This window comes from Mytilus galloprovincialis, chromosome 6 (assembly GCF_965363235.1).
Source record: "Mytilus galloprovincialis chromosome 6, xbMytGall1.hap1.1, whole genome shotgun sequence".
Classification (NCBI taxonomy): domain Eukaryota; kingdom Metazoa; phylum Mollusca; class Bivalvia; order Mytilida; family Mytilidae; genus Mytilus; species Mytilus galloprovincialis.
In genome coordinates, this window is record NC_134843.1 from 19,249,873 (window position 1) to 19,304,028 (window position 54,156).

Below are 54,156 nucleotides of genomic sequence, written 5' to 3' on the forward strand. Positions count from 1 at the left end.
CGTCAAACCTTTTTTTTGGCAATGAACCCTGAGTGTCAAATTGCATGGTACTTAATATGTTTTAAAAGTATATTTGTGTATGTTTACAGGTTTGTACTTTTCCGCCCATTGGTGTCCACCATGTCGTGGATTCACACCAGTTCTGGCAAAGAAGTACGAAGACTGGAAAAAAGCTGGCGCCAACAACTTTGAGATTGTGTTCATAAGTTCTGATCGTGATGAAGCTAGTTTTAATGACTATTTTAAAGAAATGCCATGGCTAGCAATGGATTTCGAAAAAAGAGATTTGAAGGTTTGTTGCGTTTAAACTTTAAGGTTATCAGGAGTGACAAGACGAAGGGTCAGTTAGCAAAAAAAAATATACTGTCTAGCAATTGCATCTTATTTTGAAACGATTTTACATTTGGTTTGTTGCTACGATAAACCGCAGTAATATGAATAGATAAAATGAGATGTTTGATAAACGTCAATCAGACAGCAATAACGACACAAACAGCCAACAGACAAACAGTCTTCATCAAGATTTATTCTATATACAATTATATAGATATAAGAACATGTGCTATGAGTGCAAATGAGACAACTCTCCATCCGAGTCACAATTTATAAAAGTTAACATTATAGGTCAAGGTACAGCCTTCAACACGGAGCCTAGGCTCAAATGTCAAGTTCTAATTCAAACGAAAAGTCTGAAAAGGTTAGGAGTAAATTTGAACAAAACTATTTAAAATCTGCCAACATCATCATATTATCAACATGCATCAAAATAGATTGTTTGTAAAATGAATTGTAGCGCAATGGCATTGAGAAAGGTCCTCTAAATGAAACAACAACATTCAAGAACTTTTGAACAATTGCCTCTTTTTGTAACTCAAGTAACATACATCTTTCAATAATGGAAACATATTTGAGAGTGCTAAAATGTTGCAACTTGTCCATAGAAATTTTATTCCATCTTCATCTTGTTATTACAGGCTACCTGCAGTAGTAAGTTTGGAGTGAGTGGTATTCCAACTTTGATCATCTTAAACGGTAACACAGGAGAAATAATAGATAAAAATGGCCGTGCTAGTGTTCAATCATCAGAATCATTCCCAGCTGCATGGAACGTATAATAAAGACAATATATGGATATTTAATGATATTCTTGAATCTGCAATCAACTGCAATATTTATTTAAAAACCACATCTACATGTTTTGATAATTTTTATATGATGTTATTTATGATCTTTAAGTTGTAAGATATTTTACCACCTTATTTATAATTTGTTTAGGATATCATTCATTTAGTTTTTCTTTTATTATTAAAAAAAATCTTCTGTAAATTGATTTTTTTTTTCGTCTAGCCGAAATAAAGTTCGAACGCTTCCTATTGTTTTTTCATCCAGCCGAAATAAAGGTCGAACGCTTTCCATTGTTTTTCATCCAGCCGAAATAAAGTTCGAACATTTCCCATTTCCTATTTCTGCGCTCTGTTATAATACCGGGTGTGATTGTCATCGTGATTCTTCGGTGATGTATTTCTCACTAACAAACATTATGAAAGCCTCACTACAACAGCTCTAGAGTTATGCCCCTTTACAAGGGAAAAATTACTGAATTTTTCGTTTCGATTCTCCACCTTTAGTTTGCCTCAATTAAACGTTGTGAAACTTATATACAAAGCTTATAACCACAAAACACAGATCAATTTCGAATTTGGATGGCGTCACTGTTTTTTTTATACGACCGACCGCAAACAAATTTTTGGGATCCAATGATGGTATGATGTCGTCGTGGTCGTCTGCATCATCCGAAGACACATTTTGTTTCCGGACAATAACTTGATTTTAAGTGAATGGTGATGGTCCCAACCGTTTAGAAATTAGGGCCCAAAACAAGCATTTTTCTAGTTTCAGGATAATAACTTGTGTATAAGTATTTTGATTGTTCATAAATCATACCACAATGTTTAATACCAAAGGTAGAATATATATATTATTTACTTTTGCTGAATTTGTCGATGAAATATTTCAACATAATCAACACAAACAGTCAACCTTTCAGGATTAGAAATACACCATTAAGCTATTGACTCTGTGAGCACTCTCTCCTTTATCCGGCTTTTTCGATAGAAAAAAAAATGTTTATATATCATACTTCAAAGTACTCTTGAAATATTGTCCTTAATCCCAGCAGTGTTTTGTGACGTTTATGTTGAACGTCAGGGAATGCCGAATGGTTCAGATTATTGCGAATGGTTGTTTTTCAAGGGTACAAATCCAAATGTTTTCCTCTCTGAGTGATCTAGATTCATACTACGGTAGTCCAAGATGTTTTATCAATTAGATACTCAGTATGCTAATTTTCAATTTACTGTTAAACTAGTTCTGTGCATTTCCTCCTTGTTTTCACATGTTGCCTGGGTTCAACGGTTATACGCTTGCGCTTGAAAATCTGCGCGTTCTAGTCGTACAACACCATGTGGTGAAGTTGTTCTATTTGCATATGATAAACGATTTACACTAAACAAAACACGATACCTCACGACAAAAAGAAAGCTGAAAAAATGTAATAGTCCATGACTCCAACCATTGTGTCATTTGATCCTTATTATCGAGAAGGAAAAGAACAATTATATGAGATGGTATACCAAACAACAAATGTTCCAAATCTTTACAAACGACATGTTTTTTTTTTATAGCGCAATTATTTCAGCGTACTTACGATTTGGCAATCTAACAATCGACAACATCCGATTGAATTATTACTTTACGAGAAAATACTACATGTAGTTTCTTAAAAGGTTTTTATGTTAAGACATGCATTAATGTCAACAGGATAAGACGAACGCGGATACCTGCATGTCTTGCAATTTTTCCAATCAGCGAGCGGTTTCAACCAGACTTTGTTTGTGGCCTGTCCGTCCTCAAAAAGATATGAAGCTTTGTCATTAAAAACATGCATGAATCGTGAAAACCGCAAGAGATGTTTCAACGAAAGTGTATGCCGATTTGGTCCATATTTATACTGATTTGGGGGGGAAACTCTTAAATCAGTACTTCGGACTCGTAAATGTAATCTGCAAATGTTTCCAGATTATCAGGCTTAATACGTCATCCTATCACCACGAAAGGAATGCAGCAATAGACCTACTGAATCGTACATTGGCAACATATTGTCACGAGAACAAGTCAACATGGCTAGATTTTTTACAAAGCATAATGATAGCTTTCTAGAACACAGTTTAATCATGCATCTTGTCCACACAGATTAGTCCATATTAGTTGGTCTTTGGGAGGGAATCTAATTCAAGAATCTTTTCCGCATTAAGTAAATTATAAAATTGATTGTCGAAAATATAGCTGTTACCAGAAAAATAGCCAAAACATATTAAAGTCGACAAGAGAAGTATAAAACGCAACACGATAGATAAAAAACAGTGGAACCAGTGTTATATAAATTGGACGAAGTATATATGGATGGCTTCACATGGTGCGTCTTCGCACAATCTTCAAAGTGGATGGACTTATATTACAAAATATATAGATTGCCAGATGAACCCATGAAATGTCTCGAGCCTAAGAATCGCCCTATTTTAATAAAATCATTGTAAATACAATTAATCAACTTTTATTTTCCTTTTCATATGAAAAATAAATTTTAAGGAATTTTTCGATTTACTTCTCAAATAAATATTTTTTGAACGACTTCGTACTAAATATATTTCAAATAGTTGCCACTGGACATGAAGTATCACAGCATCATACAAATCTGTTATTTTACACTCATAGGAAACAAATCACTGATGTGACCATAATAATACGTTTGTAAAAGAGGGACGAAAGATACAAGAGGGACAGTCAAACTCATAAATCGAAAAGAAACTGACAACGCCATGGCTAAAAATGAAAAAGACAAACAGACAAACAATAGTACACATGACACAACATAGATAACTAAAGAATAAGCAACCCGAACCCCACCAAAAACTAGGGGTGATCTCATGTGGTCCGGAAGGGTAAACAGATCCTGCTCCACATGTGGCACCCGTCGTGTTGCTTATGTTACAACAAATCCGGTACATAGTCTAATTCGGTAGGTCACATTCAACCGTATATAGAAAGGTTGGAAAAACAATGACATTATGAAACTAAGGTAAAAATTTCTTTAAAACATACCGGAATTTCAATAATGCAGAATCGAAATAAAATAGATATTGATTGTATGGACCTATTTATTATATACCCATAAAATCAAAAGCTTATTGAGCGCTAGATGTTATTGTTATATATTAGCGACAGTGTTTTGCAGGATATGTAAGAACACATTTAACTAGATTAAATAAACGTGTTCAGAATACGCTACAATCAGTAAATAGTGTTGTTACAACCTCAAAAGTGACCACATATTATGAAGATTGTGAATTTTTAATATTTTTTATCGATTTTTTTAAAGGCCCGTGATTTCAAGTCTCTTATTCATTGACAAATAATCTTTATAAATAGAGGACGTGTATATCAGGTAAAAATGTAAATTTATTTAAGCAGTCTAAAGCTTATCCAAATATAAAATGTCCCGACCTATAAATTGCTCTCTTCAATCAAATTCTTTTTATAGACTGCTTTTTAAATCTCGTTTTGAGTATAATCCCTTTTATGGTCTTCATTTGAATTGCGTTCTATCGATTGGCTATAATACTATGATCATTCCTTATATGGGCTGCCACACGAAGTTTGGAAATAATATTTGTTTCTTGTCTTTCTTTCTCAGGAGCTACCATATGATTTTTAAAGGGAGAGCTTGAATAAAAATGTTTTAAGTTTCTTTGTCAAATTTAAAGAAATAGTTCATGGAAGTCATAGATTTGTTGGAAATTTTCACATTGTCAGATTGTTGGACTGTTATTTAATCAAATTATATATATATATGAAAACTAGTCTATGTACATATACAGTAAACTATTTGCATATAAAGTACTATGTGCATATGAAGTATGTGCATATAAAGTAAACTATGTGCATACAAAATTAACTATGTGCAAACAAAATTAACTATGTGCATTTAAGGTAAACTATGTGCATACAAAGTAAATTATGTGCATACAAAGAAAATTATGTGCATGTAAAGTAAACTATGTGCAAATAAAGTAAACTATGTTCATATAAAGTATTATGTGCATACAAAGTAAACTATGTGCATATAAAGTAAACTTTGTGCATATAAAGTAAACTATGTGCATATAAAGTACTTTGCGCGTATAAAGTAAACTATGTGCATATAAAGTAAACTATGTGCATATAAAGTACTTTGCGCGTATAAAGTAAACTATGTGCATATAAAGTAAACTTTGCCCATATAAAGTAAACTATGTGCATATAAAGTACTATGCGCATATAAAGTAAACTAAGTGCATATAAAGTAAACTTTGCCCATATAAAGTAAACTATGTGCATATAAAGTAAACTATGTGCATATAAAGTAAACTATGTGCATATTAAGTAAAAGTAAACTATGTGCATATAAAGTACTTTGCGCGTATAAAGTAAACTATGTGCATATAAAGTAAACTCATGTGCATATAAAGTACTATGCGCATATAAAGTAAACTATGTGCATATAAAGTAAACTTTGCCCATATAAAGTAAACTATGTGCATATAAAGTAAACTATGTGCATATAAAGTAAACTATGTGCATATTAAGTAAAAGTAAACTATGTGCATATAAAGTACTTTGCGCGTATAAAGTAAACTATGTGCATATAAAGTAAACTCATGTGCATATATATATATATATAGAAAATGTATGAAGATCTTAACTGGGTGATAATTTAGCCTTTGATTCATTTTTTTTTTATAAGTTGTTACTGGCTTCAAGTTGAACCAGCATTCATTTACTGTGAGTAATCTCAGATCTGTACTTAGTGGTTTTTTTTTATTGTACGTTCACTCTGTGTTTTTGTTAGATGTATTTCTATTTTATCCATCTGATGAGTAAAGACTTTTTCAACTATTTTTTTCATTTGTTCTGATGTTGTACTACTGTTACACTGCTGTCCCATGTGAGGGGAGGGTTGGTGTCTTCAAACTAGTTCTAACCCGCCACATTCTCTATGTGCTTGTCCTAAATCAGGAACCTGTATTTCAGTTGTTGTCGTTTGTTGCTGTGTAATATAATTTTCTTTTTATGTTCTTCATTATTTTGTTCATAAAATACTTATAGGCTGTTCGTTTCTCGTTAGAATTGTGGTTTTTTTTTTGTCATTTCTGGGCCTTTTATAGCCGACTATGCGGTGTTGATTTTGCTCATTGTTGAATGCCGTAGGGTTATTTATAGTTGTTAGTATCTGTGTCATTTTGTCTCTTGTGAAGAAATGTCTCATTGACAATCATACCACACCGTCTTTTTTTATATATAAAGTAAATTATTCGCATATATAGAAAAACTATGTCCATAGAAAGTAGACGGTGCTTTATTTTATAGGAAAACTATGTCCATAAAAAGTAAACGGTGCTTTATTTTATAGGAAAACTATGTCCATAGAAAGTAAACTATGTCTCCGGAAAACTATGTCCATAGAAAGTAAACGGTGCTTTATTTTTATAGGAAAACTATGTCCATAGAAAGTAAACTCTGTGCTTATTTATAGGAAAACTATATGTCCATAGAAAGTAAACTCTGTGCTTATTTATAGGAAAACTATGTCCATAGAAAGTAAACTCTGTGCTTATTTATAGGAAAACTATGTCCATAGTAAGTAAACTCTGTGCTTATTTATAGGAAAACTATGTCCATAGAAAGTAAACTCTGTGCTTATTTATAGGAAAACTATGTCCATAGTAAGAAAACTATGTACACATATTGAAAAAAGATGTGTACTCCAATAATCAATGTAATGTATTTGCATCTATAAACACATGTTCACATAAGACCACAGCAACGGCGTTGCATAATTTCAAACCTTCTTCAGCAACACTTATTAAAACTCTTCAAATATCAAAGACGAATCCAGAAATTTTCATAAGAAAGGGACCCACTGACTACCTAAGAGGGGGCCCGCTCTGGTCATGCTTCAATGATTCCATATATAATCAACCATTTTTTTTCCGGAAAAGGGGGGCCCCTGGCCCCCTCTAAATCCGCAAATATTTGATCTTGAATGAATAAGAGCTGCTGAAAAAAAGATCATATCATTTTAGTATTTCATAATATTTTTTTTTTGAATTGAAGTCATTGAATACTAGGATAACTAGATTTTTAATTTAGTAACTTTGTCAGAAAAAATACTTCTTTTTCGGAAACAACGCTAAATGATATTTTAATTCGACTCAGGATCTAAAGAAAACCAACTAAAGTATAATGGTATAAGGAATCGTCTGACACAGATTTTGCTAACATTAATATGTAGAAGGTGAAATACGAAGATTTAGAAATAAGACCATATTTAGCCCTATGTACCTGTAGTGAAAACCAAAAATAAACAACAAGAAAACCCTGAATTGAATCATAGTTTATAAAAAAAAATGCTAGCATAAGAACCTTGAAGTTGAAACTACGAACTATTATGTGCATCCTGACAACCCCTCAAATAATATAATATTATCTACTTTCGCGCTATGAACTGAACTTTTTACAGATTGAATATAATAACTGAGTAATTTTTAAGAGATCACGTGATTACCAAATAAGGCATTTGCATAATGTCGGTTTAATTTCTAGGACTATCTCTGTATCATAAAAAGATCGATTTTACCGGTAGATGCTTATAGCTGTTTTCTGGTTTTTTGCAAAGGTAAGTGTGTGTTTTCCTCTTGGAAAAATAAAACATTGTGTACATGCGTGTATGCATATCAAGCAAATATTTTAGATCTAAAAACAAAAGTAAGTAAAACATAGCGATATTGTAGTTTGGATAAGAATATCAAACACATTATATTTATATATATATATTTATTTCAATTTCAACCATACAAATATAAATTGACCTCTGTTACAACTCGTATATAAATTGATGTTTGTTTTCAGTGAAACTGCTTTATTAACACTTCCTGGTTTCTTTATTTCTAAAATAGTTTAAATTATTGATTTTTTTTTCACTTACAGCGGCTCATTGATTTGTATATCCTTGGTATTCATTTTTGTGTCAATTTACCCCTCAATGACAGTAGCTATAAATAGCTACATACACAGATTATATAAGATAAATTTGTGAAATAAATAACTTTTTCTTTAGTTCAGTGCTTGGCTCGGTCAAAATCACCGTTAGCCTTTTTTTCAATTTGAAAGATATTTTTTAAAATTGACCTTGTGTGTATTTTATATTGCTATCCACCACATTTTGAAAGAACGGCGTTTAATATGAATAACTTTTAAGGAGTGATGTCACCCTTCGCGTCAATATTGGAAAATATAACATTCATTATTAATTCCCTCCGAAATGAAAGTCTGACGGTAAGCCATCGCCTTTGTTTGAATTTGTTACTTTTCATTTCACCTAATCGGCGCACATCATGACATGGGGTACAATATCGTATGTATTGACTTGGGCAAATTCGGTTGAGATTTTCTTAATTCTTATACTGCATGTACACAGCCTTTGATACAGACTTAATCCTTATGATGCAAAGAATCCTCATCAACTTCAAGGTCCGGTCGTCAACAACCTTTCGTTTGCAAACACTCTTAGCTGATGGCACTCAATTTTTCTGTCATCATATTGTGAGTGATTATGCTCATTTTTTTTACTCAAAATATTACTAGTCCCATTGTCCGTTTTAATTCTAGCATTTTTATTTTCAATTTTTCACGGTATCTCCATGATAACGTTTGAGGGTTTGATCAAAACTATATAAAAATCCATCATGACATATACATTTTCCCCTAAATACTAGTCTCTATAATGTCTATGACTGTGTTAATGTGAACTAACTAACCACATGTATAAGTAGAATTTATTTAGAATTACGTAAACTTACAGGTAGAAACCAATAGGTGAAAAGCGCAAATATCCGGTCAATTTAATACAGGTGAATCAAAATTTAAAGCGCAAATGTGCATAGTAATTGGAGCGCAAATGTCCTATCGTTTTACAGGTAAAAAAAGCGCAAACGTCCTGTGCCCGATCTTTCACCATAATTGGAGCTATCGTGACCATAACATTTACTAAATTGTTTACAGGAGTTGAGCTCTGTTGTGGCGGATCCAGAACTTTTCATAAGGGGGAGGGGCGTCCGCTGATCGACCTAAAGGGTCGGGGGAGGGGCGTCCGCTGATCGACCTAAAGGGTCGGGGGAGGGGGGGGGGCGCTCCAGTCATGCTTCACTTATTTCAACCAAATTTTTCCCCCGAACAAGGGGGGGGGGGGAGGGAGGGAGGCATATCAAATACGTACGTCGATATGAAAGTGTTATCAACAGCGAAAATGCCGCGAAAAATATTGTCAAACACGACCTTTGCATTCCTCGTCTTTGGGTAGAAATCCTAATATTTCATAGTAATAGAAAATGTTATCACTAATAAATTGACAGATATTTATCAGAATTTACTATTATTTACTATACTGAGCTGGACGCCCTCATCAAAGATACCAGGCTTATGAATCTGTACACTATAGAGGCGAACTTTATCACTATAAGACTCGCCAGAGGTGCTTGATTCAAAATAAACTCGTCATAGATACCAGGATTAAATTTTTCGTCTACAGCAGACTTGATCAGTGACGCTCGAACAAAAAAATAAAATTAAAAAGGCCAAATAAAGTACGAAGTTGAAGAGCATTTAGAACTAATTTTAAAGTTCCTTTAAGTTTTGCCAAATACAGCTAAGGTAATATATGCCTAAGGTACAAAACCGCTTTTAGTCCACAATTTTGAATTGTAAATAAACCGAAAAATCTCGAGATGTTGTGCCAAATACATAAACAAATTAATTGTTATTTCATCTTTCTTTTAGGTAGATCACAGTAACACAACAATGAAATCATCTCTCGTGTGTTTAATTTTTACTTTTTTGGTTGTTCTAATTAGTGCTGATAGTAACGCAGACACAGCTTTTATAAATGCACCATCTGGACCAATAAAAGGACTTAAACTGAATTATCCCAAAACAGGAGAACCGTTATTCGAATTCAGGGGAATACCCTTCGCCAAACCACCGATTGGTCCATTGAGATTCCAAAAAACAGAACCACTTGAAAAACGAAAAGAAGTTCATGATGGAACAAAGTACGGACACATCTGTATGCAGCCAGGTATCGATTTCATACCCGAACCTAGTAGACCAGCCATGTCGGAAGATTGTTTGGTATTGAATGTCTACGTTCCACGAAAGTTACAAGGACACAAATTATCAGTTATGGTATGGTTACACGGTGGTGGTTTTTGGATTGGTTATGGACACCAATACGATGGTGGAAAACTTGCTATGGAAGGAAATGTTATTATTGTAACAATAAACTATAGACTTGGTGCATTTGGCCTTTTTTCTGTAGGTCATTCTGCAGCAAAAGGTAACTATGGTTTATGGGATCAAAAGATGGCACTCCAATGGGTACATGATAATATTGCATCATTTGGAGGTAATCCCGAGTCTGTTACACTATTTGGTGAATCCGCGGGGGGAATGAGTGCATCATTTCAATCACTTATACCTTCAAATAAAGGACTTTTTCAGCGAGTTATTGCACAGAGTAGTGTTGTATCTAGATTTGTACTTCTAAAAGATAGCAGTGTTGAAAAATTTGTAGCAGAAATAGCTGAAAAATCTTCATGTCCATTTGATGATGAACAAATATTCGTTGACTGTTTAAGAGAGAAAACTGCTGATGAATTTCTTAAATTATCCGACGTGTTTGCTTCAATGCCAACGGACAAGATGATGTTTGATTCCCTTGGAATGCCGGTCGTAGATCATGAACTTTTTCTAGAACATCCAATTAAAAGCCTTGAAGACAAGTCATCAGCTGTGTCCCATTTTTTCCGTTCTCTAGATTTCATGGCGGGAGCTACTTCTAACGAAGGATCCGTTCTATATATGACGTTTCCACCAAGCTTCCAAGAACACTTTGCCTTTAATGTTACTGAAGGTATTCCATATAGAGCAGTTTGTGACGGAATACTGTCACCCTTCGTGGAATTGTGGTATGCTAACAACTCAAACGTCAAGGACAAACTGTGTAAATATTATTCCGCAGAGTCTATCGTAAACCAATCTTTAAAAGCAACAGATGCCTGGGCTGACATTTTATTCAACTTTGCTATCAATAAAATGTTAGAATATCACTCTGGAGGTAACACATATCAATATGTTGTATCCAAATTAAGTCCAAAACCTTTCGGCGGGCCTCCTCCTCCATGGTTCAAAGGTGTCGGGCATGGTGATGAACTGCTTTACTTTTTCAACATTACACAGTTTCTGTCACTGGACGAAGAATTTGTACTGAATGATAAAGATAAGGATTTCGAAAAGAAAATGATAAGCTATTGGACATCTTTTGCTAAGACTGGGTAAGTCGAAAATGCCAATTAATTTTTTATTTTGCAAAAAAAAATTCGAGCGAGACGCGAAGTTCACTTACAATAATATCATCGCAGGTAATCCTGAAGTATTTTTTTTTCACGTGCATCACCTTTTATGTTACTTATGTTGTTAGTCTAGGACAATGAATCAGCACCTGTACATGGAATATAAATCTCCCAGTTGATACGATAAAGGAGCTTGCATTTCTGCGTTATGATGAGTTCCTTGATAGAGACTGTTTGCTTTAAAGAAAGCTATAAAACCAAATTTTTAATATGATGAAATTGAAGTCATTCGAGTTTCTTCGAAAAATACATTTTGACGACCGTTATAGAATCTCTGTTTCACTGATGACGACGTGTTTTATACATTTTGACGACCGTTATAGAATCTCTGTTTCACAGATGACGACGTGTTTTATATATAGCCCCGTCCTCTCTTACTGGAATTTTACATCACCGCATTTGACATTCACCGAACTTGTAAAATTACGGATGCCTCGATATAAATCCTTCTAGAGCCCCTCAAATAACCACTCGGTTTTGATAACGTTCGTGTTGTTCGGTCTTTTTCTCTGTTTTGTGTTTTGTAGACAGCTGTTTTGTCGAGCCTTCGACAATAGTCGAAAAAGCGAGACATGTGATCTACATTCCGTCGTCGGCGGCGTCCACAAATATTCACTCTGTGGTTAAAGTTTTAAAATATTATCCTGGATTTGTACCAAACTTGGGCAGAAGCTTTTTATGATTATAAGATAGCATCCAGAAGTAAATTTTGTAAAATGAAAATCATTTTTTCTGTATTTTACTTATAAATGGACTTATTTTTTCTACCAGGAAACACTCTGAGGTTAAAGTTTTTAAATTTTCAATAACTTTCTTATAATATCCTGGATTTGTACCATCTTCGCTAGCCAAGGGTTACGATCCACTTCCCTCCTCTCAGGGAAGTGGATCGTAACCCTTGGCTAGCGAAGATGTATTTGTAGCAAACTTGAACAGAATCTTGTTTATAATCAAAAGCTATATTATCTAGAAGGAAATTTTGTATCTGTTTGCAGTAAAAGTTTTTAAAACATTTATTTGATTCATAAACTTTTCTAGTTTTTTACCAAACTTGGACGTAGCTTCTTACAATTAAAAGATAGTATGGAGAGGAATATTTTTATTTTTTTCCTCATTTTTGTTGAGCCTGCGATTAACAGCAAAAGTAGGCGAGACGCTGGGTTCCGTGGAACCCTTACGAATTTTCTTCTAGAGTGTTTTTTTTTTTGCCATGACGCTGTCATTTTGTCTTCGACTTATAAGTTTGAATGTCCATTTGATATCCGCCTATTCCCTTATTGATATTTTTCGAAAGGGAATTTATGACTGAATTGACTTGAATGAGAGACATCTTCATAATCTGTCAATTAAATTTTATTGAACCGGTGGCGGTTTCAAATTTTAAAATGCATGTTCGCATTTGTTGTAAAGTAATATGTAAAAGTTTTGAGAGACGGTGGACTAGAATTTTACTAAAAATTAATGCAATACATAAATTTTGAGATGAAATCAGCTATGCTATATGAAAAGTAATGACCCTGCGAGCATTAAAAACGAAATATTGTATAGTGAAATTTGTTATCGAATTCATGCGAGATAGAAAAATAAACGAGGAGCTTCATGTTATAAATGAAAATGAAATGCGGTAGTTTTGTTTAAAGAACAGATTGTGTAGTAACTGGCTAAAAACATTGCTTTGCAACTTTGTTTTTTCACCCACCATCTAATACTGGTGACACATTATTTTATGTTATTTTTTTTATTTTAGAGTGCCATACGGTGGTGATGGATCGGTACCATGGAAACCATACAATATTGAGGACAAACATTATCTGGATTTAGACGATGAGATGGCTCTAAAAAGTAACTACAAACCTGAAATATTGGACCTCTGGTCAAACCAACTACCAGCTACTGATTTGGAATCAGCGACTCCAGACAACGGTCAACGTGATGAATTATGATTAATTTATTTTAGGTTCAGTGATATTTATCTGTTGTACTCATTATGTTTTATAACTGGGAAAGCTTTTTATGATAAAACATATATGTTAAAGGCACAAGGACTACAATGTACTTGCAGGATGTATTTGATCGAGTGGTAATTTGAATTATATGTAAATAGGAATAATGTTGGACCCCAAGCCAATATAAACTTATCTTACTTAAAGTATTCAAATTCTTTTTAATAAAAAACGCATATGCAATCTAGTTTTCAATTAGAAACTAGTGTATTGAACATAATCAGCGAGATTTATTGTTACGCACGATTGTCAAACGAATGTTCTGATATCGAGAAATAAGAAAGGTATAACTTTGAAGAATTTGAATATATAAGTTTAACTCCTCAATGAGCATAAAATCAAACCTAAATCTTGTTGTCCAGATTTTTGAAATCACATGATTGTTTTTCATTTGTCAATTCGGGGCTTTTAATAGTTAACTATGCGGTTTGGGTTTTGCTCGGTATTGTAGAATGCCGGACGTTGACTTATAATTTTTAATTTCTGTGAATTTTGGTCACATGTAAACAGCTGAGAGTTGTTAATTATACCACATCTTCTAATCTATATATAAACACATAAAAAAGCAGGAAATCCAACCTAAACCTTGTTATCCAGAGTTTTGCAATGATATGTGATATGGTTAATTATCATATACTTAGACTAAATAACATATAAATTTTACCGTATGATAATAGCATTAAATTGACGTAAATTCCATTTTTTTCGAATTGGTGCTTAGCGGGCTGATATGAAAAGTTTATCACATGCTTCGATTGTTATCACATGCCTTTCCGTAACGTTATCACATGGCATTCCGGTAATACTCGGCCAATTCCGGAAAATACACCTTAATGTTACGTTTTCAGTGAAAAACATTACAAAGTAGTGTACAAAATAATTTCTTGAATACTGGAAAGTATATATTGTTTAAAATAATAAAAAAAAAAAAAAAAAAAAAAAATATTTAATAAATGCATTTTTTAAGTTTTTCTGAAACATAATTTAGAAAGTTTCTTTAAAAAGTTGACTTTTCCAAACAATGATCATTATGTATATTGTTGACTTATTTTTTTGTCGATTCGTCCATATTTATATGTTTTTTTGTCTTTCTCTCTCTCTATTGAGGCATATAATAGAAAGATTTCAGATTGAATGTATCAAATTTTGGGTCCGACGGCCGTGAACTCATGTTTTTACTCTTTAAACTTCGGGAACCACGTAAAAGGATCAATTTGTAAATCTGTTATTTTTCTCTACTGTTGAAGCATATGATAAAAAGATCATAACATGTCATTTTTCATATCGCATGTATTATCAGCCCTCGGTCAATATCAGCCCTCGAGCCATGCGGCTCTTGGGCTGATATTGAACCTAGGGCTGATAATACATGCGATATGAAAAATGCCATGTAATAATCTGATATTATGTACAAAAAAAGCAAAACAAATTGACAGCTAGAAAAATACGACTATTATTTTTAGTTTTGCACTAAAAGTTTTGCACTAAAAGTTTTGCACTAAAAGTTTGATCCGAATGTATTTACTGTCTTGATATAGATTTCATATTTCGAATTTAAAATATTAAAACGCAAAAAATGTTATATCTATTTTATTGATAGATTTTTTTTAATCTGAAAAAGACCTGGCTTCATTCATTGATTTACCAAATCAAATTAAAAGTCAGTAACTCTGAAATTAACTATTTTTCTTTGATTTCACAACTATTTCCTATCATTTTTTGGAACAGAATTTTCACTAGCATACAGATCATCTGACAAGCATAACGTCTGTTAAACTGAATATGGTAAAAATCCATTTGAAATATAGTTTATCGAACTGTACTGCGATTTGAAGTGCAAAACTTCGTGTTTTATACTGGCTTTATATTAAGTGCTTTGTGTCCATTTTAATGGCACGCGAGGCGTATTATTCTGTCTGAACAAAATGTGCCCTGAGAGTTGAACTGGTTGTTACGGAACTTATTTCTGTTGTATTCAAATTTGTAGTTGTAATTTACTGGCCGGTAATAGTCGGCACTATTCAATGTATGTTGTACTGGCGTGTAATAATCTATGTTTTTGTGTGATGTACTTTCATGTAATAATGTATGGGTTTTTTTTACGAGCCTTCGACTTTTGTAGCGATTCTACATTCCGTCGTCGTTGTCGTCGTCGTCGTCGTCCACAAATATTCACTATGTGGTTAAATCTTTTGAAGTATTAATACCTTTCGATTTCTACAATAATCGAACAGAAGCTTGTTTATGATCATAAGATACTAGTAGTATCTAGAAGTAAATTTTGGTAAAAAAAAATCCATTTTTCCGTATTTTACTTAAAAATGGACTTAGTTTTCTGCCAGGAAACATCAAATTCACTCTGTAATTAAAGTTTTTAAAATTTTAATAACTTTCTTAAACTATCCTGGATTTCTACCAAACTTGGACAGAAGCTTGTTTATGATCATAAGATAGTATCCAGAAACAAAATTGTAAAAACAAATTTCATTTTTTCCGTATTTAACTTATAAATGGTCTTAGTTTTTCTTCAAGTTAACATTACATACAGTCTGCAGTTAAAAGTTTTTAAAACGTTTATTAGATTCATAAACTATCCTGGTTTTTTACCAAACTTGGACAGAAGCTTCCTACAATTAAAAGATAGTATCGAGAACAATATTATTATTTGTTTCCCCTCTTTTTTGTTTAGCCCTCGATTAACAGCAAAAGAAGACACTGGGTTCCGCGGAACTCATACAAATTCTTTGGATCTATAATGTACAGTTGTATTGAACCGTACTTTTTTGGTAGGCTAATGATAAAAAAGAAGATGTGGTATGATTGCCAATGAGACAACTGTCCACAAGAGACCAAAATGACACAGACATTAACAACTATAGGTCATCGTACGGCCTTCAACAATGAGCAAAGCCCACACATCATAGTCAGCAATAGAAGGCCCCTATATGACAATGTAAAACAATTCAAACGAGAAAACTAAGCTTATTGTTGTGTTATAATTTGTGAGTTATATGATTTTTTTTTTTATTAAATTGTGCTTTGTACTATTTGTTTTCTATTAAAGTATTAGTTTTCTATAAACTTTTACATGATTTATTATCACGAAGTAACCAAACTGTTTTTCACTTATAATTGTTTAAAAGCTTTATTCAAACACGAATTCTGTCATCTAATAAACGATTTATTGAGCTTTCTGTATAACAAACAAAACAAATAAAACATGTAGTTCAGTAAACTGGTACACATAGATATAGAGATTTGGTTTTGAAATTTTGTTGTACGTGTACAAAACTTATTTCAAACGCCGGATGACACATTATAATTTTTACGGATATCTTGTTTACCAAACCCGGAAATTTAAATACTATCCGAGTAAGTTTTCGATCTTATAAATGAACATATTCTTCGAGAAAAATTATAATCGGAAAGTCAATAAGCAAATGCCAAAATCAAAGGCTCAAAAACATCAAACGAACGGATAACAACTGTCATATTATACCTAACTTGGTATAGGCATTTTCCATTTTTTCAAACACGCACTTTCTTGCTTGTCTCGCCTTATTTCTTTCCTTCAAATCTTTCTGCTCAAAATAAAAAAAAAAAAAAGAAAAGAAAAAAAGTTTGTTGGCGTGTATAGAAAATATTCTTTGTATTGGATACGTCAGAGACCAAAGTGACCTATATCTTAGCAGCTTTAGTTTACTACACATACCGCCATCGGTATTGAAAAAAACCCTTATATACTGAATAAGCTTTGGAATGTTCCGACATAACAAAATGTCAAACAATTAAGACGAGAAACCCAACGGCCTGATTTATGCACAAAACAATTATATAAAAAAAAAGAAAAAAAAAGAGCAAGCTATCAAAAACAACTACTGGATGACAGGTTTCTAATTTGGGACATGCGATATTATAGCGGGTTATGCTCAGCCGCCAAAACCTGGGACAATGGTGTAACAGTAGAACAAATGATTACATTGTAAAAATAAGCTGCATAGGACTAGACTTTAAGTTACAAGAAGCAGAAAAACAACTAATAAAATGTTTCAAGGTAGATGAGGGAGGGGCTAAAACAGCCAGAATTTTACTTTCACATTTCTGTAAAAAGGGAATTGACTGGGTTTTATTTTACAGAAATCAGTTTAAAGTAGGTTTTTTTTTAAAGGTGGGACTGTAAGAATCTATATATAAAATAAAGAAACATGCTTTCACGCTCAGTGTAATGCATGAAAGGATAATAGCAATAACAAAAACTATAAGACAATTCACCAGACCAAACCAAACCAAACAACTCCTTCGAGAAATGAGACGTTCAAAAACAACCCACAACGAAAACACATGTCTATATAACATAAATTGGTACGGTACGACATGTGGTTTTCAGACAACGTATCTTACCTGAAAAAGCTTTAATGCTTTTTACTTAGGTATCACAGATTACACATAAATATTAGCATGCTAATCAGTTAAGAAATAGGGAAAAGTAATATTACATTTCCCCGTCTTCAAGTTGGTATATATCTATCCTAAGTCTCTCTCCCAATTACCTTTTGACCTTTTTCGTATATGATCCGTTTATCCTATGTCGACTCTTTCAAAATTCAAGAGTCTATCATAAATTGATGTAAATTATATGGCCTTCAAATACCGTTTCAATTCCTGACATTCATTGTCGAAATCCGGATATGGTGTACAAAGATTTGCACCTCATGTTTGCGGTATATCATCTTTTCCGCAAGTTTATTGTTTTCGGTAATAAGATCCATTTTTTTGGTGATCCATTTATTTGGCAATTGCAGTCCGCAAGTTTTAAGAACATCATTTGTTCGACCTGCTAGTCAAATGCTTTTTGTTTTAAATATTCTTTTTCACTTTTTTAATCTTTTGATCTATGTTGTTTGTGCTGTATTTAGACCCCTCTATCATGAAATTTGGTAGATCAAAGGATGTCGGCATTCAAGGAATAAACGAATGCACACGTATAAAAATTGTGGTTGGTTTTTGTTTTTTTTTATTTTTTACTTTTAAATTGTATATTATTCATTTGCCTAAATCTTTATTATTTTTATATTATTGTCATGTCAATTGCTATGATGTTTGGGGATCCTTTGTTCGGAATAATTTTTTCTTCATTCCAATCGTATTATACACTAATATCTGAATTCTGACTTCATTTGAACTTTATGAATAAAACCTGATTAAATCAACAACATATAATTTTATCATTTTGTGACACATTTTTGTGCCGATGATTATAACTGACTTAATTTGGAGATATTACTTACTGGCTATATAAGTCCATTTTGATTACGTAGGGTTCAATTTTCATAACTGTGTATAATAAATTATTAGAAAAAAATCGATTTTACACTGTAGTAGATCCGGTTTTCTGTTATTTTTGCACATCTTTAACTGTTTAACGAAATACACAAGGTTAGTATTTTTCTCCATGCATGCAAATATTTTATTTCAACCAAATGGACTCGTTTAGTAGGTCAGATGGGGGTTTACTGTAAGTTGCAGTCGCTATCCCATATTGGCATCTTAAATTGGATTGCGACCGCCATTTTGCCAGTACCCTCCAATTCACCTGACCCACTAAACGACATATATGTTATAGTCAAAGTAAATACTGCTTGTAAGTACATAATAGTGATAATCTTTTAACACAATTTTGATCAAACACGGATAATTCTGAAAATATATTTGAAGTTCATTATTAACGAGTTTAAAAAGTAAAATACATTGTATATGAAAATAGACGTCTGTCATTCATACATGATAATTCATTTTTACAGTAATGAGTGCTATTTTTATACTTTTCTTTCTTACACAGGCACTTGTCTCAGATTTTTTTTCGCTATATACCTTACTATTAAGGTTATATAGGGGGAAAATTCAGAGACAAGTGCCTGTGCAATCTAGTGCTCATAAAAAGAAGAAAATTACTTTTTATGTGGCAACACTTTAGTGAATATTAGTGTAGTCATTATAACTGCACACATCTATTGATATAAATAAATAAGTTATGTATAATAAGTAGATTTTTATGACAAACACCGCCAGTAGCTAAGAATATCAAACTGAACATTATATTGCAGGATTAATACTCACAGCGTATAATATTAAAAAAAAATCAAGTAGTAGCTCACTGATGGGATCTTTCATTAGAAGTTAGTTTGGTGGGCAATTCAGGCTTTTGGTAGGATTTAGTATGAAAAAGTTTTGTTTTGACAGAAATAAACTATACTGGCAGATAAAAGATAACTCATTTTCACTTATTCACTTTCTTTAGTGATTGGCATAAAAAGGACATATTTTGATATATTTTTTTCATATCAAATCAAATTATCCCGGTGCGTGTTTGGGATCCTGTTGCAAACAAGATTTTCTGTTGTTTATATTGTAGTATTGTAGATAAGTGTCTAGTCGTATTTGTTCTTTTTTTTTTTGTATACCACTTACACTTACACATCCATATACATACTTAGCACACCACTTTTTTTTTTAAATTGTCTTCATTTTCCAAAAATATTTGAAAATAAAACATCAATATAAATAAAAACGATTGCCAACGAAACATGAATTCACTAGAGACTTAATGACATGTATGTGCGGATACATAGGTCAATGGGCAAACCCCAAACTAGACGAGAAAACCACAGTGAGTTTAATTCTGATTTATGATATTATTGTATCAGGTACATTGCATGGTGGCCTACTGTTATTTTCTGCTCGGGTTGTTGGGAAGCGTATCGAAACGTGGTGATCCTTTCTTCAAAACGGGACCTGCCCCGTATGTATTGAAAATTCAACAACAAACGTAGAGAAAATAGAAACAAAATAGAAACTTAGTAAATACGTATCGAAACGTATCAGTCGTATCAATGCGTGGTGGAAACGTGGGTCTACACGTACTAGTACGTAACAAAACGTGATAAGAACACTGCACAAACCTAGTAAACCCTAGATTTCAAAATAACGGGACATTTTTATTCAAAACGTAGTTGAAACGTAGCATTTTAAAACGGAATAAAACGTTACAGTTTGACTGGGGCTTTAAGGCGGAAACAAATATAAAGAATGTGTTGGATATTCAAGCAGTTAGATTATTAATTTTAACTCTCCTTATCTCACATACATATATTAGAAATCGTATGAAGCTGTATTGGAGGCTCCCAAATTGAAATTTTGAAGGAGCAATTTTGTCCACAATTTCAAACAAAACAATTTATTTACAATGACTTAAGGCTAATAGAAATATGAAGAAGCCAAAAAACAACATAAAAATGTATTTGAAGGCCCCTTAGAAGGGTTTTTAGGACTATGACAGCCATCTTGCACGCAAAACCTCCATGGCGATTTAGAAAAGTTGGCAGGTATGCATATTTAACTTAAATATTTTCGGTTTTGCAACATTTTTAAATCATTATTTATTTTTAATATATTTTTTCTTTACAGGACGTTCAACAATACCATTATGAAATCAACATTCGAATGGTTGATTTTTGCTTTTCTAGTTGTTCAAATTAGTGCTGACACAACGAATATAAATACACCGTCTGGACCAATCAAAGGACTAAAATTGAACTATCACAAAACAGGAGAACCTTTATATGAATTCAGGGGCATACCCTTCGCCAAACCACCGATTGGTCCATTGAGATTCAAAAAAACAGAACCACTTGAAAAACGAAAAGAATTTCATGACGGAATGAAATTCGGAGCAATCTGTATGCAGCCGGGTATCGATTTTATGCCTGAAACAAGTATAAAACCAGACATGTCGGAAGATTGTTTGGTATTGAATGTCTACGTTCCAAGAAATTTACACGAACGTTTGTCAGTAATGGTATGGATACACGGTGGCGGATTTATCGTCGGTCATGGACATCTATACGATGGCGGAAAACTTGCAATAGAAGGAAATGTAATTGTTGTAACAATAAACTATAGACTTGGTGTATTTGGCTTTTTTGCTGTGGGTGACTCTTCGGCAAGAGGTAACTATGGTTTATGGGATCAAAAGATGGCACTCCAATGGGTACATGATAATATTGCATCATTTGGAGGTAATCCCGAGTCTGTTACACTATTTGGTGAATCCGCGGGGGGATATAGTGCATCATTCCAATCACTTATACCTTCAAATAAAGGACTTTTTCAGCGAGTTATTTCACAGAGTGGTGTTGTATCTAGAACTGTCATTTTGACAAACGCCTCTATTGAAAAATTTGCAGCAGAAATAGCTGAAAAATCTTCCTGTCCATTCGATGAAAAGCCAATATTCGTTGATTGCCTACGACAGAAAACAGCTGATGAAATCCTTAAATTGACCGAACCTTTTGCCTCAACACCAGCGGACAAGCTTATGTTTGAATCTACTGGAATGCCGGTCGTAGATCATGAATTGTTTCTCGAACATCCAATTAAAAGTCTCGAAGACAAATCATCAGATGTGTCCAACTTTTTCCGTTCTCTAGATTTCATGGCGGGTGCTGTCTCTAACGAAGGATCCTTACTATATATAATGTTACCACCAAGCTTTCAAGAACACTATAAATTTAATGTTACTGAAGGTATTCCATATAAAGCAGTTTGTAACGGAATACTGTCACCGTTCGTGGAATTATGGTATGCTAACAACTCAAACGTCAAGAAAAAACTGTGTAAATATTATTCCGCAGAGTCTATCGCAGATCAATCTTTAAAAGCAACCGATGCCTGGGCTGACATTACATTTTACTATCCTATCATGAAAATGTTAGAATATCACTCTGGAGGTAACACATATCAATATGTGGTTTCAAAATTAAGTCCAAAACCTTTCGGCGGGCCTCCTCCTCCATGGTTCAAAGGTGTCGGGCATGGTGATGAAGTGATTTACCTTTTTAATGTATCTCAGATTATGTCACTGGATGAAAATGATAGAGATGAAGAATTTGGAAAGAAAATGATAAGTTATTGGACATCTTTTGCTAAGACCGGGTTAGTATATTAATATTAACAACGCTGAATTTTACAAAATAATATGCTATGCCATCCATTTGTGCTGTAGTATATAGACTATAAATAAACATGTGACTTTCGTATTTTCTATATAAAAAAAAAGGAAACCAAAAGGAAGAAAAAGTCCGTGCACATCAACATGCTCAGTAGTCGCAATTCTTACCCTTTATAACTATATGTAATACTTAAGTCATTTTTATGAAAAGAAAATCCTATACATATTCGTTCCCAATGTGTATATTGTCTATTACAGTGTTACCAGGCGATGGGTGGTCATTACAAATTTAATTGAAATGGACATAAGAATCAATTCCTGGGTAAAATCAGCCATGTTTGTCCCCCATAGCAGTGACCCTACTTACAAAAGTACTTACTACTTGGCTTTTAGTCGAGATTTCAGTGTTAAATTTAGTAATACTATCAAGTTTCCGAGCACAACAACATTATCAATAACTGGCCAAGATTATCAAGTTACAATTTTTCATCCACATCCATAAACTGTCCGGTCACTTTCTTTATTTCATGTCATTTCAGCGTGCCTTATGCTGGTGATGGATCGGTACCATGGAAACCATACAATATTGAGGACAAACATTATCTGGATTTAGACGATGAGATGGCACTAAAAAGTAACTACAAACCTGAAATATTGGACCTCTGGTCAAACCAACTACCAGTGTCCAATCTTGAATCAGCGAGTGCATATGAAGGACACCGTGATGAATTATGAATGTTGTAGGTTCAATTATATGATATATTGCACTCATTTTTAAAAGATAGTTCTTGATACTATAATATATTGTTAAAAAAAAGACACCAACTCGTGAGTAATACTTGCATTGTGTATAAAACACACCACTTCATAGGTCATTCTTCCGAAGCGCTTTTCTGTATTTGCTTTCATCAAAAACGCTCATGAAAAGCCGAGTATTTGTCATCAAGATCAGATGTATAAGAACCGTAACAGTTGAAGAGATATTTGACAATGTGGACCTACAAATAATATCCAAAGCCATCAATATCATTGTTTAGCTGCTAGCCTATAAACAATCGTAAAATTCAACCTTAACTTTGTTATCCATAGTTTAACAAGGGCTTCTGCTGTGGTTCAACATGTAAGGCCACACCAATTTAATTTCTTGTTCTACGGAGTTTTGGACTCCAAAATTTGGGGCGAGCGAGCGATTTGAAAATTTTAATAAAAAAATATTTCATTTGCAAATTTTTGAGGCGAAGCTTGAAAAGTAAAGGCGAGCGATTATAATTTTTTTTTGTAAACATAAAATAGTAGGTTTTGACAATATTAAAGCTTGATTTCTCACTTGTACTTTGACATTTTTTTAATTTCTGAAGTATTTTTTCCCTGTTCACCAAGAAATAATTAAATCTGGTCTATGTATGTGTGACTGACAATGAGACAATTCTCCATCCAAGACATAATCAGTTTGGGGACAACCCCTAAGGCTTAATGTTATAAATATCCCTTTTACATGTTTTATGAGGGATCAATATAAGTTATAATATATTTGTTTGTACAAAAGGGCTCACTTCGGTGTTGACATGAATATCAATTATATGGTCATTTTTAGAAATTTTCTGTTTACAAAACTTTGAATTTTTCAAAAAACTAAGGATGTTCCTATCCAGGAGTAGATTACCTTAGCCGTATTTGGCACAACTTTTTGGAATTTTGGATCCTCAATGCTCTTCAACTTTGTATTTATTTGGCTTTTTAACTATTTTGATCTGAGCGTCACTGATGAGTCTTATGTAGACGAAACGCGCGTCTGGCGTATAAAATTATAATCCTGGTACTTTTGATAACTATTTACACCACTGGGTCGATGCCACTGCTGGTGGACGTTTCGTCCCCGAGGGTATCACCAGCCCAGTAGTCAGCACTTCGGTGTTGACATGAATATCAATTATATGGTCATTTTTAGAAATTTTCTGTTTACAAAACTTTGAATTTTTCGAAAAACTAAGGATGTTCTTACCCCAGGAGTAGATTACCTAAGCCGTATTTGGCACAACTTTTTGGAATTTTGGATCCTCAATGCTCTTCAACTTTGTATTTATTTGGCTTTTTAACTATTTTGATCTGAGCGTCACTGATGAGTCTTATGTAGACGAAACGCGCGTCTGGCGTATAAAATTATAATCCTGGTACTTTTGATAACTAACTACTCATATGTTCTCAAAGAACTATATATCTATCTGGTATTAAATGGTCAAAACATGTCCAAGAATTTTGCAATATTCCTGGACTTGAACCATGTTAACACATTTACTTTAATAGTTTAATATTATTCAAAATAAGTGGACCCCTCTTTTAGAAAAAGTTGTTTAAAATATGATGTAACTCTCCTCTTTTTGAGTACAACAAGTTTTCAAAGGTTTTGTATAGAAGAACTATACAAATCCTTGGTATTTCTATTTTCTTTTCTACATCAGTAAAATGACCCCTTGTCTGAGGGAGGGTTGTTCTGAACCTGATAATAACAAACACAGGTCAAAGTACGGCCTTTTACACAGGGCTTTGATACAGACCAAACAGCTGGCTATAAAGGACCCAAAAATTATTAGCGTACACAATTCGAACAGGAAAACCAACGATCTAATTTATATATCATGTATATCCAAACGGGAAAATACCAATGAACAACATCAACAAACGATAACTGCTGAACGACAGGCCCTTCAATCAATCAGGACAGGTACATAAACATGCAGCGGCTATGGATAGTTTTGTTTCGCCAGCATACAATATAATTGCAGTTGAAGGCAAATCCTTCAGAAGTTCTTTGTACTTTATTCTAACAACGAACATTTTTGATAGGGAATATAAGTAAGGGGGAAAGTAACCAATTTTTTGTTCTTTACAGGTATTCCCGCTGATATAAATTTATATCGGAGCACTCTCGCTTTAGATAAATAGGTTTAATGCTGAAACAAATATTCTCACAGATATTTACAAAGTGTGGTGGGGTGCTTTTATGTTTAAAATCGTTATATACAGGTTAGACTGTGATTTTAAAAACAAATGTTGATATCTTTTTATAATATTTACAAAAAAACGGTGCGGGAAATGGACATGATTACATTTCCGGATGCGGGAAGCGGGAATATAAAAAAAATAAAAAAATTCTGTCTTGAAAAAAATAGGTGCGGGCGGGTCCGTCGAACAAGGAATCAAATTGGTGTGGCCTAAAGCAGTTTTCCCGCCTTAATTTCAGTCGACTTAGCAAAAGGGCTGTTCGCACATTCCTTGAGAACAACATTCTATATTTCTGGGATAAACATGAGGGCACATTTCAATCATATGCGTAGTTATTTTGTTATTTCCATGTGTTACCACATTATTATACACGAAGCAAGACACACAATTATGATGGTAAAATATGAGAATTAACAATGATTACACATGTATTCATCGTCATAGTCACTAGCTGTTTAGACAAGCTTTCATGTTTACTGGTCATTATTGGTGAAACGGGAAATCGTGTCAATTTTTGTTACTTTGGTGGACAAAAAAGTGGAGATAAGGGCCGCCCTTCTATTTTAACATTCAGGAACACTGGTAAAGTGCAAAGGTCTCCAGAATACTAGATATAAGAGCCAATGATTTACCAGATAGAATACACGGATTTGTTTAAATGTATGAGAAAAGGCCGAATGTATTTACTACCAGGATATTTTATTAATATTTTGGAGTTAAAATAGTTAAACAAAAAAATGTCATTCGTTAAACTTATGTATATATACAATGATTAACTTTATTCGTCATTTACAGAATGGTATTAAAATTCTTGTAAATCGTCATGTTATAATCAGTGCACTCCTGTAATATACTGTTGTCACACGTGGAGCAGGATAATCTGCTTACCCTTCCGGAGAACCTGAGATCACGCCCAGTTTTTGTGGGGTTCGTGTTGCTTAGTCTTTAGGTTTCTATGTTGTGTCTGTAATATGTACTATTGTTTGTCTGTTTGTCTTTTTCTTTTTTTTAGCCATGGCGTTGTCAGTTTATTTTCGATCTATGGGTTTGACTGTCCGTTTGGTATCTTTCAACGTCTGCTGTGTCACTGAACTATACTTTTTTTGATTTAATGTCGTATACTATTCGGAGCTTTGAATAATGTATGTTCTATTGAATTGTGCTTTGTGTGATTCATGTTTAAAAAAAAAAAAAATTTTGTCTTTGTTTTTCTATTAAACTGTTATGCTTTCTGTTATTTTTTTTATTTGAAATTGTGCTTTGTGTGATATTGTTCGGTTGTGTCTTTTAAATAGTATATTATAAATGTGTCTTTATATTGTTTATATATTATGTATTGCCATGGCATCATGCAGTGGCTGATCCAGAACTTTTCATAGAAGGGGAGGGGGCGGTGACTGACCTAAAAGGGCGGGGGTCTCTCTTTCGTCATGCTTCAGTGATTCTCTATATAATCAACCAAATTTTCACCACCAAAGTTGGGCACCAGCATTCCCCATTTCCATTCTCAATTTTATGATTTGAATTGGGTTTTGTTTTTAACATCTGAAACAGGCAGGCTTTTTGGAAAAACAAAACAAACAAACCAACCTCACGAGTAACTTCATAGCAAGGCATGATATAAAACATCCACATAATATTAACCACATGAGGAAGGATAATTCTTTCCTTTTCTTAAATATTAAAAATACAGTAATGTACTCATATTCAATACACATAAAGCAGATGAAAACACAAGTTTTTTACTTGTAATTTCAAATTCTGACATTCATGACACAGTTAAATTAGAAATAAAAACTTTTATATTTGTTTTCACCTGTCCCAAGTCAGGAACCTGATGTTCTGTGATTGTCGTTTTTAAATGGTTTTACACTAGTCATTTTTGGGGTCCTGTTATATCTTGTTGTTCGGTGCGAGTCATGGCTCCGTATTGAAGACCGTACTTTGGGCAATACTGGTTTACTTTTACAAAGTATGACTTTGATGGTGAGTTGTCTTATTGGCACTCATCCCATATCTTCTTATATCTATATCCCAGCCCTGTGTAATCTTCCGTCATAAATCCATCCATATCAAAAACATTGGAACACACCGAACAGAAGGCTTTAAAGGGCCTCTAAACTATATGTGTAGTTGTTTGCACTACCCAAAACAACGTAGCGGATTGACAGATCCCGGTGACAGATATCAATTCTTGTATTAATACCACAGATTTATTAATGGTTGTATGGCAGACCGAAAAAGCATTCAAAGATAAGACAAACGTAAACAAGGATGTGTTTCTATAGGAAACCATGTCCCGCTCATCCCTATATTTCCATGTTTAAGTAGCCGCGAATTCTGGGTCAAAACCCTTATTTGGGAAATATTTTATAAAATTTCACTTATAATAAACAGTTGTACTAAGTTTAAGTTATTGTGACCACAACTTCATGGCAAACTTATATCAACCAAAACTTTAAACTTGATACAGGACTAACGGCCAGACTGGAAAACATAATGTCACCACTACTAACGTAGGCGGGCTATACAAGAAGTTCTAGCATAGAAAATTCAACACGTCAAACGGAAATGAAAATTATACTATAATATATATCATTTATATAAATATATATTAGACCGTTGGTTTCCTGTTTAATTGTTTTTACACTAGGCACTTTATAGCTTGCCGTTCGATGTGAGACTAGGCTCCGTGTTGAAAGCCGTACTTTGACCTATAATGGTTTACACTTATGACTTGGATAAATGGTTATCTCATTGGTACTCATACCACCTCTTCGTATATCTACTTAATTCTTGAACTTCAGGCATGAGATCTAAATACAAAACGTAAGCATCGAATCATAGATTCGTATATAATATATATATATTACAATTCGTCGTGTTCATTAAGGCCACCAGACGCCTCAAATTCATAATTCTGATACAGTTCTGTCCAGAATTGCACACTATCAGATGCCATAAAGGTATCAGCGCTGATGGGGACATCAAGGTTCACGTAATCTCTGTCTTTAAGTGTGAACTGTTTCCATTTTACTGGCTCTCCTCCTTCATTGGGGTTCCTGAAATACATTAATTATTTGAAGCAAAACTTAATTTCAAATCACTGATTAGGTCAAGGTCAGATGTACCCTATAAAAGGACGTATACTAGAAATTAATCTTTTTTAACCGGAATAACTATTTAAAAGGGGATATGGGTTTTTCTTAAAAAAATATTCTGATCCCCAAATTGATAAAGAAATGCATATACTGCAGACAACAAATGACCACAAAATAGCATCGAAAAAATAATTAAAAAAATCTGACTCAGACAAAAATCCATTGCAGCCCCACGTAAATTCTAATTCGAATTGCAATGAGCGTCAAATTCGCTTAACTGTCCAAATGACATTAACTTTAAATTGGTATTAACAAGAACGCATTTCTAATGCGAATCTGATAATGCGATTTAGCCTATTCGACTTAAAAAAGAAGAGTGTGTGAACGCGATAAGCGAATTCGATTCGAATTCAATGTAAGTATGAACGAGGCATTTAAAAACTTAACGTTGTTAACTGGACCATAAAAAAAAACAGGTCAAGGTCAGGTGAACCCTGCATGACCGACATTTCAAATGAGTTTCGAAAACCATTTGTCAACTGTGACAATTAGTTGTCGAGTAAATATATCGAATTGTTAATACTACAAATAGTAAACTTGCCTAGATTTCGCAAATGAAGTCCAATAGTTGATCATATGCTTCGATAGCTCTTTTTCATCTTCCGATAGAGAAGCATCAGGGCTTGTAAAAGGATTGCTGGAAAACATGAATATGAGCTCGTCAGCATGACCTGACCCTTTGAACCAAGATGGCGGAGGTCCACCAATTGGAGATGGAGATGTCTTTGAAAATCTGTACTGCCACGTTTCACCCCCTAATGACGAATGATATTCCAACATTCTCACAACGGGATATGTTATTAATAAATCTCCAAATAATTCTGACACCCTCAATCCTTGTTCGGCAACAGAACCATCGACGGTGTAAAAATCACATAATTGGGTTTTTAATGCAGGATTATTGTTTAAATACAATTCTACAAATGGTGCTATGATGCCAACACATGCAACTTTAGATGGTATTCCCTCAGTCATATTAAATCCAAAATGTTCTAGAAAAGACGGCGGAGCAATCATGTACAGCAAAGATCCTTCATTAGATGTTGTCCCACCCATGAAATCAATAGATTTGAAAAATTTTGCTACATCTGAGGTTTTATCACTTAACAGTCTAAACGGATTGTCAGTAAAAAGTTCGCCATCAACAACCCCCGAACTGGTTGTTTCCAGTGGTATTCTGTCAACTGGATTTGTCTTCATTGGGTTTGTCATATCTATTAGCTCGTCAACTGAAACTTCCCTTAAGCAATGTGTAAATTTATATAAGTCGTCTAATGAACATCCTGTTTTGTTTGCATAGTCCTCGGCATATTTTCTCAGCATTTTCGGCTTCAACGTAAATGTCCTTCCAAAGTCAAACGCACCACTTTGAGATATAGCTCTCTGGAACAGTCCTTTGTTTGAAGGTATCATTGCTTGTACATTCACACTCCATCCGCCTGCAGACTCTCCAAAAATTGTCACCGAACCAGGGTCACCTCCAAATGCAGCTATATTATCATGTGTCCATTGTAAAGCAAGTTTCTGATCCCAAACACCATAATTTCCCTTCGCGGCTGGATGATCTAATGCGAAAAATCCAAAAATTCCTAATCTGTAGTTAATAGTTACTACTATAACATCACCTTGTGTTGCAATACGCCCACCATTATATTCATGCGCATGCCCCATTGAGAGTCCACCACCATGGATCCAAACCATAACAGATAATTTTTTATATGGGTTCAATACTTTTGGAACATAAACATTCAGAAATAGGCAATCTTCAGACATGTCAAGTTTTTTATATCCCGGTAAAAAATCCAATTCCAACTGCGGACAAGCAGCACCAAATTTAGTAGCATCAAAAGTATCTGCCCATTTTTCTACCGGTGTTGGTTTCCGAAAACGCAAAGGGCCAATAGGAGCTTTTCCATACCTTATTCCGCGAAACTCGTTAACTTGGACTCCATTTTCTGGAAATGTGTTCTGAATACCTTTGATCAGTCCTGATGGAGTTTCGACTATAACTGTATTTATTTGATTGTTGTTGGAAAAGACAACTGTGACGAGAGAACAGATGACGAACAGTATCAGAGACATGATGTTCATTCACTCTGAAAAACGATGCGACATTTTAGTTATATAAAGTAAAACATAGACAAAAACAATATGGAATTGAAGTCGTGATTGTAGTGCAATAAAGGACGAGGTTGGTGCATGTTCTTGAAGACTTGAACAAGTTGTAGTTTTCAAGTATAAATTTTACCGTATAAGACGAGTCATAGCTTGCAAGATTCCAAAATGGACACTTAGGACAAGTCGTAGCTTGTAAGGTACTAAATTGTACTAAAGTTAGTCACTGACCAAGGACTATTTGGTATCTGTACTCTGTACTATTTGTATATATTTTAATGTGGAATGATTAAGGTATACAAGTAGATAAATTTACCTGTTCAGCATGAGCATATGTATATTTTAGTTCGTTGACATAGCTGGAAGCTTATATATTATTTGGTGAACAATTCATTAACGATGATATATTTTGTAAATCGATTTACATTTGGATCCAATATCAAGCTGGTAACAAACCTATTCTATACTAGAGATAGACACGCTTACCCTGTACTGTACACGTTACAAAAGTAACTAAAATGGGTTGGTTTGGATGGGAACAGGTATTTCATCTGGGTTTTTTAGCAACTCTCACGGGTGTCTACTTTTGTACAAAATATACAAAGAAATTAGGGAGCTACATGTACCATTTGATTTTTATGGGGGGGGGGGGGGGGCTAGGATGAAATTTGAAAAAAATAGGCAGGACAGGAATTTTGAGTAAAAAAAAAGGCAGGATGAGACACTTGCAAAAAAAAAAGTCAGGATGGCAACTAAGGTAAAAAAAAGTCAGGATAAACTAAAAAAAAAAGGCAGGACCGAATAGAGTGAAAAATAAAAAGGCAGGACAGAGATTACAACTAAAAAAAAATGCAGGACAAAATTTTTCATCCTAGCCCCCCCCCCCCCCCCCCCATAAAAATCAAATGGTAGCTCCCTTATAAGCGTACATGAAGCATGTCATTGACCACGCACGTCACACAATCAAGATTATGGCACACAACAAGGCATTCTATCGTCAACTGATGATACACTGAGCTGCTCTATGATGCTCTGGATGGCGTTTACAGATGAGATTACATTAATGGGACGAATCTACAGAAAAACAGATCCAGAAAGTAATGGATAAAGAAAAGGAGGCAAAAATTAAAAGAATGAGAATGACAGGGTGCTTAAATATAAAGAATGGAAAATTATGAGCAAATAATATATTATGGATAAGAGTAAAAACAATCAAAAAAATAAAAGAAAACTAAAATAAAGAACCCTAACCCCCACCCATTCCATCCCATATTCTGTGGTAGAGTTGTCTCATTGGCACTCACACCACATCTTCCTATATCTATTATATCGTCCAAATATTTTTCCCAGACGAACCAACTCCACCCATCACTCGAAACAGACTTCAGTAGTGGATCCAGGATAGGGTTCCGGGGGTTGGAACCCTCCGTTTTTAGACGACCAATGCATTTGAATGGGGACATATGGTTTGATCCCCCCCTTTTTATCCTGGGTTGGGACCCCCTTTTGAAAATGGCTGGATCCTCCACCGGACTTTACTAATATGTTACCACCACTGTGGTCATCCGTTCGATAAATCAAATCAAATCAAATATGTTTATTTCCTAATCAAAGGGCCCTTATAGGCATATCAATTACAAAAAAATAAATCATAATAGACAAAACATAAATACATGTTTAGAAACAATATGAAATTAAACATTATAATATGATTCATATAAAAACGACATTGTCAGATAAGAAATCGTGGGAGCAGCTGCATGCTAACCATGATAGAGTACATCTAGAAAGCATACTTTAAACAAAAACACAAAATCGTACCTTTATAATGGTCCGGCACTCGGTGTGTCCACTATACCCGTGTCTACAACAGTACATACACATACGGGTATTAACTTTAATCATGATGTACCCGATGTTTACTATGATTAATTGGTGTTGGCCTGTGGATTTTATAAAATTTAAATCGATTTGGTAAATAAAGTTCTCGTGAATGGATTTATTGTAAACTGGCGAAGTGTCCTTAAATAAACGTAAGCTTAAATGTAAAGTGTCCTTAAATAATTGAAAGCTTAAATGTAAAGTCCTCGAAAATGACCCCACTTAAAATACTACACTGTCAACAGTTTTCAAGAACGATAACTGTGAAATTATTAGAGTACAAAACAAACAACTTTTAAAGCAAATCATAAAAGAAGCTTATAGTATGCTTACTTAATAACATCACACTAAAACTAAGTTGATATAAACGCTTATCAGAAATCAGTGTTGCAAGTCTTCCGGGGGTAAAAAGCTAAAGGAGAACTCCACTAATAGAGGATAGGGCCGGATGCCCTTTCCCACCAGGCGTCAAAACCGGTCATTTTCGGCTACTAGCTGTTACCGTCAAATTGGTTAAAAAATTATATACGTCAAAGTATCCTGATTGTCACTTCAGAGGTCTCATATAGTTCTTGTTGCCGTTATTTTTGGAGAAAAAAACTAATGTGATTCGTCAAAATCAATGCTGATGATAGCACTATTTCTGTAATTGGAAAAGACAAAAGGTATATAAGTCAGACACTCAATGTTGTATTAGAAAATATTTGTCAATGGGTTGATGGAAACAAAATGTTAGTTAATGTGTCAAAAACTAAGACAATGTGTATAGGTTCAAAACAAAAACTGTCTGTAATGTGTAATGACACATTAAATGTATCTATTAATGGCCAAAAGATTAATGAAAGTCACTGTGAAAAAGTCCTGGGTATTTTTGTTGACAAAACTCTTTCTTGGTATGATCAAATTAATCATATAATCAAAAAAGTTAATTCTTCATTAGCTTTATTAAAAAGAATCAAGAAATACTTGAATCACAATGCACGAATTCTATTTTACAATGCGTATATTCTTCCACATTTGGATTACTGTTGTTCAGTATGGGGAAACTGTAACAAGTTTTTAGTTGACAGTTTACTAAAATTGCAAAAAAAGGCAGCTAGAATTATTTTAAACGAACACGATATTCGAAAACCATCTATTGAACTATTTAAGGAATCTGGAATTATTCCTGTTACTAAGAGAATATTTTACCACAAATCATTATTAATGTATAAATCAAAACACCAACTGGCACCAAAATATTTATCCAATCTTATTGTGCCTACAAGTAGTAAACAATCGTACAATACTCGACTTTCATCATCGGATAATTTTATTGTCCCTAAATCAAATACAGAATTATACAAATCAAGTTTTTCTTTTAGTGGTCCAAAAGTGTGGAATTCACTGTCCAGTGAAATTAAAAAATCAAAAAGTATATCTGCATTCAAAAACTCTTACAAGTCATTTTATTTTTAAAAGTGTTGAATTTATAAGTTAAGACACAATGTATACCATAGTTGTTTTTGTTGTTGTTGTTATATTACTTTATATACGCCTATTGTTTACATGTGTGTAACAGTAGATTAATTATTTTTTATTCATATTGTTAACATTGTATGCATGTAGAGAGCCTTATTGAAAATTGGTTTAATCCAAATGAGCCACTCTCTTTAAATAAAGATATTATTATTATTATTATTATTATTATTATTATTAATAGATTTTATCTATCTTCTGAAAGAAAGAGTATATTTTATCGCCTTGCACAAAAATTACCGTTAACGTCATTTTTTTTTTATCTCTAGTCGTTCATTAAGATGCCCCCCTTCGACCATTCTAATAGAGGGTGGTTAACATTTTATATCGACAAGGTACGTAAGAGTGTCATGAAATAGAAGTCCCTTCATTATATAAGTTCCAAATGAAAGAGATGTTCTGTAATAGTATTTTCACTGAAACAAATATCTTGGTCTTTATGTGGTCTAAGTGTGATGCGGGATTGACCGATTTTTAGGAATCTGTCAAAACAAAAAGCGGGAACCCCCCCCCTATTCTCCCCTCCTTTCTTGCCCATGAGACCCCCAAGTATCAAAGTATTTGTTCCTAACGGAATTAAGGATAACACTATTGTTTCGACTGGAACAGATAGTATGGCATTATTTATAACAAATGTTCGATAGGAACTTCTGTAAGGAGGAAAAAAATAACGTTGAAAGGAACACCACTACAGAGGAGACGGGTCCAATAGGAGCACATGATTAGGAGACGACAAATTAAGCGTTTGACTGATTGATTATTGTCACGGTTTAATAAACGTCCAGTGGCAAATAGTTTATGCATACTCAAAACGAGAAGAAATTGACAAATTGAAACAATTATTCATGAGTTGCTAGAACGGAAATTGAGGGTATGTTGGATATAGGAACAGACATTGTACCTTTCACGACAGGCCATTTACGAACCTATCAAAAGTGTTATAGATAACAAAAAACTTAAGATTTCACTTTTACATACGTTAAGGAACGATACGTCATAAAACAAAAGCTATGTACGAATCGAGCACTAACAAGCCATAACGGTAATAGGTCATTATTATATTTCAACATCTCATCTAATAGTGGTAAAAAAAGGTACATGTCAATACTGTACACTGTTTAAATAACCACTTCTTTTATTTGGCGTTTGTTCCGTTGTTCATGAAGTCCTTCAGATACCATGTGACATTTATACAAATTTACAATTCAGTTTAAATATCAGTACATGGCTAATTATATAAATTCTTACATGTCAAAAACTGTCACCAGGTAAGACGTTAATGTATTTTATTTAAAAAAAAAAAAAAAAAATCTCTCTTTTTTAATTTAATTTTATCCTAGTTTTGATTTCTTTTGTGTTGGTCCTCGATGCTCTTCAAATTCGTCCTTTATTTGGCCTTTTTAGCTTATTTTTTTTATTCGAGCGTCACTGATGAGTCTTTTGTAGACGAAACGCGCGTCTGGCGCAAATACAAAATTTCAATCCGGATATCTATGATTAGTTTATTCACTATTGTTTCTTTATTTTGTTGTTGTTGTATATCCCATATCTCGTTTTATTTTTATAACACCGATTACAGTCCGTAAGACGTGTTTCTGTGCGTACAATCATAAGGTACTCATGAAGCAAGTTAGTAACACACAATTTTGTACATGGTCAAACATACCAAGACAAAATGACAACTTTTAAAAATGCTTTGATCAGTGACAAAATAAGTCTCATGCGATACAACGTTAACTTTGTGTAGTTTATGTATATTCTTTTTTTTAACACAGAAAGATTTAGGACTGACATTTTGAGACAACTCTCCATCCAACATGGATATGTTTTAACATGATATTTTTGGCTATATACACGGCCGACACTCGGCTAACCGAGAGATTGGTCGGTTAATCTATATTGAGTATGCGGCTATATGGGCGATTGGTCTGTTAATCGGGTTGGTTATACGTCTGTTAAGAGTAAAACGCTTAAATTAATGTTAAACTCTATTAAATATACAGATTTTTGGCATGTTATAAGAACCAAATCAAAAAAAAAAAGAAAAGTGTCTGACAAAATGATATCTATCATAGAACATTTTGCACTTGTAAAAACATTTCATAGTCTCGGCAGTTTTCTGTAAAACTAAAAGGCGTCGCGCAAGTATGTAGTATTAATGCTTCTACGCATAGCAATTTTTTTAATAAAAGGCGAAACAAACAAATTTAGATGTCATTTAAAGGACAAAAAATAGTACTGTGGTTCTAAAAAATAAATTGACATTAATAAATATTTTATAATTGTAAAATAACGTGAATAATACCACGTTTTAGTGAAAATTATTGGAATAAAGTCTGTTAATGGGTTGGACAATTGAAATTGTGTCAGTTAAGAGTTATTTAGCCACGACAATAATTTTGCTACCTTTATATTTTCCCCTTGAAAAATTTAAGAATGAGATGTTACTGAGTAAACAAAAATGACAATACGGTGCCACAGTATCCTAGAAAGAGCATTTTTATTTTGACTTTCTTTGCATTTTATTGAAGGGTGTGTCACTTCAATATAGCGTGATATGGATTGGCCTCTAGAATATGCATGAATTTTTTATTGACGTTTTCAAGCAGCCTTAATTTTTGTGTCTGTTCGAAGTAGCACGTTCTCAATTCCGACTGAAAGTGTCTTTCTAATACAACACAGGGTACATCTAACGTGTTCTCGTTCACATATGAGCATGGTATTTGTCACTGGACGTTAAACCCTGATTCGTCAGCATCATCCAATTTGTTCTTTTCTTCTATTACTTAATCATATGTTGTTTACAAATCACTCTATTAAAAAGAAGTAAACGGAAAGGAGCGAATGCAGCTACATTTGGTTATTTCAAGTTTCAATTTATTTTATTCCGTTTAGTTCCTTTCTACATAAGTGCAGAGGAGAACTACAGTTGTCTATGGTGGCCGGTGAAGTCCATTTCGCCTTTTCGCGATTTCGGCTTTCATATTCTATAGGGCGAAAACGCGAAATCGCGAAGTCGAAAACGCGAAAACGCGAAGTCGAAAACGAGAAATCGGTTTCGCGTTTTTGCGTTTTCGACTTCACAATTTCGCGTTTTCGCCATATAAAATATGTAAGGCGAAAACGCTAAAGCGCTAAAACGCAAAATGGCATTAACCTGCCACCATAGTTGTCCGCATTTTATTTATCTTACTCATTATTCTTTCTTTATTTTTCATATTTTGTCATCCCAATATATTTTACTTACTGATGTTTAGTCACATTACGACGTTTATCTCTGATTTATATACTGGTTACCAATGTAGATGACAAATTTGTGTCATTCATGACAATTAAACAGAATCAACATGATATATGCGATCATTCTTGGATGAAATTAATATTACTTTAATATTACACTTTTTGAAACCATTTTTATCAATTTCCAATTTCATGTGTTGTTTCCGTATATGTTATGTTTCATTGCTCATGTGTTGTTTTCGTATATTGTAGCCGCTCGTCTTGAGCCTACTCATTTGATCCGATAACACCCCGTATATTAATAAAATTATACTTTTATTATCATTCATAACTCTTAACAGACCAATTAACAGACCGGGTTTTATACATCCGACCCATTAACAGACCAGGTTTTAAATAAAGATTGATTTATGTCACCAAAATACAGATTTTCATGTAGATTTTTCACACAATGATATCAATATGGTAAACAAACATAATGCCTTTCTTTTTTCGATGTTCCAAATATTGAATACAAGTAAATTTAACCAATGTGTCATTTTGTGTACATTTTATGTGTGTGAAATGTGTATAAATTTATTGATGAGTAACCCGCCTTTTCATTTTAAAGATCGTACATCGAAGCTAGAAAAATAATAATTACACCACTGAATTCAGTGCATTGAACTGTTTTGTTAGACATGAATGCTTATTATGATGGAAATATATTTAGAAAGTTATACAATGAAACATGCTGAACTTTCAATGATTTTCTCGATAACACCTGATTAACAGACTTTAGCCAACCCGATTAACAGACCAACCGCCGATATAGCCGCATACTCAATATAGATTAACCGACCAATCTCTCGGTTAGCCGAGTGTCGGCCGTGAGATCATAAAAAGAAACTATTGAACTATCGAGAAAACCTGTTTGAAGATTAAAATTTATCGAAACACACAAGAGTTCTAAATTAGCATCACCAGACAAACACCACTACTACCTTTTACTAAAATTATGTCCAGGTAGACAGTAAACCACAGAACCAGGCGTGGATCCAGAGGGGGTGGGGGTTCCGGGGTGGGAACCCCCCCTTTTTTGGACAATCAATGCATTTGAATAGGGACATGTAGTTGGAACCTGGGTTAGGAACCCTCCTTTTTAAAATGGCTGGATCCGCCCCTGAGAACAGTGATATATTGAAGAGTTAACTGATAGTTAATGATATAAATTTTGTTCACTGCTATCAGTGCAACTACCCGAACATAATATCAAAACACTTTTAAAATAAGATTATATTTGTGCAAATGATAATTGAGAGCGCTAAAGTGCAGTAAAAATCTAGTATAAATCTTTATCGTGTACATTAGAGTAAAAAGCCTTTTATTTTTACAGTATGATAATAGCATTGAGTTTAAGTGAATTTCATATTTTCCGAAATGTTGTTTAGGGAGGATGATATGAAATGTTTATCAAATGCCCTCGAATATTATCGGGTGCCTTTCCGTAACTTTATCGCACATGACAATTCGACATCACTCGACAACTTTTGGAAAATACACCACAATGGTACGTTTTCAGTAAAAGACATATCAAAGAAGTGAACAAAACAAATAATAGGAAACAGAAATATATATTTATCATATACTTAGCATTGATATGATAGCTTTTGCATATGTGTAATGAGCGGAAGTACACAAGCCATAATTTCCCACCCGGCCTGATAACCCATATCAGCCCGGGCTGATAACCCATATCAGGGGCGTCTCGTGCAAAAACCCATAACAGTGCTTCTCGTGCAAGTTACTTCCGGTGTTTCTGGTATCGATTGTTTACTTTTCCATTGTGACATCAGATATTTTTTATGACGACGTCAAAATTTACGGGAACTTTTGTCCCCAGTTTAGTACTTGCTAACAAATGCCATTGACAATTTAGAATCATTTTATAGTACAACAAACATGGAGTAATAATGATCATAAAACTCTTCCAAATTTTCAATGTTTCAAAATGCCTCTATAGGAAATGTTACCATACATATATATGGAGGTAGTGATACTGTTGTTGGACAATTATAGTATATTTGATTCATAATTTAACTTCTTTATAAAGTTTTTGACTGTTTTAGTTATTGTATTCGTTTATTTGCCTTATTTAGTCCTGGTATCTATGACGAGTTTATTTACATAACACTATTGTCGGAAGGATTAATACATGGCCTTTTCCATATCAGCCTGGGTATCATCCCTCGACCCATATCAGCACCTCGACTCCGTCTCTGGCTGATATGGGGGTCTCGGGATGATACCCAGGCTGATATGGAAAAGGTCATGTATTAATCTCTATATATTATGTAAAATGCAAAACAAATGATACAAACAATGCAGTTTTCAAAGCTTCCAGCATGATTAAACAAGTTATATTAAAATTGTGAACATGCAAACAGTGTTTATATTGTTTTATTATTTTTTATCGTCAATATCAAAATATATTATACTTTTTCCTCTCTATTGAGCCATATGATGTATTAAATGATGACCAATAAAAAGACCAATCAACCCCGTTCCCTCAAAGATTGTCATCACATGATTTTTGTCGAGCCTGCAACTTTTGTTGCAGAAAGCTCGACATAGGGATAGTGATCCGGCGGCGGCGGCGGCGTTAGCTCACTTCTTAAAAGCTTTATATTTTAGAAGGTGGAAGACCTGGATGCTTCATACTTTGTATATAGATGCTTCATGTTACGAAGTTTCCGTCAGTCACATGTCCAATGTCCTTGACCTTATTTTCATGGTTCAGTGACCACTTAAAAAAAAGTTCAAATTGTTTGTAATGTTGAATTCTCTCTTATTATAAAGAATAGGATAACTATATTTGATATGTGCGTACCTTGCAAGGTCCTCGTGTCTGTCAGACAGTTTTCACTTGACCTCGACCTCATTTCATGGATCAGTGAACAAGGTTAAGTTTTGGTGGTCAAGTCCATATCTCAGATACTATAAGCAATAGGGCTAGTATATTCGGTGTATGGAAGGGCTGTAAGGTGTACATGTCCGGCTGGCAGGTGTCATCTGACCTTGACCTCATTTTCATGGTTCAGTGGTTATAGTTAAATTTTTGTGTTTTGGTCTGTTTTTCTCATACCATATGCAATAGGTCTACTATAGTTGTTGTATGGAATGATTGCTAAGTGTACATGTCTAGCGGGCAGATGTCATGTGACCTTGACCTCATTTTCATGGTTCAGTGGTCAAAGTTAAGTTTTTGAGTTTTGGTCTTTTTAATTAATGCTATATGCCATAGGTCAACTATATTATATTTAATAAATCCTTAAGAGAGGGAATATACCCAACTAGCTGGAAGATAGCAAATCTGATACCCATTTTCAAAAAGGGAGATTCATCTTTGCCATCAAATTATAGACCGATATCCTTAATTAGTTGTGTAGGAAAAGTTATGGAAAGAGTAGTGTTTAAGCACTTATACAATCATTTAAAAGCTAATAAATTAATTTATGAGTATCAATCAGGATTCCTCCCTAAAAATTCAACTGTTCATCAACTCTTAGAAATATATAATTGCATATTAAACTCCTTGGAAAAAAAAGATATAAATTGTTTTGTATTCTGTGACTTCTCTAAAGCTTTCGACAAAGTTTGGCATAGGGGTCTTATATATAAAATGAAAGCTTATGGTGTTGACGGAAACGTATTGAATTGGTTTCAGGATTATCTACACGACAGAAAACAGAGAGTAGTATTAAATAACTCGTCTTCTTCCTTCTGTAATGTCTCAGCTGGTGTCCCCCAGGGATCAGTTCTGGGCCCTCTTCTCTTTGTCTTATATATTAATGATATTGCTGATAAGCTTACTTCACTGTGTCGGCTATTTGCTGACGACACATCATTCAACTATTCTGGTAACGATGGAGAACATATTAGATCTGTTATTGATCGCGACTTGAAAGAGCTGGATGTTTGGTCTTCTAAATGGCTTATGTCATTCAACCCAGATAAAACCGAAATTATGATTTTTTCAAATATTGAGACTCCAGACCTCAGCTTTTCCTTAAATGGTAAAAATATACCTTTAAGTACATCTCATAAGCACCTGGGAGTTAATTTCAGTAGTGACGCAAAATGGAACAATCATATTGAAAGTATAATTACTAGTGTAAAGAAACACTTAAATGTTTTACGTAAACTTAAATATCGATTATCTCGAAATAATTTAGAAAAACTATACTTAGTTTTATTAGACCCATTTTCGAATATGCCACGGAAGTGTGGGATAATTGTGGAATAGGCTACTCAAATAAATTAGAAAATTTACAATTGGAGGCCGCAAGAATAGTAACAGGTCTACCAATATTTAAAAAAACTGAAACTTTATATTCTGAGGTTGGCTGGGAATCTCTTTTTGAAAGAAGAAGAAGAAGAAAATTACAGATGTTTTATAACATGAACCAAAAGCATGCACCAGAATATCTATGTAATCTTGTACCGCCTTGTGTACAAAGTACAACCAACTACCCGTTGCGAAATGGTCATGATATTATTGTTCCATTTTGTAGACTTTCCCTTACTACTGAATCGTTTATTCCCTCTACTATACGTGATTGGAATAAACTTGATCCAAAAATTCGCAGTGTGGACTCTATTTCTAAATTTAAGAAAGAATTAAAAAACGATAGACTAGTATGTAAAATTGAAACGTTTTATTTGTACGGCCCAAGGAAATTAAATATTATCTTAACGCAATTGCGATGTTCCGCTTCATCCTTAAACAATGACCTATTTAGAGCTAACATTATAAATGATCCCTCTTGTCATTGTGGGTCCGATATTGAGGATGTCTACCATTACTTTTTCGTTTGCCCAAAATACACATTATGTAGGAAAAACTTATTCGATAACCTTAACTGGCTATCTAAAAACTTTGTTTTAGATACAAAACTATTAATTTGCGGACACTTGGAACTTTCGAACGAACAAAATATTCAAATTTTCAAACATGTTCAGAATTACATAAAAAGGTCAAACAGATTTCTTATGCCTTGGTAGAGCGTTATTATTGCTGACACAGGACGTCATCGTTGTCATCAATCCACAAGTCATCGTCACAGAAGTATACGATTTTTCAAACTTTCTTTTTCCTTTTTACAGAGGATGACCTTGAGGTCACTCCGATGTATTGTTATCGCTTAAATTTCCGTCATTCATAAATTATAGTCAAATTAGTTTTGGGTTTTCAACACCAGTGAAAAAAGTGCATTTTCATACCTGCGATTTCTGTTCTCCGGTTGTACGATGTTTCAACAAAATATGGAATCATTTCAGTTGTTGATTTAGTGGTGAAAATTTGACTGAATTATATCTTAATAAATACGATTTTATATGTTTAATTGGTCATGTGTTGGTGTTTCAGAAAAAGGTCAGGTACTCTTGTTCATTCATAAAATTATCGTTCATTCATAAATTTATCGTAAAATAAAAATCACTACACAGGTTATACGTGTAGAGTAAATGACCACCTGTAATCTAAAAATAGCGGTCTCACTAATAACGACAAGAAGAATTTTAGCGACAAGAAGCGTCAAGAACGGGCAAGAAGAATAAATTAAGCGACAAGAAGACTATTTAGCGACATGAAAACTTCTCGTATCGCATGAGGATGACACATATCAAATGAACAATTATGTGTGGGACTTAGTTTTAAGAAATGATGTCAAAGTAACACTATGAAAATATTTTTAGTAAGATGAAATATATATTTATTTTTTACAGGTTTATGTCTTGTAAGTTATTTTATTTCTGTCCCATTTTTCAACATTAGCGTCTCGAAAGGTGAAATGTTTTAACTGAATGGTTAATTTAAATTAATTATGAAAATTGTTAAAATTAAATAAATAAAAGTAATTATTGCCCAGTTACAAACACTACCAGGGGATAATCCATAATTACCCCCAACTTTAGCCTGGTAAACTTGTTGTCTCCTTGTGAAATATAAAAAATATTAAAAATGATTTCCTGCTTAAGTCTTTTATTGATATAAAGTCAAAACCTTCTTGCTTTTCACTAGACAACCATGTCCTGTCAGGTTTAATTCTTATATATGTAGATGAAAAATAAGTCCCCAAAATATTAACATGGCAGCAATTGCTTTTACAGCCTTTAAGGCTTTGATTTTTTTTACAGAAGAGTGACCACCATGCACTTGCACTGCACTATAATAATAGTAGAATAGAATTATCATATACAAATAGATGAAAATTATATATACATGCAATCGTAATATTAATAATATATATAACAACAAACCAGTGTATTCTCTACGACTATTATTATATACTAGTAAGTATAATAGTCCAAGGTATACTGATTTCTTGCACTACAATATAATAGTTATTACGGTGAGGTTGAATTTCCTGTCATTTATTCATCATCCAAGCACGAACTTCTATCAGAAAAAAATATCTCTGTAAATTAACCCAAGTTTCAGGTATAGAGATGTGATCTGTTTCTGTGACATGCGCTTTTGACCATCCACAAGAACCTGCGGTCATCCGATGTTCAGTACGTCAGTACTTTGATTTACTTTGTCTCCTCTTTGTTCACCTATGAAAGCTAGTATTATATTGTATAAACTGTTTGTTTTATATGCATGTCCATTATATTATACTATTATTGTAACTTTATTTTGTATTATGGAGAAGACTTCATAAGTATGATTTACTTGTGTCTAATCCATTTTGCTTTAATTCAGCAAATAAAATATGTTTAAACTATAGGTCAACTATATTTGGTGTATGGAAATATTTTATGATCTTTGTCAGTCGAGCAGGTTTTATTTAACCGTGACCTCATTTTCACGGTTCATTAAACAGTGTTAAGTTTTTGTGTTTTGGTCTATTTTTCTTAAACTATAAGTAATGTGTCAACTATATATGTTGTATAGAAGCATTGTTAGCTGTACCTGTCTGCCTGGCATGGTTCATCTGAACTGGACCTCTTTTTCAAGGTTCATTGGTCTTTGTTTAGTTATCTTGGTTAATGTTAAGTTTATGTGACAGTTGTAATAAAGCTTAGCTTTATACTTAGGACTATCAACATAATATCAATGATTAGTATAGAAGGCGAGACATTTCAGCGTGTGCACTCTTGTTTTACAAGGGTAGAATTATCAGCAAACAATTGAGTATTACTGAGTATGCCTTCGTTCATATAATTAACATAAATAAAATAAAAAGAGGACCGAATATTGAATTATGGGGTTAACCAGCAGGAGTGAGTTAACTCAATGATGTCTGGCCACTCTTTGACTATACGATCCACACAATTATTTTCTGTAAGAGACAATAGAGAACCACATCTGCCAATCATATTAAATTTGAAAACAAGGTACTTGTGCCAAACTTTTATAAGGTCATGAGAGACTTATACAATTATGAAAAAGATTGTGTATATATCTTCATGTATACTGTTAACTTAAATGACTTATGTTGTGAGTAATATAAATACTCGTTTTTCTTAAAGTACAAATTTGCAGTGATATTATACAAGGAACATATTACCTTAGCCGTATTTGGCACAACTTTTTTGAATTTTGGGTTGCTAAATGCTCTTCAACTTTATACTTATTTGGCCTTCTTACTATTTTGATATGAGCGTCACTGATGAGTCTAATTATGCAGACGAAACGTGCGTCTGGCGTATGTAGACATCAAATTATAAGCCTGATACCTTTGACAACTATGTACATAATGTATTATCACAAAAACAAATTAAATGTATATATTCTTAAAGATGATTTTCTAAAGAATCTTTGATACAGACGGTAGTAGATCAATACGTTGGACGTTTTCTGCTCTTGCTCGGGTCGTCTCTTTGACACATTCCCCCGTTTCCATCATTCTCAAACTTGTCATATCTCATCGCCTTTATTTTAATACAAACATTCGATACTTTTCAGAGTAATGGATTTACTCCAAAACGAAGTGAGAGATTGAACAGTTTGGTGAGTGGCTGACAAAGATATTGAACACACCATATAAGAACGAATGAAATCAAAATATCTGTTATCAAACTTCTTGTTATCCCAGTATTTCAATTTATTATTTAGTGATAATAATTAAACCGTTAAACTGTGATTATTGAGGATCAAAACACCGCTTCAACGGGACAGTTCTTTTGTTTGTTACAAGGACAACTGATTCATGTTTCAAACAACTAAATTGTATTAAGCGAGAACATAAATTCGGATTTTTGTTGATTTGATTAAACACCATGCAAATGTTATCCTATACACTGTTTTTGCTTCCTATGCTATCGTTATCCAACTGCCTTGACAAAGTAGATTATGTATCTATAGCAACACCGTCAGGACAAGTTCAAGGTATACAAAGAACACTTAATACGACTGGTGATACTATATTCGAATTCCTAGGCATACCATATGCTAAACCCCCAGTAGGACGACGGCGATTCAAGAAACCACAACCTATAGGTAACTGGATACACACGCTCAATGCTACGTCATTCGGTGCCGCGTGCTCTCAAAACGTACCAGAATCTGAAAGGACTTGGTATACATCTGGTATTTCAGAGGACTGTCTTTTCCTTAACATCCACATACCAAAAGTGATCAGTAAAACAAAACTGTATTCCGTTATGATATGGATTCATGGCGGTGGATTTGAACTTGGCTATGGACATTACGATGATGTTACAGAATTTACCATGACTGGAAATGTTATCGTCGTTACTCTTAATTATAGATTAGGTGTGTTTGGATTTTTTGCTATGGACCATCCGGCCGCTAGAGGAAATTTTGGTTTATGGGATCAAAAACTAGCAATACAATGGGTGCACGATAATATTGAAGCTTTCGGTGGCAATCCAGATTCCGTAACAATTTTCGGAGAATCGGCAGGTGCAATTAGTACATCGCTGCAGTCCTTGATTTCTTCGAACAAAGGCTTGTTTCAGAGAGTTATATGTCAGAGTGGTGTTCATAGCAGAATTCTTATGCGTAAACCGGAGGCTATCAGGGAATATGCTAAAGGTCTATCAAATAGAACTGGCTGTTCAATTGATGAAGAACATGCGTTTGTAGATTGTCTAAGGAATTTATCCGTCCAAGATCTATTGAGTTATACAGATTTTTATGCCACTGCTCAACTCGATAAAGTATACTACACGTCGGACAATTACCCAGTAGTAGACGGTGAACTGTTTCCAGAAAATCCAATACTTTCTCTACAGGACCCTACTTCTGCCGTAGCTACTTTCTTCCGATCTCTAGACATGATTGCTGGTACAACTTCTAACGAAGGCTCGGTATTAGTTATTTTCTTATTTCAACAAGTTCAGGAGCGATATAATTTTTCACTGAATGAAGGTATACCACACAGAGTGACTTGTGAAGAAATAATAGCCGAATATGTTAAAACATTTCTGAAACAAAATGAGGAATTAAAACGTAAATTGTGTGCTTTTTACTTTGTAGCAAACTCACCAAATGAACAGAGCCTTCTTGCTACACATCTATTTGCAGATATCATGTGTGTTTACCCAACTATAAAGATGTTGGAATTGCATTCTATGTATGGAGCGACGACATATCATTATCAATTTTCCATGTCTAGTCCAGAGCCGTGGGGTGGACCTTTCCCGTCTTGGTTCAATGGAAGTGGCCATGGAGACGAACTAATTTACATGTTCAGACCGGAAGCTGTATCCACCGCCGGTATGAAACTATCCAGAAATCTCATCCAATATTGGACATCATTTGCAAGAACAGGGTATGTAACAAGCTTTTTATTTGTTATAATATTGAATAGAATAAATTTTTTACTTACATTAAGATTATTTACATCATTTCATTTGCATATAACGTAGGCATTATGGAAAAAAAGAACCATAGCATAAACACTCTTTGTATAGTCATTGTAAATATGTTACGAATTTACATATTTGCAAAATTAAGTTGTTAAACATGGTGCCGTATTAGGGAAGCGACATTCTTTTAACTTGATATGTAATAATCAAATAAAAGTCTTTGAGGAATTCGATATATAGCTAGCTGATGCACCAAAAATTTCAACTGGACGTAAACCAACATATTTAACAATCAATTAATATCAAAGAATCTTAAATTTTATTTTACATCCTAAGTTTCATTTATATGCCGTGTCCAATCCGCTTATTCATTTAAAAAAATAATATTACTTTTAAAAAAAACTTCATTTAATAGGTTTTTAAACATTTAGGCATTTAAATTCTAAAACCAATTTCTTTATCTTCCATTTTTTATTTTTTATTTTACGGTTTCTTCGTTTGAATGTTTTTGACCTTTTTTGTTTCTTTTCTCCGATCATTGCGTGAGACTGAGTGTTTTTTTTGTAACCAATAAAACAGTATGTCCAGTTAATTTCAGATTTCTTTATTGACTCTTCCTGTTTGTTTCAGCTCTCCTAATCAGTTTGGAGAAAGTGTTTACTGGGAACAATTTGATGAGAAAAACATGTATCTCGACCTAAACGCACAAATAACATTAAAAAGTTCAATGAAGCCCGAAACAATCAAGCTTTGGTCTGAAATTTATCCCTTAATAGAAGTTGCTGAAGGCATTCCTAACCAGATAACCATTACTACACCATCAGGACCTATAAGAGGTTTGAAAAGAACCGATCCAAAACATGGAGAAAGTGTATTCGAATTCCTTGGCATACCATATGCTAAACCCCCAATAGGACAATGGAGATTCCAGAAACCACAACCTATAGGTAACTGGATACACACGCTCAATGCTACGTCATTCGGTGCCGCGTGCTCTCAAAACGTACCAGAATCTGATAAGACTTGGTATACATCTGATATTTCAGAGGACTGTCTATTCCTTAACATCCACATACCAAAAGTGATCAGTAAAACAAAACTGTATTCCGTTATGATATGGATTCATGGCGGTGGATTTGAAGTTGGCTATGGACATCAGGACGATGTTACAGACTTTGTCATGACAGGAAATGTTATTCTCGTTACTCTTAATTATAGATTGGGTGTGTTTGGATTTTTCGCTATGAACCATCCGGCCGCTAGAGGAAATTTTGGTTTATGGGATCAAAAACTAGCAATACAATGGGTGCACGATAATATTGAAGCTTTTGGTGGCAATCCAGGTTCCATTACGATATTCGGAGAATCGGCAGGTGCAATGAGTACATCGCTGCAGTCCTTGATTTCTTCGAACAAAGGCTTGTTTCAAAGAGTTATATGTCAGAGTGGTGTTCATAGCAAAATTTTAATGCGTAAACCGGAGGCTATCAGGGAATATGCTAAAAGTCTAGCAAATAGAACTGGCTGTTCAATTGATGATGAATATTCGTTTGTTGATTGTCTGAGAAATTTATCAGTCCATGATCTATTAAGGTATACAGATTTTTATGCTACTGCTAAACTCGATAAAGTACACTACATGTCGGACAATTACCCCGTAGTGGACGGTGAACTGTTTCCAGAAAATCCAATACTTTCTCTGGAGGACCCTACTTCTGCCGTAGCTTCATTCTTTCGTTCTCTGGACATGATTGCTGGAACAACTTCTAACGAGGGCTCGATACTAGTCATTACTTTATTTCCACAAATCCAGGAGCGATTTAATTTTTCGCTGAATGAAGGTATACCACACAGAGTGGCATGTGAAGAAGTTATAGCCGAATATGTCAATAAATATCTGAAACAAAATGAGGAAGTAAAACGTAAATTGTGTGATTTTTACTTTGTAGCAAACTCTCCAAATGAACAGAGCCTTCTTGCTACACATCTATTAGCAGATATAATGTTTGTTTACCCAACAATAAGGATGTTAGAATTGCATTCTATGTATGGAGCGACGACATATCATTATCAATTTTCCATGCCTAGTCCAGATCCGTGGGGTGGACCTTTCCCGTCTTGGTTCAATGGAAGTGGCCATGGAGACGAACTAATTTACATGTTCAGACCGGAAGCTGTATCCACCGACGGTATGAAACTGTCAAGAAATCTCATCCAATATTGGACATCATTTGCAAGAACAGGGTATGTAACACAGCTTTTTATTTGTTATAATATTGAATAGAATATTTTTTTTACTTACATTAAGATTATTTACATCATTTCATTTGCATATAACGTAGTCATTATGGAAAAAAAGAACCATCGCATAAACACACTCTATGTATAGTCATTGTAAATATGTTACGAATTTACATACTTGCAAAAGTAAGTTGTTAAACATGGTGCCGTATTAGGGAAGCGACGTTCTTTTAACTTGATATGTAATAATCAAATAAAAGTCTTTGAGGAATTCGATATATAGCTAGCTGATGCACCAAAAATTTCTACTGGACGTAAACCAACATATTTAACAATCAATTAATATCAAAGAATCTTAAATTTTATTTTACATCCTAAGTTTCTTTTATATATCGTGTCCAATCCGCTTATTCATTTAAAAAATAATATAACTTTTTAAAAAAAACTTCATTTGATAGGTTTTTATACATTCAAGCATTTAAATTCTAAAACCAATTTCTTTATCTTCCATTTTTTATTTTTTATTTTACGGTTTCTTCGTTTGAATGTTTTTGAACTTTTTTGTTTCTTTTCTCCGATCATTGCGTGAGACTGAGTGTTTTTTTTGTAACCAATAAAACAGTATGTCCAGTTAATTTCAGATTTCTTCATTGACTCTTCCTGTTTGTTTCAGATCTCCTAATCAGTTTGGAGAAAGTGTTTACTGGGAACAATTTGATGAGAAAAACATGTATCTCGACCTAAACGCACAAATAACATTAAAAAGTTCAATGAAGCCCGAAACAATCAAGCTTTGGTCTGAAATTTATCCCTTAATAGAAGTTGCTGAAGGCATTCCTAACCAGATAACCATTACTACACCATCAGGACCTATAAGAGGTTTAAAAAGAACCGATCCAAAACATGGAGAAAGTGTATTCGAATTCCTTGGCATACCATATGCTAAACCCCCAATAAGACAACGGAGATTCCAGAAACCACAACCTATAGGTAACTGGATACACACGCTCAATGCTACGTCATTCGGTGCCGCGTGCTCTCAAAACGTACCAGAATCTGATAAGACTTGGTATACATCTGATATTTCAGAGGACTGTCTATTCCTTAACATCCACATACCAAAAGTGATCAGTAAAACAAAACTGTATTCCGTTATGATATGGATTCATGGCGGTGGATTTGAAGTTGGCTATGGACATCAGGACGATGTTACAGACTTTGTCATGACAGGAAATGTTATTCTCGTTACTCTTAATTATAGATTGGGTGTGTTTGGATTTTTCGCTATGAACCATCCGGCCGCTAGAGGAAATTTTGGTTTATGGGATCAAAAACTAGCAATACAATGGGTGCACGATAATATTGAAGCTTTTGGTGGCAATCCAGGTTCCATAACGATATTCGGAGAATCGGCAGGTGCAATGAGTACATCGCTGCAGTCCTTGATTCCTTCGAACAAAGGCTTGTTTCAGAGAGTTATATGTCAGAGTGGTGTTCATAGCAAAATTCTAATGCGCAAACCGGAAGCTATCAGGGAATATGCTAAAGGTCTAGCAAATAGAACTGGCTGTTCAATTGATGATGAATATTCGTTTGTTGATTGTCTGAGAAATTTATCAGTCCATGATCTATTAAGGTATACAGATTTTTATGCTACTGCTAAACTCGATAAAGTACACTACATGTCGGACAATTACCCTGTAGTGGACGGTGAACTGTTTCCAGAAAACCCAATACTTTCTCTAGAGGACCCTACTTCTGCCGTAGCTTCATTCTTTCGTTCTCTGGACATGATTGCTGGAACAACTTCTAACGAGGGCTCGGTACTAGTCGTTACTTTATTTCCACAAATCCAGGAGCGATTTAATTTTTCACTGAATGAAGGTATACCACACAGAGTGGCATGTGAAGAAGTTATAGCCGAATATGTCAATTCATATCTGAAACAAAATGAGGAAGTAAAACGTAAATTGTGTGATTTTTACTTTGTAGCAAACTCTCCAAATGAACAGAGCCTTCTTGCTACACATCTGTTAGCAGATATAATGTTTGTTTACCCAACAATAAGGATGTTAGAATTGCATTCTATGTATGGAGCGACGACATATCATTATCAATTTTCTATGCCTAGTCCAGAGCCGTGGGGTGGACCTTTCCCGTCTTGGTTCAATGGAAGTGGCCATGGAGACGAACTAATTTATATGTTCAAATCTGAAGCTGTATCCAACGTTGGTATGAAACTGTCTAGAAATCTCATCCAGTATTGGTCAACATTTGCAAGAACAGGGTATGTTAAATACATTCGAAAATAAATTGTTTTTTTAAAGTTTCGTCAAAAAAGGTTTGAATCTTCTGCAAAATCTAGAAAAGATCGACAGCTGAGCTGAGTTGCAATATTCCTGACTTGGTACAGACATTTTTTATGTAGTTAATGGTAGATTGAACCTCGTTATATAGTTGGCTAAACCTCTCACTTGTATTCAAGACGAGAAAATGATTATGAAATATGAATATTGATAATGCTGTGTACTAGCACCACACGCTGAGTCGATCTTTTTACGTGCTATTTCACAGGGTAGTCAGTACATAGAAGACATATCTACTCGAACACTTTTTTCGGAGTCCAAGCCCAACAGTGTTTGAACTTATTTCTTATAGTATTGCTGCGTTTTAAGCAGAAAAGCAACAAATGCCTATGTTAAAGTCTTTGGTTTGATATTGCCGGCGTTCAAACCTACGAACTCCCGGACTCGAGGCGAACACGCTTCCACTAAACCACCAAGTTTGAAGGCAGTCCAGTTGATATGAAGACCGACGGTTTATTCACATGTTTATCTTGCAGCATGTGTATTAATTTAATAAAGGTATTAAAAAGGTTTTTTAACACATTGAAATTTTTTTCTTGTAGGTCACCAAACGGATACAAGGATTCTGTGGTATGGATTCCATTCGATAAAAAGAAGAGAGAATATCTAGATTTAAACGCTGAAATAATGATGAAAGCTTTTTTGAAGCCGGACACAGTAAAACTATGGTCTGAAGTGTATCCATTGATCGACGTCGGACAAACTACTGCGTCCACAACTACTACGTCACGTCCATCTACTACGCAACGTCCTGTTTGTCTATCCAATGATGATAGCTCTTCTGTGGCTACTCAAAATGGACATTCTACCATTATTTTATACATGCTTTTCTTTAAAGCTTTTGTTTTCAATTCATTACAATAACCTCATATCAATAAACGAAATTGTGTGTATTATACGTCACTGTTAAAGGAATCAAATAGTAATCGTTTTAAACGGGCACTGGCTGTCAAATTCATGATCACCGATTTAACACAAATTCTAATATTTGATTCATAACAATGTAAAACATTTATCCAAATGTTAAAAATTTAGAAAAATAAACAATTTACAGGGCATGGGATCGAGAATATGTTGAATCGTTTCGTGTGTATTCTAGTCTAGTCGCCATCTAATAACTATCGAGTTGACCTCCGAATACCTCCGATGAAAATATACGTGATTTACCGTGATATAAACATAGATAGAGATATAAATAGATAAAACGAACTCGTGCAGTTGGATTTTTCTAGGTTTTTTTAATTTCATACTATATATTAAAATATATGTTTATCATCGTTTTTACCTGTATAAGAAATATTTTTTGGGGGACCGAATTAGTCAATTAAGTACAGTTACGGTGGCAGAATGCGGCCATGAAAGAAAAAAAATTATGTTGTTCCCTCAAGATACTATGTCGTTCCCTCAAGATTCTATGTCGTTCCCACAATATAGTTATGTCGTTCCCTCAAGATACTATGTCGTTCCCTCAAGATAGTTATCTCGTTCCCTCAAGATAGTTATCTCTTTCCCTCAAGATACTATATCGTTCCCTCAAGATGGTATGTTGTTCCCTCAAGATAGTTATCTCGTTCCCTCAAGATGCTATGTCGTTCCCTCAAGATACTATGTCGTTCCCTCAAGATGTTATGTTGTTCCCTCAAGATAGTTATCTCGTTCCCTCAAGATACTATGTCGTTCCCTCAAGATGTTATGTTGTTCCCTCAAGATGCTATGTCGTTCCCTCAAGATACATTGTACTATGTTGTTCCCTCAAGATAGTTATCTCGTTCCCTCAAGATTTTAAAATTGTATTGATATATGATTCATTTCGCCCTTCGAAGCGGAACTGTAGACGTGGCCAGATCCCAAAAGTAGAATATTTGCATAATAATAATGATATAATAATTCTGTATTTAAAGAGAATAACTGAGAGGGGATAGGATGGGTCCTGATCCAGAAATCCCGTGCTTAAAAACACGAAATCTCGAAATCCCGAATTTAAATAAAGGAAATCCCGACGTCCCGTAATCCGAAAAAAAGAATTCCCGGATCCGAAAGGGTCAATCCCGAAATCCCGAGCTTAAAAACACCCGATCCCGGAGTCCCAGTAAAGGTAGCACTCCCCAGTTAGATGTGTAGTTTCGCATTTTGGCCCCTGAGGATTTTTCAAATATAAGAGCTATAGTGTGCAATAAAATTCATTTTTGGATAGCTGAGTATTAAAATAGCCTTCGTATTGGGTTTATATGAACATCA

General features: G+C 34.0%; 5 protein-coding genes across 7 annotated transcripts in view; 4 read left to right on the forward strand and 1 right to left on the reverse strand.

Annotated features, from left to right (window-relative positions):
- Nucleotides 1–1,326, forward strand: part of LOC143079136 (nucleoredoxin-like) — a 10,679-nt gene extending 9,353 nt beyond the window's left edge. Inside the window, exons 5-6 of the mRNA XM_076254342.1 lie at nucleotides 90–292; nucleotides 975–1,326. Of these exons, the coding sequence (XP_076110457.1) occupies nucleotides 90–292; nucleotides 975–1,115 (344 nt within the window). The 3' untranslated portion in view covers nucleotides 1,116–1,326. The remainder of the gene's footprint in view (nucleotides 1–89; nucleotides 293–974) is intronic.
- Nucleotides 1,327–7,667: 6,341 nt separating this feature from the next.
- Nucleotides 7,668–13,787, forward strand: LOC143079142 (fatty acyl-CoA hydrolase precursor, medium chain-like). Its single transcript, XM_076254355.1, has 3 exons — nucleotides 7,668–7,774; nucleotides 9,934–11,486; nucleotides 13,312–13,787. The coding sequence occupies exons 1-3, from the start codon at nucleotides 7,742–7,744 to the stop codon at nucleotides 13,505–13,507; spliced, it is 1,782 nt and encodes a 593-aa protein (XP_076110470.1). The 5' UTR covers nucleotides 7,668–7,741; the 3' UTR covers nucleotides 13,508–13,787.
- A 5,143-nt stretch (nucleotides 13,788–18,930) lies between these two features.
- Nucleotides 18,931–26,809, forward strand: LOC143079143 (acylcarnitine hydrolase-like). Of its 3 annotated transcripts, XM_076254358.1 has the most exons (4): nucleotides 18,931–19,003; nucleotides 21,032–22,558; nucleotides 23,114–23,314; nucleotides 26,590–26,809. In XM_076254358.1, exons 2-3 carry the CDS (start codon nucleotides 21,051–21,053, stop codon nucleotides 23,307–23,309), a joined length of 1,704 nt encoding a protein of 567 aa, XP_076110473.1. In that variant the 5' UTR covers nucleotides 18,931–19,003; nucleotides 21,032–21,050; the 3' UTR covers nucleotides 23,310–23,314; nucleotides 26,590–26,809. The 3 variants fall into 3 exon arrangements, with proteins under 3 accessions (XP_076110473.1, XP_076110471.1, XP_076110472.1); XM_076254356.1 differs by lacking the exon at nucleotides 26,590–26,809 and having other exon boundaries at nucleotides 23,114–25,902; XM_076254357.1 differs by lacking the exons at nucleotides 18,931–19,003; nucleotides 26,590–26,809 and adding an exon at nucleotides 19,071–19,208 and having other exon boundaries at nucleotides 23,114–25,902.
- Nucleotides 26,810–28,407: 1,598 nt separating this feature from the next.
- On the reverse strand, nucleotides 28,408–32,962 carry LOC143079137 (fatty acyl-CoA hydrolase precursor, medium chain-like). Its single transcript, XM_076254343.1, has 3 exons — nucleotides 32,675–32,962; nucleotides 29,280–30,834; nucleotides 28,408–28,639 (listed from the first exon to the last, which is right to left on the reverse strand). Exons 2-3 carry the CDS (start codon nucleotides 30,827–30,829, stop codon nucleotides 28,447–28,449), a joined length of 1,743 nt encoding a protein of 580 aa, XP_076110458.1. The 5' UTR covers nucleotides 30,830–30,834; nucleotides 32,675–32,962; the 3' UTR covers nucleotides 28,408–28,446.
- A 2,530-nt stretch (nucleotides 32,963–35,492) lies between these two features.
- LOC143079138 (uncharacterized) lies at nucleotides 35,493–53,248 on the forward strand. Its single transcript, XM_076254344.1, has 5 exons — nucleotides 35,493–35,520; nucleotides 45,444–47,274; nucleotides 47,942–49,555; nucleotides 50,226–51,839; nucleotides 52,461–53,248. Exons 2-5 carry the CDS (start codon nucleotides 45,758–45,760, stop codon nucleotides 52,780–52,782), a joined length of 5,067 nt encoding a protein of 1,688 aa, XP_076110459.1. The 5' UTR covers nucleotides 35,493–35,520; nucleotides 45,444–45,757; the 3' UTR covers nucleotides 52,783–53,248.
- The last annotated feature ends 908 nt before the right edge of the window (nucleotides 53,249–54,156 follow it).

Excerpts from the sequence above, each read along its gene's own strand:
- LOC143079137 (XM_076254343.1), bottom strand. The coding sequence starts at position 30,829 with ATGAACATCATGTCTCTGATACTGTTCGTCATCTGTTCTCTCGTCACA. Across the intron at positions 28,640-29,279 it reads ACTTCATTTGCGAAATCTAG|GAACCCCAATGAAGGAGGAG; the intron begins GCAAGTTTACTA and ends AATGTATTTCAG.
- LOC143079138 (XM_076254344.1), top strand. The coding sequence starts at position 45,758 with ATGCAAATGTTATCCTATACACTGTTTTTGCTTCCTATGCTATCGTTA. Across the intron at positions 49,556-50,225 it reads ACATCATTTGCAAGAACAGG|ATCTCCTAATCAGTTTGGAG; the intron begins GTATGTAACACA and ends TGTTTGTTTCAG. Across the intron at positions 51,840-52,460 it reads TCAACATTTGCAAGAACAGG|GTCACCAAACGGATACAAGG; the intron begins GTATGTTAAATA and ends TTTTTCTTGTAG.
- LOC143079142 (XM_076254355.1), top strand. The coding sequence starts at position 7,742 with ATGCTTATAGCTGTTTTCTGGTTTTTTGCAAAG. Across the intron at positions 7,775-9,933 it reads TTTTCTGGTTTTTTGCAAAG|GTAGATCACAGTAACACAAC; the intron begins GTAAGTGTGTGT and ends TCTTTCTTTTAG. Across the intron at positions 11,487-13,311 it reads ACATCTTTTGCTAAGACTGG|AGTGCCATACGGTGGTGATG; the intron begins GTAAGTCGAAAA and ends TTTTTATTTTAG.
- LOC143079143 (XM_076254358.1), top strand. The coding sequence starts at position 21,051 with ATGAAATCAACATTCGAATGGTTGATTTTTGCTTTTCTAGTTGTTCAA. Across the intron at positions 22,559-23,113 it reads ACATCTTTTGCTAAGACCGG|CGTGCCTTATGCTGGTGATG; the intron begins GTTAGTATATTA and ends ATGTCATTTCAG.